The following is a 72089-nucleotide window of genomic DNA, read 5'->3' as shown; positions in this document are numbered from 1 at the left end:
AGGAGGTGCTCCATCTCCACAGCCAGTGTTACATGGTGCAGCCCATGGTACAGCAGGGGTGTGAAGAGTTCAGCCCGAGCACCTCGGCTGTGAAGAAACGTAGGCTTACAGAGTGTGCACCATTAGAAAAAAATGCTTTGAATGGAGGTTTAATGGCTGAAAGGCCTTTTCTCATGGCAGCTCTGCACTGGGACTTGGGTTCGGATATCTGTTCTGCATGTAACCAAGGAGCTTAGGGCCCCATACTGAAAATGAGGCTAATATCCTTCTTTTTCCTTCAGGTTAGATGAAGCTCTTTCCATGAATAAGCTCAGGCTCCATATCCCACACTAACTCAAAAAACCCTTCTCAGGACCACTAATATAGATCTAAAGGGGCCCAAAACAGCATCATTATTTCACATGCTTGTGTCTAGTTACATATTTCTGCTTATGAGTTAGACACCAAAATGTTTTGAGGATGTGGTTCTACTTGTCAGTTTGTTGCCCTATAAAAAACCTTAGTGACACTGTTGTGGAGAGCCCATCTTTGCACCTAATGCCACGGATTTCTTAAATGGGATTTTTTCTAATTGTCAGCCCTTTTAAGAGCACATCCAGGAATGAGGACCTTCAGAACCTATCACAGGAAATGTCGGAGAAACTGAATTTCCTAAAGCACGGCAATCCCACTCCTACTAAGGGAGAGGGAAGCTAGGTTCTATGGACAGTCAAGCTGCTTCAACAGGGACTGAATTATCCACCTGGCCATGCCCTTTTTGCAGGTTTTAACACTGTGTCTCTTGATGCCTTGAGCTCCTCTTTGGGGTAGGTTAATTGTCTGTCAAAATGAATCCTGAATTTGTTATCTTTAATCTGGAACATAACTTAAATTAAAACAAAAGAAAACTTTCTATTCTCTCCACAAAGATGAAGTCAAGAAAGGCTAGTTGGCATTATTTTTTTTCTGTATTCACTTTGTCAGAAACAACACTCAATGAGGCTTTTACACAAAATTATAAGGCAGGGAAATAAAGGATTTTGGAGTCTACCAGATTCCTGCATCATCAATGGGAACATGGAGAAACTCCATTTATGCATGCACCTTTCTGACTCCCCTGCTGGCATTTGCAAATCACCGCACTAAACTGTTATCCAGGAAGGAACATGAACAGCAACATACAAAGTATGTTAAAACACTAAATGGATTATCAAAGAGATCTAATTTGTAAGAGAAATCTTTAGTGCTCAGCAAGTGAATTATGAGATTAGTGTCGTGGAAGGGATAAACTTGGTATTCCATCAGGAAATCTCAGGTTACCCTTTGCATCCCAAAGTCTTTATCTCCAGTTAGTGCTCTGCACATTGTTACCAGAAACAATGATTGCACAATAAACAGCACTAATACTCAGCCAGCAGGACCCTGCCAAAATGCAGTGCCCTCTTCAGTACTGTGAAGTGAGCTTCACTGACAAGGGTAAGATTTCACCTTCCTCCTTCCGTAAAGGCCACATCCCTGAGGGAGTCATTTCAACCCTTGCTGTCTTTCCTTGTTTACATTGATCAGCTTTAAACTGAAACTTCCTAGGTTGTCTTTCTTTTTTTTTTTTTTTTTTTTTTTTTTTTTTTTTTTTTTTATCCTAGAAAGTGCATGTGGAAGTGCTTTAAAAGTGTTAATATGGGCATGATCCTAAAACAGCTCCATTCCACTCAAACTTTCCACAGCCCAGTTGCAACTCGTAATTTTGAAACTTTTTGACTGTTCCTTCATATGACACCTGTGAAGAAGAACCAGAAATTTAGCTAGAGACATGCAAGATGGGCTTTAATTTTAGGAAACTGCAGCTGCACTGCAGGCCCTTGGGACAAAGCAAAGTAGGTGCCACTTGAAGACTTGTCAAGGACAAAGCTGTCCCTCATGGGCTCCATGCCCATACATCATAGAGCTGAAAGAAAACGGCATAAACCTCTTCTTTTCCCTTTTTTCCCCTTCAGTTTGCTGTAAGTAGCCAGGACATAGGAACATCCCATGTGCACTGCCAAGAGGGTACAAGCTGAGAAGTGAGACTGACGAGCTTCTGCTGGGGGAAAAAAAATGTTTTCTTTCTGCAAGTCACACGACTGTCAGTGGCTTTGAAAGACTGGTATTCACCCCAGCATCCAGGGGCACTGGGATGGCTTGGAGAGCTCTGTCTGCTGAGGAGTTTGGTCAGCTTTCACATTTAACTTCAAGAAAAGTCTTCTACCGTCGACCAGGTTTGCTTTAATCAGACCAGACTACTGCTGTACTTCCTAGATTAGTCTCCTTGCGGGGTGATGTCCTCCTCCCCAGCAATGTTGCTGTTGATCAGGGGTGTACGAGCTGTCTCTGCAGGATACTTAGTGCCTAGGTTATTCTGAGTCAGGATCATACTTATTCCAGCTCAGCTGCAGTGCACGACCTACCCCAAAAACTCATGAACAATTTCTCAAAATCAGTATAAATTCCAAAGGCTTTCTCATATTTCAGAGGCTATGAACTTTGAATCCCTATGTATTAATTTCCAGTGGAAATTTGCTGCTGAGCTGTGCTCATCTGACTTCTTTCTTTTATTTTGTATATCCAGGTGAGACACAACCACTGTGAAATGAAACCATGTCACCGTTTGCCAGTGTTTAATGTAAAGCACAGAGGAAAAGAACAGCAGGTTGAGGAAATATCAGTAGATTCCCACTGAGATTTTCTTAGTACCTTGGATAAACAGAGTTGAGGAAGAGGGGGAAAAATCTAGTCATTAAAATGGAGCATATCTGAGAGTGCAAACCTTTTGGATCATCCTGGGGCCTCAATCACAGGGAAGGTCCTATGTACCAGAAACCATGGCAAAAGACGGAGAAAACTCCACAGAGATGAAGTTAAAATAGCGGCATGGCACTCACTGGTAATGCTCAGAGAAGAAAAAGAAAAAAAATACAAAACCAACAAACAACATTCTGTTTTCCTGATTTGATGTCTCACTCTTTATGAAGTGTGAGAAGTGAAGAAAGGATGGGGCACAATCAGACTTTGAAGTTCTGAAGGTTTTTTTGTGGTCCACTGATCACTACAGCCCAGACAGCCTCTTCATTTGCTGGTGACAGAGTTGCCCAGTTTGTGTTCGCTGGCCCCTGTGCCCCCCCACCAAAAGCTCCTTCACAAACACACGGACTTGAAAGGAGAAGCAGTAATTCAGGAAGTCTCCTAACACAGCAGGGTTACATTCGTAATATGGAAGGGTTAAGACTGAAAACCAAGGTAGTTTAATTCTATTTTCAGAAATCAGTACCTAACGCAGGATTATCTTTAATGACAGACACTGAGGTGTCAAAGGACTGCGTCAGGTTTCAGACCTTTCCATAGTTTAAATTCCTGTGTTTAATCAAAGGTTAACTGAATCATTGCTGGTGGTGAAGAGTTACTTCAATGCAGCATTGTTGTGGGTGGCCTACAATAAGTAATACCATATTCCGGCAGCGATCTCCTACACACAAACTTATTTCCCATGCATGTCTCTGTGTACAGAAAATATATGTGGCAGTATATACAAGCTATCTCTCGGGAGATGGTGCAAAATAATTCTCACTTCTGTTATTTCTTAACTGCTTTATCCCTTAGATGAATAACCTTATTTTTTGTCATGACTCTTCAAAAATTATTTCCTTTCAAACAGGATAAAATGAAACAATAGCAATTAGCTTTCTTTTATTCCTAAGTGTTAGAATTCATATCAGAAGAATCCTCTTTCATTGCCAGGCTGCACTTTCTTACTCCCTTATCTTTTTCTGGGCAGCTTATTACTTAGAGAAAAAGGGGAATCAAACTTTTGTGAACTGATTGTTTTTTGGTTTGGCAATACTCAGCATATATACATAAATTAGGACATCATATAGAAACAGTCTCATACCCTGCATTTGAAACATATATGTTATTTTTTCCATCTCTAGGAATTTGTCTGGATTGAAAATAATTTCTGTGAAAAGAACAGTATGGCTGCAGAATCCACAGGTATTTTTTATGTTCAAATGGGTCTTTGTAAAAAGTTTTGAAGAATGTTCCTTGCTATCCTTTACTCCTTGCTATGGTAGCTTTCTCCAAAGTATTTTTTTGAGGCAATTCATATTTGCATACTTCACAGGCCTGGGCCAACAATGTATAAAATTCCTATGATATCATGAAGTATATTACTATGTAGAGGACTGATGACGCTTATTCTAGATTTGGTTTCTAAAGTTTCCAAGTCTAAAAAAAGGTGAATCATTTGATTGATCAAGATGCTTTAAAAAATTGAAATTGAAAATTCTTGCCATTGCAACCAAACATCAGAAACATGTTGGTCTACTTCTACAAAACAGAAATATTCACACTAGATTTACTATTAAACAGAAATATGCAGGGAAGGGAATTTTTTTTAGAAATATTTGTGGTTTCACTGAAAACCTCAAAATGAAGTGTTTGGGTTTCCAATGAAAGGTCCACATTCTTCGGTATTATGGTGAAAGAATTGTGCTTTTTAATTGATTCCTCCCTTTCCACCCCCAAATTTCACTAAGGACATCAACAATTAAATATAAATAAAAAACAATAATTGTTCGGTTTCTGAAAAAAAATTGTGGGAAAATTTGCATTTCCTGCCCCTTCACTCTGTATTTTAGGTAACATTAGGGTATGATTAAGTGTCTGAAAGTGTATTCCTGTTTTAGTGCCTCTGTGGTACACACATAACAACTGATCCAACTCTACTAGAATCATGATTGCATAAAGGTAGAAGTGTTAAGGTGAGCAGCGGAAATATTCCTTACTGTGATCAAGTGTCTTGAACAGAATTTCATGTTAAAATGGAGGAGGTTTTGTTTTGTATCTTTTTCAGTAACATCCTGTCATGGTTTAGGCCAGACTGGTCACTGAAACAAATGACAGATACTCTCACCACCTCTCCCTCCAAGGAGAGAAGAGAGAGAGAAAGAGACTTGTGAGTTTAGAGAAAGAGACTTGTGAGTTTAGAAGGAACTAAACTACTTTAATGTATTAAGTATTAATAATAAAATAATAAAAAAAAAATAAAAAAATATATATACAGTATATACAAAACCATATGAAGCTCCCAGGATGATGATCACGTCACCAGCAGGTACTGGAAAAGCCACAGACTGGAGTCAGTGGTGGATGTGAATTGGATTCCAGATGGATTTAGGAATACATGGATTGGGATCAAAGGCAGGCAGACAGACAGACAGGGTTCTCCTCAAACATCAGCCATTGAAGAAAGAGGGCTGACCCTTTGATGCCTCAGCTTTTATACTAAGCATGATGCAGATGGGATGGAATGTGCTGTTGGCCAGTTTGGGATCACCTGTCCTCTCCGCTCCTCCCCTTGGGCACTACCTCTCTACAGCTTTCCACTTCTGACCCTCCAATGGGGCATAAAACAAAGTTAGCCAACCTTCACTGCTATAGCAATAAGTATTAACAAGAGCTCTCTGCATACCACTCCTTGGCCTAATTATAAATAATCAGGTCTCACCTCTCTGAGAGTGAACAGCCTCTCCACAGTATGCTGTCAATTTCAGAGAGTCTAGTTAGTTAGTAAGCTAAGAGGCTTAGCTAAAAAGTAAAATTACTGAACAGAAAATTGTTTCTGTTTTACCTCAAACAAGGACATACCCAAAAGAAAAACAGTTTTCCTCAAGCCCCTCCAAAAATAATGCCTGACTTCAAAGCTATCAAAATTGATTCAATCCATAAAGGTGCAGTCAACTTCTTACTCTGCTTCTGAAGTTCTCCAGATGACAAGAAAAACTACGAAAATTAGCCAGAATGGTGTGAGGTCTTTCTTGCTGTATACCCCTTTCTACTTTTGCCTCTGACCTGATTCCGAACACACCTTCAATCAAGTAGCCCACATGGAAATTAAATTTGTCATAATTAGGGAAATTACAAGTCTCACCATAGCGTCCTGAAGGTCTGCCCCTTCATTCAATGTCTCCCAATGAAAAAAGAGATCCATTCCACAAAGTTCTGGTGTTCTATATTGTCTAGACAATGCACTGAATTTCTCACCACTTTTGGTCAAACATAAGGCCAACTCTTGAATGGGTTACTAAAGCAGTATGAAATCTGCTGGACACAGAAGGTTATGTAAAGGGACTGCACCAGCCTCTCTTGATGCTGGGTATATAAGGGTATTAACAGAAGGTGGAACCTGCATCTGCTCTGTGTTTATAGACAGATATAAAATCATTATTGCAAGAATTGTAGATAATATGATCCAATGTGGATACAAATCTCTAGAGTATCCATGGAATTCATTTTAGTTTTGAGAAGACTTTGATCTGTCGACATTCCCACTTTCTGTTCTAAATAACAATTAGGCCATCAGAGCAATATGACTGAAGCCAAGTATTCTGTAGATTTCCACACCACAGCAATAGATGTAAGACTGTAACACAGGATAATTCATATAACAAAACAAAGCATCCAAATTTTGCTCATCAAAAAAACCCTAATACAAAATCTAATCCAAAAATCACATCTGCAGTTTTAAGCAAAGCAGTATTACTTGAGTGATTAGATATCATGTTTGACCATAAAGAATTCATGGCCTTCCTTTGTTCCAAAAGCTATCTAAGCTGTGAATTTATATTACTCATTTGTGCAATACTTTAGACTGTAGTGGAAGTAGTGAAATGTGTCAATAATTTGTTACTTTAAACTCCTTGCCTCAAAAATCTGGTTTCAATTCCATCTGGACTTGCATCTACTTCTAACAAGCTTAACCGTTTCAATATATCCAGGCCAAAAAAACAAGTCTAGTGCTAAATTGAAAATCTGGGGAACATTTCAGTGACTCAATTGAAAATAAGAATCATGAGCAGTCACAATTTCAACTCTAGAAACTTAGCAAAACAACTATTGAACATAGGAGTGTATCCTTAGATGTGAGGCTTCTGCAGAGACAGTGAGACTCAGTGAGGTTTCACAATGACTAAGATTAAGCCTGATGCTGAGTAGGAAAATTTCCACAGCAGCTGCAGCATTCATCTGAAAACTTCACCAGAGCCCTAGGGACAGCGCTGCTCTTATTTGCCACTGCTGGCGTTGTGTGGGAGACACTTTATTCAAAGAAACCTAAAAAATCTGGGAGACAGAGATAGGATTAATTTGTGCTGAAGATCTCTTGATAGCAACCAGAGAAGACAAAAATATTCCTCTTCTTAAATCTTCACTTTGTTTGCATGTTATAACACAATTGTTCTTAAAATATATATAAAGGCAAGGGAGATTTCATGGTCTCTTGTCCCATTTTCTTTATGTGAGAACAGCAGCCTGAATTTGCAGAGGGGTTCAACTAAATAATCTTTATAATGGTCCCTTCCAACCCAACACATTCTAGGATTCTATTCTATTCTGTGATTTTCAGCCACGAGTAAGGGCTCCATTGTGAGAGTTTAAAATAAATATTGAAGAGACAATCACTACAAATAGATTGCCTTTTTGTATTTTTTTTCATTTTAAAACCAAAATTATTTAGGATGTACATGTTAAAATCTTCCCATTACGTGTATTTGTCCCTCCTAGAGTAACAGTATCTAGTATTTTCCCTAGATAAACATTCTTGAATTTTATAGAATAACTTGGGATATATTCATTTTGAGAATCCAACTATTACTTTGACTTATTGTAATCCCATGTCACTCATAAAATAATTTACTCTTAATCTGATTTGATGGTTAAAGCTCTTTCCTTAATGTCACTTGGAAAGCTTTCATTTGACAGTTGTTCATTTTGCTAACTCTTCTATCTAATCCATACGATCTGGGAATTTTGCAGTGATAATGAAATCTCAACCATCATCGAAGTTGCAAAGTTTATTATTCCTGAATAAGTTCTTCATGGAGCTGTAACTTCAGTGTTCTCTGAAGTTGGTTCTTCTCTGTGTGTTCATTTAATATCCCATTTTTCCAAGAAAAGTTACCTGAATATTTCCCCACCGGCAGCCAACAAGAAATCATCTGATCCCAGCAGGTTGGTTGTTGTTTGGTGCACTCAGAGGAAAACAAAACCATTAATCTTGAAGTGATTTTAGCCTTAAACATACTTACAAGTAAGCATTGCTAAGCTTGTACTAAACATTGCTTGTCTTCACAAACTAAGCAAACCAAACTAAAGCTTCATTTACTGCAGTGAACTACACTATCCCTCTGCTGCTCTGCTGGCTCTTCCAGGTAGCAGAATACAGTTTAGAAAAAGCCTAAAATGTTTTAAATGTTGCAAAGTACTTTTTTTCCTCTAATTTCTTTTACACTTCTCTTGGTCACAAATGTTTTGTTGGTTGGTTCGTTGGTTGTTGCATTGTGTCCAATCCTACAACATCTCAGGATTCCTAAATACAAAGTTTAAAAATCTTAAGGCAAAAGAATTTAAGAAACACCTTTAATTTCATTAACATTTTTTCCTTGTGCTTTAGTAAAGAACATTCACTCACATCAGTTTAACGTTCTAAGATGTTTGTATGCTCAAAATATCTGAATAACCACAGTGCAAATTCTGTATGTTTTGTTTGCTACTCTAGCAAATCACCCCGCACCTCTGCAGTAATAATATCCACCAGGAATTCCAACCAGCTCAAGCATGATCTCCACTTCCTGAGAACATGAAGCTGTTCTCAGTCTGTCGACTTTTCCAAGGATATCTTTATTTGATCTCATGAAACACTTTTGTCCCATATGAGGCTAAATACATTGATATGTAATTTCTAAGTAAATCCCTAAACCACTTTTTTAATAATGGGGTTATGCTAACCATGGCCCAGTCCTTGGAGATCTGCTTGCACTAAACAAAATCATAAAAATATCTGCTTAAGCTTCTCCAATTTCTAGCCCCTCTTTCCTTATCAGCTTTGGACAAATATTGTTTGGCTTGATGCCTTGTCAACAATATCATCCCCTGAGTCCTTAATAATCTTTCCTAGGGTGGTTATTGCATTCTTTAATTTTTTGTTTGATTTCCATAAAAGCTGTATTACTATTTTGGCTTTCTTAGCCTTTGCAGTTGGAGCAGCATTTACAGCACAATCCTTCTACACCTTTGCTATTCCCTCAGGTTTGCTTTTAAACTTCAGACTGTCCACAGCACCAAAGCCAGCCACGTAACTGTAGTTTGTAAAAAAAATTTGATAAATGGAGAATTCTCAAAGAAAATTGATTCCAGCAGTGGGTTCACATAAACTACAGCAGTTAAAAGTGACATATATTACATCGAAACAAATTTTGGTTTGATGAAAAAGATACTTTTTTTTTTGGCTTCATGGTTATTCCTATAGGGATTGAGTTTGTGATTAGAACTATCTGTACAACCTTAACAATTTATTTTCCCACTAAATCACTTACTGAGGACGCCCCTGTCAGTAAATGCATTTCAGGACCAATAGGGTTTTGTACTTTCCCTCACTTTTACAACTCGCTGGTTTTGGAACCTGCCAGTTTTCAGAGAGTCTGATACTTTATGTCTGACATCGCTCCAGTCTGCAGAAATGCTTGTTTCTTTTTACTATAACTCTCCACTGATGAGGGGACCCTCAGTGAGGACAGAAACAAACATTTTTAGAGAAGATCAGAAAACTGTCCATGGATTATTATTGCATAGTTTTCACACAATGGAGGAACCTAAACACCAATTAGAGCAGGAAACCGTTCCCACCCCGTATAGACGAGGCAGTATGTGTCCTAATAATTTACAACCTGCCAACACAGAACAGATGGATGAGACAAACATATTGAGTTATAAATATGTCATCTGTTCCCAAGAAATCTCAAACCTCTAATTGGAGTCAAAAGGCTGAATTTATACTGAGTTTATAACCAGTAAGGAGATGAGAGAGAAGTTCCCCAACCACTGTTTTTTAATCAAAATTGAGAGAACAATTTTATCTAATTGGTTATCATGTTGACACTAGTGCTCTTATGCTGGAATCTGAAAGGACCGATTGAAACACACTTGGAAAACTTAGGGAATAATATATATAAATAATGTGTCTCAAAATAATACTGTATTCTCCTGTGTGGTACTTTGAATCACTATAGCTGGAAAAACTGCGTAACTGTCATTTTTGCAAATGTAGCTCAACTAATGCTTCTCAAAGGTATTTGTTGAGGTGTGTAGGTAACCAGATATTAAAAAGGGTCAAACCTGATGTGTTGGTAGCTGTTCTGTTTTGAGCCAATGCATTGCTCACACACATTGCCTCAGATGATGCCCAGAACCATTTCAAGCAGTCCTGCTGAAGCTGAAACAGATTCCAGGCCTCTGAAGATCATGTCAGCAAGGGACAGAGACCTAAAACCTCTGCTGGAAAGAAGAAACTAAGAGCTGGAAGTCCACAACAATTTAAATCCCACATGAATTTCCACTCAAGTGATGGCAGCTGTCCTGCTCTGCGCACTGAGAGCAGAATCAAAGACCTCCAGTTCACAAGGTTTATTAAAAGGCATTTATAAGCAGCTGTGGGTGGTGCTTTGCTCATGGTTTGTGTGCTCTCAGCACAGAAGGAGGTATTAAGCCACATTGACCAAAACATTGCACAGACGGTCCTTACAAGAAGTAATCTTTCCTGAGATCAGCAAGCATTGCAAATTTGGAACGTAACATTATTGCTTGGTGAATTATGATTAAAATCAACCTGTAACGATCCCACGTGTACTGTTTAATCCCGTTGCAGAGACTGAAAAACATGGAGTAACATAATAAAGTTTTGCCCTTTTAAAATACTATCTTTTAAGTAAAGATTTCTAACTCTGTATTATCAGCCCGTCAGTGCTATTTTATTCTTGTCCTTTTGCTCTTTTAACTTTTCATTTTAAATCAAACTGGCACTGCAATGGTGGTCTAGCAGTTTGTGTGACTTCCTATGAAGACTACAGCCCTTCTCCATCCTCTGGGCAGTTGATATTTACAGGCCACAACTTCAGTTGGCTGGAAGTCTCCAAATGAGAATAGAGGAAAGCTTGCATTAGATCAAACCAAACTACCCCCTATATTCTCTTTTCCTACAGAAGAACCCCTAAATAGCACTTGAAGTCTAGTAAAAGCAGGCCCAGAATGTAGGGATGATTTCCATTCATATTGCTCAGGAACTTCTTCATTCAGAGGCAACGTCTTATATTTAGTGACTATAGATTTTCTCCCAATATTTTGTCCAATGTATTTTAAAGCATTTGAACTCTTAATATTTCCAGAATCCCAGGTTAAATATATTCTAATTTTAACATCATCTTGTGCAGGGAAGTGAAAGACAGGGAACAATCATTCCCTGCTCTACACTACTGATTATTTTAATGGACTATATGTTCCTTCCTTTGTCTCATACTTTGTAGTAGAAGCTCCTTCTTCATTCATGGTATAGAAACTGTTCCAACCCTTTAATTGTTCCTCTTGCCTCATCTTCTTGACCTCCTCCTCTTTCCTCTGCTGTTCTATTCTCTTGGCTATGGAAGCAATGTCAATGCAGTCAGAATTCAAGATGTAAGCATCCCATAGCATCGTACAGTGGCAGAAAGTTTTCAATTTCTGTTTTCTTTTCTGTTCCTTTCCAACATTTGGTTTGATTTTCTGACTGCTGTTAAATGATGAGCTGATAAAATGACTTAAAGATAAGTTCAAACTTTCTCTAATATGAGCTCTCTCCCACACATGTATATGCACCAAAAAATTTGCAAATCCGGTTATAGATCAGATTTTTTTAAAATTCTGTTTAAATACAAATTTTCAAAACCAGGGAAAAAAATTAATAAAAATTCTAAGTTTATCAGAAATAAAATTTATATTTAATTATTGTAAATTACTTCAGACGGATTCTGAAGTACTTTTAAAGACATTTGCTAGAATACTTTTGCAGAAAATTACTTGTTTTTTAAAAGCAAATTTTCAATTTCATTTCTAAAGAGAAAAATCCTGTTCTTTTTGCACATGTGAATAGTCTTTTAAGGTATAATCTGTACTCACCAGCACTGATAGCATCGGGGTAACAGCAGTGGCTTAACTGGAGCGGATATAGCTTTGGAGCTATGTAGCACTTTGTAGTTCTTTCAGCAAAACCTTTTACGTGACAAAAGCAAAAAATTGTTAACTACTTTGGAAAAAGCTTGTTAGAACAGCAGATGTATTTTCCCTTATGCAGCTGTTGCTAAGTATATGTCATTTGACCCTGAAATTACTTTATGGTATGAAACAAAGCCCAGAAAAATCAGTGGGAAATCTTCAATTTGGCCCTGCATTTGCAAATTTATTCCTCTTTTCATATATATGCACAAATCTATTTGACATCTATTTGAAAGCCTACTGTCATTTCAAACAATTAGTTTTGACTAATTCAGTTGATGTACTATGAGTTTTTCCACACATATCTAAGATCAGAATTTAACAGAGCATTAACAATGTATCTTAAGATATAAGATATTGCATAACTTTCCTCATATGGTGTACTGCTGAATAAATACTTTCTCTGAAACTAACATCAAGTTGCTTCAGCATCACTTCCAAATAGGAACAGAAGAACATTTGAATGCAGTACTCAGCTTTTGCTTAGCGCGCTCTGTGCACAGGTCATGTGTTTGTGGTAAGAACAGAGCATGGCAGAGCAGCCACCTTAACCAACTACCATGTAAAGTTAATCTTAAGTTTCCACAGTTGGCACTTCCATTTTGGTAGAGAAGTTGTACTTAACTGGCACTGGCCTTGGTGGCTACCGTGCAGCCAGCACCCTTGAATCAATTCTTCATTCTTGAGAATGAATCATTTGGAAACTGCATGGTAAATAGCTTTCATTTCTACCCAACAGGAAAAATGTCATTTGAAACATCAACAACATTAGCGTCTCTCCAAGGAAAAGTCATCAGAACCGGACCATTACATGAAAAATGAGTAACATAATTCACTCACAAAATGTAAAATATCAGCACAGGAGACTTGGGGCAAATTTGCTCTTGCTTAGAATGGTCTCATTCAGGCTATCTGCCACACTAATGAAACTTTAATTCTTTTGCAAACATGCAACAACAGGAGTTGTTCCAAGGCCTGGAGAAGGCTGGAAGAAGAGGCAAGGGTTGGGAAGATTATCTCACTGCAGCAGTACTTCGCAAAATGTGAAACATGAAAGTAAATCCCCTTATGGCTGTTTAAAGAATAGATAACAATAACAAATTCACGTATGACCCCCTGTTTGCATATTTTAAATTGATAAGTTCACAGTTCCATGAAATACCAATGCAAACAGCTGGTTGTTTTTTATTTTTAAGACTTGAAAGCACTCATCTGTGCATATCTTGAACCCGGGCACAAGCTGCAGCATCTGCAGTGCAGTGTGTACTCTCATGCACACACATGCTGTCCCCTCAAATAACTCACCAATCTGCAGCAAATTATAATATTCAACCCTCCAGCATAAGGCAGTAGGCTGACAAATCAGACATCTGGGTTTTATATTAACATTGACAGATAACTTTGCAAATGTTCTGCTTTATTTATGTGAAATAGAAAAGCAAATACATGGTAAATCATTAGAATATATTTATACTACACTGAAGCCACAGAGGTATGGTCTAATTCAGGGTTTACGTTGCTGTCTATGTGAACAAGGCGTTGGTTTTAGCTCTTCTGGGAGTCCCACCTAAGAGGCCCACAGGAAAATGAGCTTAAGATGGCGCAAGTTGCTTTTTTTGTGCCAGTGAGGCAAGAGGAACTGCTGGTGCTGAAAGGAGGTGGGGCCCATGAAGTAAGAAAACCGGGAATGATTACATTGGCAGAGGATTGTGTTTATTCAGCGTTTGCCATCAACAGGACTACTGTGTTCTTGTTAAAGTTTCTGCATGTAGGCTGCACTAGATAGGTAGTAATGGTGAGGACACGGGGGTTCAGGGACTGCTTTTGAGGGCGGATTTCAAGTTGCAGTTGCCGTACCAGGCTTCTCAGTGATTCAGGCTTGGGCACAGAAAGGGGCTGGTGGTCAAACTAGATCAAACATAGATCAAACTAAAGATTCCTTTCCACCTTTCATACCCTCTGTCGTCCCCAAAGGGGCCACAAGATTCAAGGATAAAAAGAAAGGAAGAAATAAGAGAATACCTCAGTCTGCAACTACTCCATCTTCCTTTTCCTCTCACAAGTTGTAATTTCACCAGCTTCACATTTCTTTGCTTCCCAAAGCAGATCTGTTGGGCTTTCAGCTGCAGTGTCCTTGGGCATTCGGGTTCCTCGTTCCTCCACACTGCTTGGTTTCCCAGCTCCCGCCAGATCCAGTCCCCATTACCCTGACACCAGATAGGAGATTTTATAGCTGTGTAAGTAAATAAAATGGACTAGGACCCACCCCGTGGGTCTTTCCCTGAACAGTAAGGGCAAGAAGTCAATACTCTACCCAAATGACATAAGTACCCTCAAAAATGAAAGACTCTCAGCTGGTGAGAAATTGAGGGAAAGTGTTCATATTCCTTTGATCCAGCATCACTCCATCTGTTGCATGGCCTCTGAAGACATTTATGTCTATTTTCCCAGTGTTTTCAGTATATTTCCATGATAGTTGTTCACAAATAGACCGAGCAACAGAGGAATATTTTGAGCAATATGAACAAATAAGACCTCAGAATACTTAAATCATGTTTGTTTTGTTATTCCAAAATGCCTTTACTGACATTTATGGGGAAATAAGTTTTCTTTTTTCAGAGTGTTCTGTGGTGTCCTGGTAGCTTTTGCTGAACATTTTCCAGGACTCAGGACAAATTCAGGCTGGGTCAAAATAATGAAGTTAATATATTATGAATGAAGCAATATATTTCAGAAAATGCAATAGAATGGATCAGCAAGAAATGCAGAATTTTAAAGCCTCTTAGTATAATTTTTAAGCATTATAAATGAAACTGAGACTCAAATACCCTCAAGAAATCCTGTCAGACACTGGAGTATGTCTTGGAATTATATTCACAAGAGAAGGCCATGACCAAAGTGTATTTTGGAGATATTTGACAATGATCACATAAGTGTTTGTGAATGAAAATAAGAAGTGAAAATCCAACTTAATTTAACCATACTTAGAGGACTTACTTTTGAAATTGTGAAATGTGATTGTTTATACTTACTTGCTAGAACATTATTCAATTAAATATCAATGCACCACAGAATCACTGAATATATGTTTTTAAACTCCAATAAAAGAACTTAATATTGATTTTTACTTGTATTTCATCTCTGCTAAAATTACCAAAAAATACAAAATTAAATTTAATTAATACTGTATTTCCTAATCTGTGATTTCAGACAAAGCTGATCTACTGAAGTCTGTTTTCATTCACAGTTTTAAAGTAATTTTAAAATTTTGATTGTTACCAGTACTTCAGCTAAGTCCTGTTTTATTACATGTGTATCCCGCTATCTTCATAGAGAAAAAGATCAAGTACACAAAAACTTTCCTTCATCCAATGGTCAACTCTCATCATTTTAGTCATGGGGGTAGCCTTGGTCTCATTGTGGCAACTTAGCATAACTTTATGACAACTTATCATGACAACTTAAAGAGATCATCCATCCACAAAGGGAAAGGCTCAGGACTGCATTGTTTGACTAAGGCATTCTGCTGGCATCTTCACATTGAAAAACAATTAACCAGGGTTTTGAAAATCTCTCTTTAGGACACTAGAGTATGTCTATATTCACAAAGCAGTACCACAGGCACTCGGAGGTGAGAATAGCTGAGTAATTAATTCAGCTGTGCTAGTTTTGATACTCCAGCTAATTTGCTCAGAGCCAGCTCTGCAGCTATGTCCTGCTCTAGATATGGAGGTATGGCTCTTTCTCTAGCTATCAGTTTGCTGAAGTGCCAAGCATTAGTAAGAATTTAATAATGAAACTATTGATATAAATATTAACATAATATTACATGACATTTATTCTTTGAAACCAAGATAGAAAACCAAAAAAGCCTGCTATTGATTTAATGGACACACACATTACTAATGGTGGCATTTATTTTTTCTTCAGTGTGAAGTTACTTGCCATAAAGATGTAATTGGAAAGATGCAAATGATTCCTTAATTTGGGGATGATTGTGGGAGAATAAATTCAGCCAAAAAAGGTGGAAATTCAGAAAGCTTCACATTGGTATTCGGGGAAATATTTCAGGTTTTTATATGCATTTTGAAAATGACAGTTATTTTAAAATTACATTCGAAAGATAAATCACCAAATAAATTTATTTTAAGCTCAAACAAATTATTTTTTATTCTATACAATATGCTTCAGGGTTTGGGGTTTTTTTCACTGAAGAAACAACCAGAAAGATTTTTGTGTCTGTTTTTTTAAATGATTTACTTTAAATTTTTATCTTACTTAGACAAAAAGGAAAAATTTCTAATGCATGACTCCCATACAAATATATATTAATTGTAATCACGTATGTTTATCTGTATGTTAATGCAGTGTTTCAAGCATAAATTCTTGTTAAGTTGTCAGTGCTACTATTTTTGACACAGAAATTTGCTCCCTATCATTGGCCTATTTCTGCAAGACAGCGAGTAACCTTTGCATTGTGATGACAGCATCGATTCACTTGAGAAGTCTTTGCATAGACACCAGACAATGTCCCTGAGCATGGTAAATTGCTGAATGACAGACAAAAATCTGGGGGTGTAGATCTCAAATTTGGTTTGCTGTTTCCCAGTGAATATTTAGTAGGGGAAGAGTGCATCCAATTGCTCCCATTTCAAGGCTTTGTAAAAGAATTTTCAGTCAATGTATTCTGGTTTACAGAAATAGTTCTCTCCAAGAATAATCTCTGAGGGCTCTATTAAACAACAAACAGTTCCTAAGCTCTCTGAGCAGAAGCCAAAGAAAGGCCACAAGTGATACAGAGACTGGCTCTGTACACAGACGGCTGATTTGGCAAGACAATAACCAACATACTGAAGAAGGACTCTTTTGGTTTTCATTTTCTTTAAATCTCTCTCAGCCTGAACCGCGAGAGTTGTAGGCAGGCTGGTATAAGAAGAAGTACTTGAAATTATCTCTTTCTTGCCATCGAGCCACTGGATAAACTGGGACAATAGCTTGAACTGGTTGAGATAATGACTACTTTGGTGACAAAAGCTTTTTAATCCAATGGCACAATATATCTTTGTTACATTTGTTGGTATGAAAGTGGTTTCAAAAGGGACAGTATAATTATTTTTATACTTAAAACCTCTTATTTCCCATAGGGGAATCTTCCTTTAACTGGAAGGCATATGGCCCATGATGTTCTTTGTGTTTATTTTTGCCCCGTTGTTTCTTTTTCTGTGTACATCCTTAAAGAGCTTTCTGGCTGACCTATGTGCCTGTTGGCTGACACAGCTGGGAGAATTGCAGTATCTTGAGAATACCCTCATCATTAGGACCAAGATGTTCAACTGACACAACAGCCAAATAATTTTTGGACACTCAAATACAAATTGACTGTATTATATGAATAAATTTAGGGAACCAATTTGTACCTTTACCAAAAATGCTGAGTGAATATAACACAAATAACTTAAAGTGTCACTAGAAAAGTTCACATGTATTCTTAATTACATTATAAAATCATCATGATTATTATGTTATACTAAAGTATCATCTCCAAATTTTTCATGTACTGACTTCATTCCAAAATAAAGCTGTAATCGAGTAAATAGTGAACCAGCGTGTCACTTGCCATGTTAAATTCAACACAAGCAAAGGACTGACACTGACTAAGCAGCAAGTCCAAGCATTCTGGAAATCTTTCCAGTTTTGAAGGGCTTTTTAATATTTATAAAAATCCATTAATTTTAAAAGCTCTAAAATAAAACCAAATTATTTACAAACAATGCAAAGCAGTAGCTGGAAAGAACCTGGAATGTAGAGACAATCACCAACAACCTCATCTGGGGGAGCTGGGTCAGCATGATGCAGACATTGGGGAAGCTCCACTGACATCACTGGAGTTACACTAATGTAAAAGGACAGCTTACATCTGGGATCTGGCCTAACATGAAAAATAGATTTGCTTAAAGTCTTTACATTATTCCCAAGGATGTGAAAACAACTGGAGTCAGTCCTGATACCGATATGCTTCAATAGCTGTGGTATGTAAAACTGCATGCAAATCACCTGGGGCAACGTGCGTCTCATGGTTTGCCATTTCTAAAGAAGTCATACATTGGTAAGTTTAAGACAATTCTTTAAAAATGTCACACAAAGACTGTCCTAGTTCTCAGTGCCTTGCAAATCAGGTCATTATTACTCCCTTGATAAAAATGAAGCAATTTCCCTCCTGCTGGTACGTAGTGTAGAAAATGGCCCCTTGCCCAGGCTGCAATTCTCAAAGGCTGCCTGGTCTTACAAGACACGTCACCATAGAAAAACTAACCTTCAGTAAAAAAGACTAATTCTCAGGAGGTATTTTAAGATCAATCAAAAAAGATTATTAGAATGGTAGACATTTCTTATTTTCTCTCACTGATACAGTATGACGGTATCAGAAAAGACTCAATTCTGATGCCTAAACAAAGGCTCCCGGTGCCATTTGAGACATACTAAGGTAGCTTAATGAGGTGCCACTAGTGAAACAGGAGACAGGCCCTACAGGAGACCTGTACTGTTCTGGAGCAGCAGTCGGAGGCCAGGTGGTCTGTGTGACTTACTGTCTCCATTTAGGCAGCTGAAAGAAGGCCGAATACTGACATTTCTATTAATAGTAGGGCATCAGAGAATAGAAAAGCCGAGCAAAATGAACATATTCTGTGGATATATCTAGCTCTGAAATGAAGGCCGTAATTCAACTACTAGCATTAGTACTAGCATTAGTACTTTACAATCAGTTGAAGCTGAAAATAACTTTGCAGAAATAGAGCAATTTTAACATGAGAAACATGGAAGTCGAAAGTTCTGGGAAATTCTGGATATAAACATCTCAAATTCAGTAAACTCTTGGGAACAAGTTTTAGAAGCAAATCAATAGGATACAAGCTAGATAGTTGATGATTCTAAGTTTTCTTTGGTTTTGTGTGACCTACTTTGTAGATACTTAGCTGACAAATTGCTGAGAAATATTGTAGATGATTTATGACAGTAATAATGTTCTTATATTTCAGGGTTTGCAAGAAATGCTTGCTACTATCTCCCACTGGCTTCAGGATTGCATCCTGTCTTCTCTGATTCAACGCCAGCAATGATAACTCATTCCTTCAGTGTGTCCCGTTTTGGTTACAGCGATGCAATTTACTTAAGCTGGAAAGCATCAGCCCTGGGAAAGTTGCAGCTGGTGCAGATGCAGGAGCAGTTCACTTCCTCAGGCCCATCAGTCACAAAACCCTTTGCTTCGCACTTGCAGCCCACACACCATCTAAATTGGTGTCTAGAGGTGAACTCTGTCTTCCCACCAATTAAATAAAATTCTGTGGGTCTGTGTGATGCCTGCTTGGGACACTCAGTTTAGTCCATGCAGTTGGTGGTTTGAACTCCGGCCTAAGTGAGACTGTGGTTTTTATGCCATTTTGCTTCATGGGAGGCATGCTTGAGTCCCTTCCTGTTCTTTCTTCCTTGGACAGGAAATTACTGTATTAAAATTAATTTTACTCTTTGGGAAGCCAAAATAAAAGACGTGGGTTTTGTATCAAAGCGAAATACAGTAAGATTTGCTTCACTTCTTGTGGGATGGAAGAAGTTCCTGGGTATGGAGGCAAGTACAGATATCAAATTAGTTGGTTTATCTAAATAATCAAATGTCCATCTTTATCGTATCAAATTATTGTAATAAATCTTATTGCTAATTCTCATGATTCTTTTAAATACTGCTAAGCCTTTGAGTTACACTGTAAATGAAAATTGCATCTAAAGGTAAATTTTGATAGGAGTTTAATTGAAACCCCTTAGTAATATATAAATGGAGTTTTACATGTATTTATAATACAGAGGCCAGAGGCTAGACGTAGACTGTTTCTTTTCCTAAAAAACCCCAGGGTTTATATGCACACTTACATACATTTATATCTCAATATGATGAATGTGTATTAGGGAACAGTTGTTATTTTAAGATTTGTGTGCAAAAAGCAAAATTTGTGAAACATACGGAATTGCAAATAGTATTAATGAATTTGGGACTGATCAGCAGTGCTGAAAAATTGGACTTTTTAAACACATCCAAGTTTGACTATTTTGGTACACTATATTAATATTTTCTTTCCAGTGTTTTTACATCAACTACATTTTGTTGAAGAATAAAAATAAAAAATAAAAATACAATTTCTAGGATAGCTCTGCTATGTTAACTATTTGTGTCTACTTGCTCCCCTACCCACATGGATGCTTCCATACAGCTTGTAAATTCTCTATTTTAAAAGCACATCCTCTTGCTTTTCAGTGCCATGCTGTGTTACACACTATAGGACATGGATTGTGACACCGTGAACCACAGGAAAAAAAAGTATTAACTACAGGTTCATGGATACCCCAAGTGCATCTGCCTTATGATTGTACTCTTAAAGGTAATCTCCTGATGGTACCCACTTAGAATTATATAATAATAGAATCATCTATGTTGGAAGGGACCTATAAGATCATCAAGCCCAACCACTAACTTAACACTGCCAAAACCACCACTAAACCAGCTCCTGACGCAACTCACCTACCTGTCTTTTAAATACCTCCAGGGATGGTGACTCAACCACTGCCCTGAGCAGCCTGTTCCAAGGTTTGATAACCCTTAATATTATTTTCTGATTCATATCACAGAGTGATCTTGGAGCACCTGAACTGGACTCCTTTCAGACAAAACAGAGCCAGGACTGCTGGCTGTTTTAGGGAATATTTTCTATATATTTTGCCATAGACAGAAGGGTATTATACGTGCAAACCTTTTATTTTCTTATTCCTTCAGTCTATCATCTAGTTTCTGCTTTGAAAATGCCTTAATCCAAAGAGAACCTGAAAAAGAACTTTTTTTCCAGGGGAAGTGGACTGTAATTTGTAAAGTCACTGATAGCAAATAACATCCAATTAACATCAGAATATATGAATTCATAAAAAAAAAAAAAAAAACCAAAAAAAAACCAAAACAAAACCACGAAGATTTAAACAAGCATGAAAGAACCATGCACATTTAAAGGTATGTGCATAAAGAAGTCATATGGAAAAACAAGGAGAAAAATAAGAGAGTGGGTAGAAAGAATTAATGTCACCACAATAGCCATACCAGCTAAAATCTCGATAACAAAATAATTTAAATATTTCTAAATCATACTGCAGCCTACACACTAGCCACAGGGTAATAAAGAACTAACATAAGCAAAGACATTACTGAACATCTAATCTTCATAGACAAGATCAGTTCCATATAGTCCCAAAGTTCAGAGAGGAACAGTCAATTACATTTATTGTTAATATATTGCCAAGGATAGACAAGGTTCAATTGTACTGAATTGTTCCTGAGGTCATGGAATATCATTTTGCTAAGGCTTCCAGCTGGCAAATTCGTTCTCTCACTCTCTCATTTAGTCCCTTGTGTTTATTTTGTAATTGTACTCATGACAGCAGAATTACTGAACCTGCCTGTGCAACCACAAGATGGTTGTTTTCAATGAAAAGTGTATGAAAATTATTAACTGGTCTCTAAGCAAGTGATTCAAATTACCCAGTTCAGTCCTGATCTTATGTTTATAATTAATGTCCAACCTCTAATTTGAATTTTTCAGGGCAGTTGCAGCTTCTGAAATTCATTATCCAGGAAGAGGAGGTGAACTGTTTCACCAGATTTTATTAGTAAATAATAAAATTCAAGACCACATTTGTAAATTGTGCCTGGCTGTGTTCTGGGAAAGCACGGTGGAATTAGTGTGAGCGTTCATTGCATTTAGGCCATAAAATTAGCCAGGTGTTGACAGCCAGCTCTTTGCTGTCACGGTCTCATCAGCTAATTTACTGTCTAAAACAACAGCAGTAACAGCCTTTAACTATGTGTATGATAGAAGAGTTATTCTAATGCACAGTCAAATCCTTTTGCCCTGAGGAGTGGCACCACTGTCCTCATTCTCTCTTGGTAAGCACAGAGCTGAACTGCAGCCCATTGCCAAGGATCTCACTAGCTAGAGGGCTACAAAAAAGTCTTCGGAGTATGCATGAAAGACAAGGATAAAGGAATCCAGTAGGGTCTGAAAAGAAGGGTAGAATCTGTACGGGATTGAAGGATCTTCAGGTGTTTACATGTAAGCACTTCCACAAAAGACAGATCAATGCTGGGAGTAAGCAGAGCCCTTAGATTGAGGGGAAGTTAAGGCATTTGAAAGCAGAAAGCCACTGGTTGATCAGCCAAGTATGTCTCTAGGCAGTGCCAGAGCTACCTACGTATAGAAACCCAGGTTAAATCATCTGGATTTGCTTTTCTATGTGAAGACACAGTTTAGTTACCTCAGCAGGTGTACAGAATGCCATCTGAGATGTCTTCAGTGTACGAGGTAGCCTCTATGCTCTCCTTCAAGAAGATGAGAGTTTTTCTTAGCTCCTGTGTCTTATGTGTCAGTTTCATATGGATAACAACCTGAGTAACTGAATCAAGGCCTAAGAGGTGGGTGGCACTTCGGAGGTGGGGAGAGAGGATTTATTTTAGGAATTTATTTCTATGAGGACTTCTACTTTGCTCTGGCAGAGGATTTCTGCAGCTGCAGGTGGACCTGTGTTTTGCATGATAATGGAGAAATTTACACTTTTACATTCTTCATCACATTATTGTTTTTTAAATCCTATGCTTCAAAAGCAACTTCAGCATTTGTTTCTACTGTTTTGTTTGTTTTGTTCTCATATTCCTAAATAGCTACTGTAAGTTTTTATTCAACAACAATGAAATTGCCTTTTGCATTATCCCATGTTGTGGCAGCACAGAGCAGCAGTTTACATTCAGACATGTATCCTCCCATTTGCCTAGGGCTTGCCACTTTACGTTTTAATGAAAAAATATAGTGTTCATAAGTGGCTGGCTTAAGATTTCCTGGATTTTTTACAAGTTTGGTATTAAAAAATTGTTGGATAAAACATTCCAGAGAGCAGATAAGGACCTTACTGCTGAGTTCCCCAGCCTGCAGAGGGCCTGCCCGAGCAGGCCTGGGTCCAGGGTCAGACACTAAACATTTGACAGATAGATTTTTTATTGCATTTTCCTTTTAATTATTTCTTCTTTCCCTTAGCATTTGTTAAATACAGATATAGTTAGACAGCTGAATTCTTGTTTTTCTGTTGAATTTAAAGCCACCTGTTCCTATGCTGGCAAGTCCTGCTTATGCTCTGTGACACCTTTATATTGTCAGATTGGTAGAAATATATAACATTACAGAGGAAGACAAGGGTTCCAAACTTACATTTAATGATATTTTCTCATTTGTTTGGATGTGGTGTGTAAGCCAACATTTCTTTGTCTGGCAATTAGGACTCTCAGACAGAGATGTCATGCTCATAATACTGTAATTCTTAGGGGTTTTTTTCCCTAATTGTAAATCCTTTACCTCACTGAAAGTAACATTTTCCAGAAGTGGAAAACTAGTTATCCTAGCTACGTAACAAACAGAAGAACTATCCAGATGCTACCAACATGCAAACGTTTAACTGAATTTAGCATTGAGTATTAAAAAGAAAGTGTCTAGATTGTGCCAGTACTTCACAATAAACTTCTGCTGCTTAAGACTATGAATTCTAACATAAAAATGCAGGTATTGTAGCTGCTAGAGGATGATAGGTCATAAAAGATAATTTTTTTCTTATACTAAATTGATAATGGATAATTTTAATTTAAAATAAACAGTTAATTGATTTATGTTGTGCACTTTTTTGCTATATAGAAAACAAGAGAGGAAGACAAAGATGTGGAGAACTTATTTGTAAAATTGTATCTGTTTTAAGAATATTAAAATCTGGGATGGTGTCTTTCTGAATGAGAAGGAGATGGCTGAAGTGTACTTGACTTCCTCTAAATTCTACTTCCATTTCCAGTTGAAGATATTCCTGTCATATAATGTGTATTGGAATAGAGATATATTAGTTCCTCTAGACTATGAAGGAAGATTTGAAATTCTTATGAAGGATTATAGATGGTCTCCCAAATTTTCCAAGGTCACATCTTTGCAGGCTGAAGTTGTGAAGATTCCCAAGATAACTGTGTTGGAGCCCTGCATCTGGAGAGTTTATGTAGCTCCAGTGAGATATTTTTGAAAAATTCAGTTCCAGTATTTCTGGAATGAAATGTTTTAATACATTCTAAAGGAAATGTTACGTATCTATACATATTGTGTATGGATGGATAGATAAATCTCTTCCATGCTGAAGCACTTGGTTTTGATACTAAAAACACACTACATGTGCAAAATTTAAGTTCTTAAACAGGTCTTTCAAATGTCCTAACACATCTTTTGATGATGGGGAAAGGGAAGCTTTGCTGCTAAATGGAAGTTTTGGTAAAGTGTCATGTGTTTGCCAGAAGGCTACCTCTTCTTCCACCTAGTTATAATGACAGAAGGTCTTGGGAAAAAAAAGGTGATTTTTACATTTTGCTGAAAAAAGGTGTTCTCATGTCATTCATACTTTTTTCTTCTCCAGTTTTACATCATTTTAAATGAAACAGGAATTTGGTTTATAAGGGGTAAGAAATCGAGTTTAATGTTATATGTTTAAATACTTCAATCTAAACTAAGAGAAAAATATTATTGCAAGTGATTTCATTTTTTTTAAATTCAGAAGTGGAATGTTAGTCACTCTCACCTTGTATTAACTCCATTTAACTTTAGGTATGGGAGGCATAAAAGTTAGAAGCAAGAACCTCTTGTGTTTAGACAACAGAAAGAGGAAAGGGAACTAGAGGAACACCTCCGGAGAGTGACGGAGGCACTGAGAAGGAAATTGCTCTCCAGTATCACTTAGCTACATCCATTCACTAAGTGTAACATGGAACTAAGGGGCAATGGTCTGACCCCACATCTATCTGATAAGCACGCACCCAGGTGCGGGTAGCCAATGCAAAGCCAATGCACCACTTTCAGTCTCAATTTATAACCTCACTCATATAATACCTTTAAACATCCCTTTGCAGAGGGGCACATTGCCAAGATATGAGTAGCTATTATGCTGCATGAGCTCATGTCAACTACTTTCATCAATCAGTCCTTTAATACTCTGCTCTACTTTTCTTGCTATTGAGTAAACCCAACGGTGTAGTATTGTTGCTTTAACAAGATTGGACCCCACCTGCCCACCCAAGCTAAACACATGTTAAATAAAAAAATACTTTTTGGTCAAATTTTTTAATTTAAGATGTAAATTATAACATTATGTCATTGTTTTATTTTATGGGTGATTAAGTGATGTTTATAAAGATTTTATTACTCAGTAATGTCTTTATTCAAAGCATGAACAATTACTAGATCCCTATTTCCAAATTTAAGCACACCTGGGGAATTATAGGCATTGGCAGACAGAAAATTCTGTATGAAAATCATTGATCCTCTGGGCTGACTTGTCTACATCTGAAGACAGTCATTAGGAGAGACTTTGTTAAGTTTCCAAATTTTCTGTCATAAAGCTGTTCATTTCTTTCTCTCTCATATTCTATTCCTTACTGCTTATCTTCTTTGAATTATGTCTGAAGTTTTCAAAGATGTTCAGTGTTTAGATCAACAGGACTTGCAGACTTCCTGAATGCTTGTATGGAAGTCAGTTCAGCTATACAAGATGGAAAACTTCAAGCAGTATGCTTTACTATATGCTTCATTCCAGAAATTTTATGTACAGAGAACCTGGGAGACTAGTGTAGAGACCATTGGGCAGAATTCCTTTGCTCTTATGTGAAAATGACTGTTTGTGGGGTTTTTGTGAAATGGGAATGCGTATTTTTACATGTCTATTTTTTTTAACTGAAGAATAAAAATGAATTGTGATCCTTTTTGGGAAATGAATAACAAACAGTACCCTGGGTTGTTGTTTTTTTTTTAAAGATACAGGCTAAGAGTTTCCTATTTCTTTTTTTTTTCATGTTGGCCACAGTTATTTTCCAGCTAGCCAGTGGGACTATAGGGTGAGGATCTTTGAACAACAGTTGGTCTGACTGATAAACTGACTTTTAACCCTTAGCAAGAATAATGTGCCAAAAGAAACCTACAAAATATTCACATTATTGCTAGTGTTATGGAGTGCAACAGTGTATAGAGGCCTCAGTGCACAAACATGCTCGTTATTCTTGAAAATGTACCTAAGTCAAATAAGGGATAGATTTTTCCCAAAAAACCTTCCAGAGTTAACAGGCAGAACAAAAAAATAGATTAAAATATCTTTAGTAATGACATTTATAGGTGAAGAAAGCCACAGAAAGATTGAACCACTTAATATTATCAGCATAGTTTGTGATAGATCCTGAAGCTGAGCCCTGATCACTTGGATCCCAGCTGGAAATGAACCAGTCTGGCTTCCAGAAGCTACTGTAGATTAGAATACAATATCATCACATCTTGTCTTGATCTGTGCTATATAAAATTAAGTTACCATTACAAGGGTTCTGTTATCAAGGAACTGCTTGATTTAAATAGGAGCAAACCAGGTCCCTGACCACCAAATTGCTTTCTTCTTGAGCAACTTCAGCTTATACAGATAAGTATCCATGAAACAGATTCTCAACTTACTGAATACAGTTTCATGTAGAAATGCTACATATTGCCTAATGTTTAGTACTTCTGAAGTCAATAGGAGTTTTATCACTGTTTTATGGAACATCAGAAGTCCATCATATTGTGGTTATCTGAAACGCTTACTAACCAGAATAGATACTTATTACTGTGCATAACTATTTTCAGGTGTGAACTCCAAGGGAGGACAGAGCACTGGGATTTGGATAAAATACTAAAAACAAATAGATGGGGACTGTCTTACACTAGAAGCAAATATTAAGTATAGTCCATGTATGATTTTTAAAAAACAAAAGAGTTTTTAGTTTGTTCCAGACTCATCTCAAGAGATACATACAAATTCCTTTCAAAATAGCAATCATTAGCTAAATCACGTATCATTAGAGTAGGAAAAAATACATAAAATGTCTGTTATTGTCACTTAAAGATGACATTTTACAGTTATTATATATCTAATAAAAATGTAGCCAGACACTTTTTTTGTATATTTATAATTTTAAAGTTTTGTTCTTCTGTCCGTAATAAGCAGCTCTGGCAATTGAAGTTATTCATTTCCTCTTAAGAGTATTATGATATTAAATGAATAACAAAATACTAAATTATTTGTAAATAGTAAAAACAGATCAACACAGTCTTTCTTGCGCGTTTCAACAGAACATTGGATTTACCTTTGGAAAAAAAATGCAGCTGCTATTTCAATATTTTTTATCCAAACAATTGAAAGTTTACATGCCTTAAAAATTCACTTTCTCTTCAACAGCATCTTTTTCAGTAATCTCTATTATTAAGGAGAAAAGGGTTATGCAGAAAGGGATAGCTGTTGTAGGAGCTATTAAATGATTGTGTGTTTGAGACACTTGAAAGGTCAAACAGCTTGGAGTTACTTCAGCAATTGATAAGATGAGATATGAGCTCGGTTCGCACACTGAATCAATTACACTAAGATGATAACTGGCAACAGTTGAATAGGTCTTAATTTTTGCCTAACCTAGTAAGGTTTATATAAGACTTTGGGGAATAGCTGCAGACTATCTTAAAACTTTCATCTGAAATATTTGTCAGGATTTCCTCTGAGAAGTTTGGAGGACAAAACTATCTAAGTATGTCTTTCCCACAAGGGCTTCAACCATAATATCTTCTAAATACCTTTTTCCATTACATAAATTTTGTACCTTGACATTTGTACCTCAACATTTATTGTATTTGGCTCCTTCACAAACCACCTCTTTCCTATTTAAAAATTCTCACAGTTATCACTTGCACCTACATCCCTTCTACAGTATGTAAGAGATCAACTCCTACTCTCCAGTGCATATATTTATGCACTAAGGTTTTTTTAAGTAGCAGAATAGAATTTCTGGGGTCCTAGATGTTTTGGTTGGTCCAGAGTGGAAGTAGCAAAGTATATATACTTGAATACAAGTTACTGTTTATCAGGATATAAAAGAATCTCTGGTCAACCAGAATTAGAAAAGAGCATTTCTGGCATGGGAAAGATTCAGACCACTGGACAACTTGGGAACAACCTTGGATCCATGATGGACCATTATTGCACCAAGAGTAGGGAATCTTGAAGCTAAGTACAAAAAGAACTAGGACATCTCAATGCTTTTTGAAATAGGTTATGTATTGCTTGATTATGAAGGGCAAAAGGACAAAGTTAATCTGGCATAAGAGAAAGAACATAAGTGCAGACTAGTATATATTGAGAAAAATTACTAGAGAAAGAATCAAAAGAGACAGGGCTGTACGATACATTAGCAAACACCTTATGATTCCCACTGAGGATGAAATAAGAAGGCACAATAGGAAATCTGACATCTAGGAGAAGACTACTCATTTTTATCATGTTTATGTTTGTATGGTAATAAGATTACTGATACATATTTTGTTGCCTTCATTTGAATTATTATTTTTTATATTACATTCAGACAAGTGTCAAATGATTTAATTAAAAGAAATTAAAATGTGGAGATTAAATAGTACACAGCCACTGCTGAAAACTGCTTGTGTCTAGTTGTTGAAGTTAGATAATTACTTCAGAATTTTGTGCTATCACAGGGTGAAATTACCTCCAACCTGCAACTTTTTATTAGGTGCTTAGCTCCTTTCAAACCCTGAGAGAGCGAAATTAACTCTGGAATCTGAATACAATCTAGTGTTAAAGTAAAATTACCGAATCATTTAGCTTTCAACAGTCAAAACCCAATGGATTTATCTTTCTAAGGGTGTTTTCAATAATATTACCATTTAAAACTTTCCAATTATTTTGCAATATAGCTGGACACACACACACAAAAAAAGTCCGTTGTTTCATTCCATTAAAATTATTTAAGGAGGTAGTTAGGTCATTTGCCTAAAAATCTCTGGTCTCTTGTTATTGAAATATGAGTGTTAGAAGTAATGAAATATAGAAACTGAATAGAAATAACTTGTATGTAAAACTAATTTTACTTCCAGGTGAACATATGGGAGCTTATTATAATGTTATACCTAGAGAAAGCTCTGAAAGAACAATACAATAATGATCTTTCATTGACTTTGAGTTAGTGTATGTGTTGCACAGCCAGAAAACACTACAGACTACTTCCCTTCATGAACTGCCTGCAGCAATAGGAACAAAGACAAATATTTGTGGGGCAATAGGAGAATAAAATATGCCCTTTTCTTCCTTCACATCTAGTAGAAATACAAAGCCAGAACAGCTGAGAGAGTATGGTGCTGTGCAGTTAAGGACGCAAGACTAACTTAAGATCAAGCCCATCTTGCAAGAAGAAATGGCAGGGAAGCAAAAGGTAGTAACAATGGTAGGCAAGAATACTCATTAGGATGCCTCATACATCCCGAAGCAGGATTCCTTTGGTTTAGGCATGGTGAAATATCAGCAATATCCTCTACTGTTGAGCAGATGCTCTTACACATTGCCGTTGTTTGCTAACCTCTTGTGTTCTGAAATCAGGAAGCATCTATCCTGTAATGAGGGAAAAGGCAACTATGGTTAGGGTTTAAAAGTTTTGTGTAAATATCCGGTATTATATATAACAATTCCTAATCCATTCAGATGGTACTTTGTCAGATCTGTTAAACCCAAACTGCTGTTGGATAGCTTGTAGTCAAGATGTTGAGGTGAATGTTTTCATTGCTGTGAGTGTCCCAAAACTATTCCATTCCATTTTTGGTGAATGTAAGACCAGACCACTATTTAACCAGTCTGTACAGCAGCTTTTCACCAGCTATCTTGAAGCTTAACTCCAATATTTGTTCCCCATTCTACAGAATTCCTGGTTTTCAGAATCTCCTAATGAGGCACACATAACATTTCAGAATATCAGGGAGGGCTGTTTATTATTTTCTGCTTAGTCTTTTTTTCCCTTCTCCTGTTTGGCTGTTGGGTTTCCATTCATTTGTGTTGGCACTTGTCATCCTGGCAGTGTAGGTAGGCAGCAGCATCATTTAATTACTTATTTCTCTCTTTCTTTTTTCAGTCATTCAACAACCAGCCGTGGAACTGGTCTATGGTACTTAGCTCTGCAGGCTTAGAGGAAGTGTGCTGTAAAGAGTTATGACCATTCATCTCCCAACTCATAGCTAATTTTCTAAAAGTCTGCTGCAGAATTCAATTTCTCTGTCACCTTAAGGATAACTCCCTGGCAATCTGATACATCAGTTGTTTCTCTATCAGGAAGATTTCCCTTTCTAACAAGGTGAAATGTGACCTGTTATCAATTAATATTTCTTTTTTGTTTCTTTCTCAGATGACAGCAGTTGTCAGGAACGTGATTACTGCGGCAGAGATGGCCTAAGGTATAAATATTGTTTCTGATTACTCACCCCAGTGGTCTCTCAGAGGTGACCCTGGTGCTTGATCTGATGTCACCAACAGTGTCAGCTGCAGCTGAAACTGATGAGAAGAAGAGAAAAGAAAGGGTTGGCAAAGGCAGTGCATAAACCACAGCTATGAAATGATGAGTAGAAAACAACATTTAGAAGAGTTTCAATTTTGGTATGAATCCTAGCCAGTACTGTAACCTTTATGCCTTGTTCTGGCAATGCCTTGATGCAATATCATGGGGAATATCTCAATTTTGCCTTTACTGAAAAAATAAGTTGTTAACTTATTATTCATCCCCTATTTGGTTATCAGATTAAGATAAAATATCAAGACAAGTATCAAAGACATCACATTCTTAGTGCTTGTGTAACATAAATAGCATGAAGGACTACATAGAACAGAAGCATGAAGAGCATGCTTCTCACAGTCACAGAGCATGAAGGACTTACCTGCTTACTCTGGCTTAGGTTTTCTGCTCTGCAGAAAGAACTATGTCTGGACTTCAACGTCATTGAAAACGCCTTCAAAACTAGAGAGAGAGATAACCTTTCATGATTTGTATAACAGTCACATAGTTCTGTGAAAATTATTTACAGAGAAGGTTAAAAAGATAACTACTTTAATTTCAGTTAATGGGAAAGATCAGGAAGAAATAGATGAGAGAACACACAAATCATCTCTCTTATTTTAACAAAGGCTAAACTAGAAATGCATTTGCTAATCTGAGCTAATCTGATAGATCAGATTATTTATGGAGCTTTTTGTGGTCTCAACAATTTTAGTTCTATTGTTCTGAAAGAAACCTAAAAAAATACCGCCTAGCAGAGTGAACAGCAAAACCATGAATAAAGAAATGTAAAAAATAAGACTGAGCTATTCGACTTTGCATTTGTATGATTTTCTTCTACCAAAATTAAGGATTTAATGTCTGTTAAATGTGAATTATTTAAATATGAAGTTAAATGGCTGGTTTTCAGAGGTAGTGATCATCTGCTTTTTCTTATAGACTTCAGAAGATTAAATACCAAAAATATCTTAAAATCAAAAGATTGGAATTAACATGTTTTCATGTACTTGCAGAGGCACTGCAGTGTACTGGATGCAACTCTGAACCTAAAAGAAACACACATTTTCAAGTATTCAATAAAAGAGATTGTGCTTGTATATCAGGCCACTCAATGGAAAGTGGCTCAAGGCAGGCCAGGAGCATAACAGTGATGAACAACTCCCTTTTTGTCTTTTAACTATAATGCATCAAGCAAAAAAAGAAACAGCTAGAGAATCCTAGACCTTACAAGGCTTCTGGATTCTGGGAAAATAAAAGATTCACGGCTTCAGACAGTTTCTCTAAACTTTGCTCACTTGCACTTTTGGAAAACCCCGGCAGAGTCTGGGCCAACATTCAAGTGACCCCGAGTTTATTTATGGACTGATTCCAAATTAAGTAATGGGAGATGACTTCAGGTAAAACGTCTTAGCTACTGGAGGTAAAATGCAAAAAGAGATGTTAAAAAAAATGTGAAAAAAAATCTAGAATTACATCATGTATCCAAATACAAGTAATTTCTCAAAGACTCTTCAAAAAAGTTCTGTCAAATGCCATATATCATTGACATAGTAAACCTGCAGAAAGGCAGTATGGATTACATTTCTTGGACATGAAAGCCCAAGTCAGTCTTCTCCCAGAGATCTACCAGTGGGATTTTAAATTACAAGGATCTTCTAAGCCAACACAAATACAGTATCAGCATTGGTGTAGTGCCTATAAAACATTTGAGAAGCAAAAAAAATAAATTAAACAGATAACAAATGTGAAAAATCAAACACAGTAAGAGCCATATGACAACAAAGACACTGAAATTCACTATGAAACTATGTTGATTAAGAAGGATGAAAAAGATCAAGAAGAATAAACTAAAAGCTATAAAATATATCCTACTAAAAATAAAATTAAAATGTCAAGAACACATTTATATTTTATTGATAAATGGACACTTAAATGTCATCAAGGAAATACTTCTTTATTTTTAAGAGGAATGGCAATAAATCAAAAATATATATGTAGGACAAAGAAAGGAAAAAAATAATTAAGTGAAATTATATAGAAATAAATAAAGCAGATTTGTTTTGGAAAAAATGCAAGTAAATGAACTTAGCAATTTAACTTGCCATTCCACCAACATGGTGGAATGATAGCAATAGGAGTTCTTGAGGACTCAAAATTTTAATCCAAGTGAACGTAATTAATATATTAATATGTAGTACTGCTGTTCCACCTGAGTCACTCTTGAGAGTCTCACTGAAAGGAACGATGCTGCTTAAATAACATTTTGAACCTCAGTAGATCTGTATAAAGAGCTATCTCCACTCTGGAATTCTAGTAACAACCACCTGTGCCTCCACATGCATGGAGATCTGCTCTGAAAGTTACAAAATCAAGGCCTGTAGCATTATTTCACATAAAGACAGGTGACAGAAGAGAATTTCAAATTGAAGTTTGCATTTGTAGAAAAAGTTCTTCTACTTTTTCAGGTCACGACACCAAAATGTTAGATCACAGTGTTCCCTATTGTCTCCTGTTGTACACTACAACACTTCATTGGCACCATGGCGTTTTCTAAAACTTTACAGTTTCAAGACACCACCTCTCCATTTTAACTTGAGGTGACAGCCACTGCAAAGCCCACTTTAAGATGTTTTTATCCTTTGCTTTGCTCAAACATGTAAGAGGATTTGAGACCTATAGATCACTCTGCAGCAAACATGCCACCATCACAGCCCCATCCTCAGTACAGATATTTCTTTTAATACCTCTCCTTGGCCTAGTTGAAAAGGAGGACGTGCCATACATCCTACAAGTAGACCTTTAATCTTTGTTCAACAGTTTCTGTCTTGAGAACATAAAAATAAAACCTTACATAATCTGAAATGTTTAAGAAACAAAAGAAAAAATGAAAAATCTTTGCTCTGGAAGCAAAGTAGACAAGGGAAAACGTACAAATGCCTTGTCTATGTAAAATGGACTCCTGTTTTTTTTGAAGAAGACATACAATACAATTTTAAAGTTTCAAGATCTTGAAATTTAAATGTTTGACAATATAAAACCTATGGTTTTATATTTACTTAGGATTTTATATTTACTTTTAGAGAGGAAATGCTCCAAGTCAGGAATTCAGACTTCAGGAAGAGGCATTAAGATCATATAAATAGTCAGATACACAGATTATTCTGTGGCTGTACAGTGCTCATCACATTACAGTCTTAATCCTGATCGAGCCTTTGGACATTAGTATGATTCCAGATAGGTCGAAAAATAAGAAGAGCAATGACAAAAAAAGTCCTGATAAAAAACTATACATAGTAAAGATGTGCAAGTTATGTTAGTTACAGTGTGAACAATCACAAGAACCATTGATTCACTTTGTTGTATTTCAGATTACACAGACTCTTACTTCTTAGCATCTATGCACAGCTAAGGCATGACAAAGAGAAATGCAACATGCTTTGATGAGAAGGAAGAAGAGCTGAATTCATTGCAGGAATATTTCTGAAATTGACAGTCATGATCCTTTCCCTTTTGGGATCTGACTTCTCTTCATGTCTTGCTGAGCATGTAGATACAAGGGAAAATCAGTACTTGAAGGAGTGAAGAAATAGCCAGCACAACTCCATGTGGTATCTAGGACCAAACACGAGAAGCTGTTGACACTTTTACCTCTCATAATGTATTTTCAGGATCAACACTTGTATAACCCTGAAAATAACTGTACTGACAGAGAATGACAGTTCCTATGACAGATGCATGCACAGCTTTTTTCATATACTGTGCTGCAGCCCTCTCCTTTAAAATATGTTGACTAACCCATTAGCTAGAGGCAATTTATATCCCTCCCTTCCTTTCAGCTGTGAAAACCGCAATTCAGAGTTGCTGTAGTGTAAGACATTGGGTGAGGAGAAATTTGTCTTGTGGTAGTGGCTGGTTTCATAATCACAAATACCACCGTAGATTTGAACATGTTATCCTGTGACTTGCAGTGCTAGAAACAGGGACACAATATCATGTGACGGAAGTTTTGCCATGAAATGCTATCTCAAAATGTGAGTCTGGAATATATCATCATGTTTCAATGTACAGGAATGGTATCTTCTGCCATTTTTAGTGGTTTGAAACCACCCATAAAATCTGGTTCCATCCTGAAACTGGACTGAAGAGGAGTATGAAAAGACCCAGTAACTACAGGAGCGGAAGGGAGGTGGAGAGGAAGGGCTTTGAAGTCATATGACCAACATAAATGTCCCCCATCATATGGCCTGGTACCTCCTTGTCATGTACAGTTGAACTCTCAACCCCTGCTCACAGAGTGGTTGGAGTAATGGCAGAGGGGCTGCAGGAGAGAGGAGGGCAAGACACAAGGAGCAAGGCATGCCGCCGGCTGGGTGAGCTCCCCCAGAGGCATGGAGATTCACGCTCAAATGCATGAATGATAATCACAGAGAAAGTTCAGATGCCAAAAATCATGTTACTTCATCAATAAAAGTGGTAACTAACAGTGCTGTTGACCTCATCATCCTCACCAGCATCTGAACGCTGAGGTCAGTTCTCTTTCCTCAGCTGTCTAATTTGTGTCTAGTCTATTGTGCAGATGGCAACTAGAACAGTCAGTAATAGATACTGGCAGCATAACCGTGTTTCTTGGCAAACAGGAATGTGGGTGTGGAAAAGCATTTCTTCCACTTCCCTGTTTTTTTACGTTGATATAGCAATACTTAAATTAACGTTCTCACACTTGTTGAGAGTACTTGATTTTCTTTTTAAGAAAATCTTTTGTTGAGTGGTTATGCATGGAAAATATCAAACAGTAACAATAAAGAGCCAGATGAAGTGAGGATTAGGAGGCAGGATTAAAACTGAATAGATACAAAAGCACTAATGGCAACCTATAAATATTGTACATTAAATCGCATGATCAGCTATATTCATCTGTGTTTTATCTGTACAAAATCATCCTAACAGATGATGATAACCTGAACTGGAGATGTTCAAAAGACTTTCTTGTTGAAAATTGCAATCACATGTTTTGAAGCTTTAGAATAAAAAACCCAAGGCAGATAATGTTGCATTTAACGATGGAAGCAATAATGTAATTGTCAGCTACATCTACACCAATATATTACACAATTGTAGAACACATGTCCTAAGAACAGGCCAGATTGACAGTCATGAGTATGCAGGCGCCAAAAAAATAAAAGTCATTGCAGAAACTAGCCAGCACAGCACATCTGCAGGAAAAAGAAAAGAAAAAAAACTTGTGAATCTGGCAGTAGCCACCACAAAAAGAGAAGTAATATGTTATCTGATGGTAGGAATTTAGCAAATCTGAAGGCAGTTTTGTACTGAAGATTTATATACTGGAAAGAAGCATCTTTATCTGGGGAAAAGGACTATGGATGCCAGGAACAGTGTTTGCTTTTCAGGTGTCATGGAGGTCTCCTTTTTGAGATAAGCAAAGTGTCCAATTTTGCAGTCTTGAACATTTTTTATATCTGTTTTTTCAACAATGCCACATACTTTTGTCTGCACATAATGTGCTAGGTGCCCTGAAGGCAATAATCAGATAGTAAATAAATACTACAGCAAGGAAAGAATATAATAAAATTCTACATACAATAAAATATTCAGAGCCTTTTATATAGCTCAAAATCTCTCTCTTGCCCACTGTGCTCTATGAGATGACAATTCTCTGTAGTTCATCACTGCCCTGTTTGAACACCATCTTAAGTCACGCTTTGCCCACCATCACAAAAAACAAGAAATCCTTGTTTGGTCTGTTTTATGGAAGGAAAGTAAGGTGCTTTTACACAAATACAGAATCTCTCACAATGAGGTGACAGATGATTTTTTCATTTCTTAAGCACTGACATTTATACGTAAATATTTTTTAAATGGTTATGTTAAATGTTGACGCTAGTTCTAGACTCTTAAAAGGAACTCTTCACTTTTCAAGCTGCCAGTCTGAGAAACATTCAAGACTTCGAGCATGCAAATAATCATAACCTCTAACACAACAAGCAGTGTCAGGTTATAGAACATCCCTTTGCTTTTATATCAGCTCCTCATAGCCGTTATAAGACATTTCTATATTTATAGATTCTTCTCAACCTCTAATTCAGTAAGGACAGAAAATACACTCAGAGTTTGTCTATATGTCTGTATATTTTTTATATTCTTAGCTACAGAAATAAAACACAAAGCACCTAGCAACTGCTATGCAAGAGATTTCCCCAGTATCAGATCCATCATAAATTTGGGTACAGAGAAGGGGTGATGGATCTATCTGAGTGTTTTGGGCTTAATCCTGTATAAACATTTCAGAAGTAGGTCTATTTATTTTTTTTTCTCGCTTTCATTTCAAAAACAAGCAACAGTATTTTTAACCTAAAAACACACTTCTTAAGATGACTTTGTTCTTCTAGAAATGGAATAGCTTTATGTGACTTTGTATTTAATGGGCTAAGCAAGGCATATATCTGCAAGTTGCAGTAAAATTGCTGTGCAAAGCATCTCTTTACCTTTTACTTAATTTTAGAATTAAGAAAACAGAAATTCACATGTTGAGTCCTAAGGCTGCTAAAAGACATTACCTTAAAAAAATTTATTACCTTTTGAAGAAACTTCTTCTAAGTCACATGATGTATTATGACTATCTTCATCATGCTTTGTTGCTGTCCAAGAAAACATGAATGAAACTTTGATGAATATTTTACTATTTTGAGCACCACATGTATCTTTTCATTATAATTTCCATTTTAAGATCAATATTACACAGAAATTTTGCTCCTGAGTCAATGTATCTATTATAGCCTGTAAAATGCTTAACTTTATATTATGTGTAAAGGTTTGTAAAACATTTCAATGGAAGTACATTTTCTATCACTGAAATCTTTCCAAATCGAAATGTCTGTATGTGTGTGCATTAAGCTGTGTGGATAAGAGTACAACTATGTAACTAAAAGCAGGCAATATCTATTTTCTTGAAACTTCCTCTAAAGACATGACAAGATTTCTGGCAGTTATGGAGGTTAGCCAAATTTCTGGGCAATGTCCTGTCCTGGTATATGCTACTCCATGAGATAAGCTGACTTCTTGCAACTAGACTCCAAAATCCAGTATTTATGGCACAAATTAAGTCATTCTTTAAAACTTCTTTTTTCCAAATATTTTTTCAGACATATTTTATGCTTCTGAGCAATTAATGTTATTTTTTACAGCTATTTTCTAAAATACCTGAGAGCAGATTTTCTGCTGCTAGTGCTCCATTGGCTGCAATTTACACTGAAGCAACTAGCCCCAATTAAGCTGGAATATTAACATGCCTGAAAGCTACAGTCTGGAGTAAGGAGAAAGCAGAACTGAACTGCCAGAGGATCTAAGGAACTAAAGCTGTCAATTTATTCAGTGCTAGACAAGAAATAGGTGCATATCTTGTAACATCTTCACCAAAAAAAAAACCTTCAGAAAGCAATACAATCTGTCTATTTGCTGCATGCATCCCTAGAAAATTTTATTGAATCAGTATATTAAAAATGAAGCGTTTCCCTATTTAGAACGATAACAACATTGCAGGTGAGATCTGGCCAAACACATACCATAGTTAAAGACAGGCTTTCTGCTGATTTCGAAGGACTGAGAAACTGCTCATAAGCAGAGACATGGAAATAGCCCTTATACATGCATACAAATCTATATACATACCTATATGGCAGTTACCCATATATGAAAAGAGAGTACATTGTAGGGAGAAAAAGAGGGAGAGGGAGACAGAGAGCCCCAGGGTAACCTAAATGAACATTTAGGTTATCACTGATTGTTTTTTGTCTGACCTTATTAACATTCAGCTAAGCAGAAGATTGGGCTGGATTTTAACCACAGTAGCTTCTACACATCGCCAGTGTAAGACGAGAGGTCCAGAACAACTCGTAGTAGGAGCAGTGACTTGGGCTCCAAGCTAGGGTGCCCTGTATCGCGGGACTTATTGCCCTCTACTGACAATATAAGGAGCTCTAGCAACTGGCAAAGGATCCTGGGTTGGCTTTCTGTGCAAAAACATGAGCCCTTCCTACAGAGTCTGAGCTGGAGCAAAATTTAGACTTACCCATACACAGTTTTGGGAAATGCTAAAGACATACCCAACAACTCCAGGACAGGCTGCAATTTTCAAATGAAAGTGGTAGCCATAAATTGACAGTCTTCATCTGTTCTGACCCATAAACCACTCATCACTCTCTCTCATTTCTACTGTACAGGAAAATGAAGAAATCACAAGAGAGAGCTTTCGGTTTAATTTTTTTTTTTTTTTTTTTTGCAGGGTCAGGCTGATGACAGGAACATCTGGCAATTGCAAGTGGCATACTTCTAATAGCTACCTAGGAGATGAGGTGTGAGAAGCACTATTACTCAGCTGAGACCTAAAAAATTGACTAGACATGTTCAGGAAAAAGAAAAAATCACAAGAGAGAGCTTTCGGTTTATTTTTTTTTTTTTTTTTTGCAGGGTCAGGCTGATGACAGGAACATCTGGCAATTGCAAGTGGCATACTTCTAATAGCTACCTAGGAGATGAGGTGTGAGAAGCACTATTACTCAGCTGAGACCTAAAAAATTGACTAGACATGACAGAAGAGAGAATCATAGCTTTTAATTACATCCAGTTGTTACTTTGGAAATAAAATAACAAGCCTTAGTGATGGCTTGATTATCATATTGGCATCCTGTCATCTCATAATCCATTTAAGAGTAAAATTGTTGATAGCCTGGTATTTAGTGTTTATCTACTGTGTATTTTAAGGTTATTGAATTACACTCATCTGTAGTGTAAGTGACAAAGCGCAAACTACATTCTACTTAATCTCTGGACAGGTGTTGGAAAGAAGGCCAAATAGTGACATATTTATCAACACCTCTGCTTAGAATTCTTTGCAAGTGATGTATTTTCCACATCAGCCAAAGCCATTTACTCCTAACACTCTGCCTGTTAGAATAGAATCATCTTCAGTACTACTAAAATAGAAAGTTACATTTTTTTTAATCATCAAGGAAGATAAATCACTCCAATGAAGGAGCAGGAAAAAATGTATGCCATTTCAAATTAATGCATTATCAGCCAAAATAAGTGCTTTTCTTATCATGCTTGTTTTCTGACCTCTTGGTGCCCTATAATTACATTGTAAATGAAAGAAAAATGCTGATATATGAAAAAGAATATTATCCTTTTCTCAACCACTAATGGAACTTCTGTCACCCTCTGACCAACAAACTTAATCTTAAATTGGTGGAAAGCAATCTTTTAAGTACCATTCACATCTGCAAAGCGTCTTATCTATTTTTCACTTTGTAAACTTTATATAATGTGGTTCATTTGCAGGCATCTGAAAACAACACAAATTGAAACAAAACTAGGTAAGAATTCTGCCCAACAAAACCCTCAGTGTGCCTCAAAACCATACATTGCCTCAGTCTGTCTCTAGTACTTCCAGTCCAAGCATTCAAATATAATGAAACATCCTCAAACTCCAGTAGACAAAAAAAAAAAAAAAAAAAAAACACCCAAAACAAAGAAACAAAAAAACCCTGAGATGTTTTAAATATTATTTTAATTTTTTGAAGGTCTGGATAGTACTTGGGTCATGCTGTCACAGTTTTTGAGAAAACCATGGAACTGCACTTTTTGCAAATTAAAACTGAGGTCCTCATATTTACAAAACAGTTTAGGTAATATGGCTTTCTGAAAAAGTGTCAAATATAGAATACAAAAGCAAAGAATTTCAAAATCAAGGGCATATCTTCATATCACCACCACATTTCATAACATATCTCCTTGGTATATCTACACCTTCCAAGAGTTGGAATTATAGCCATAGTATACAGTGTCATTATTTATGCAATTAATTTTGAGGTTGTGAATCCTGAACTCAGCTTCTAAAATTCTGACATCTTTAAAATATTTGCATCTTTAAATGCATAAGAAGCTTCTTATGCACTAAAGCATAAGAAAAAAATATTTATTGTTGCAACCTTAGGTCTTCCCAAGATTTTGCATTTCCATGTACAATTTTCCTAAAATGATTACTTTCTTTGAATTAAAGAAATAAAGATAAGACCTCTTAGAAGGAGGTGTGACTTGAAGTGACATTCTTTTGTGAAAAAATGGCTCTAAAAAGTTTTGTGAAGCTCAGTGCTAATGGTGTGTTAATTATATCTAGTTGACTACTAACTGGCTATTAAATTTTCCTTAGGTTATTAATGACCCACCTCAGACCTTCAAAGGCAATTTTATAGCCTGTTTACATAGTCTGAAGATGGTGGCATTTGGAGACTTCCATCACATTCTGGTGAGTAGCAGGCAGGTAATCAGTTATGCTGTTAATGGAAGAATAAGGTCCATGCCAAATTAAAAAAAAAAAGGAGAGCATGAATCCTCCACCTGTATGAAATGTAGTACCAACTGCTGCCAAGGTTGCTCTGGCAACCTTGATATATGGACCTCTGGTTCATTGATATATATGGAGCTGTGGAAGGCCAGGCTCTTAAATACCTATATTGAACTACCAAGGAAGGGGAAGAATCATCCAAAAAGGCAGGATAAATATATTGACTTTATAGAAAGGCAAATAAATATCAGAAGACATGTTCAGCCATGGAACTTCTCATTCTTATTTGCCATTGAGAACACAAATGACATCCAAAGAGAATGATCATCTGGGGAAAAACTTGTAACCAAACGGAATGTTTTCTGGGAAAACATCAAACAGGGAAAAACAAAACAAAACAAAACAAAAAACAAAACACCAAACTCAGAACAAAACAAAGAAAGAGACAGAAGGTCTCAGTTAAAAGCCAAATTGTTAACCCTTGCAAAAACCTCCTTTTTGTTCATATTGGGAGATAAAACCATCACAGATAAAATCATCACAGTTAAATGTGCAGCTTTCATTCTGCTGTCTATTTACAGCCAGAAGTTTCTCCCTCACTAAAGCTTCTGCATTTTAAAGGCCTGATCAATAGCATAATGCAAAACTTTACTCTAAATTTAATTCAAAGCTTCTGAAGCATATTTTACCATTTTCATAAACTAATGTCCTAATTTTTTCTCTTCTCAGAATTATTTAATAAAGCAATGAATATAATTCAATTTTGTCATGCTTCTTTATCAATACTTTGTAATCTTCACCCAGACAGACAAGCTCTGAATTTAAAGAGAGTATTTTAATTCAGAGGATTTTTCTCTGAAAGTAGTGGTTGATCTTAATATATTACTGTCTCATATGCCTATACCATGGTCAGATAGGAGAAAATAAATCCACTTTCAATCCAGCCCCAAAATACATTATTGCAATTGCCTATATCTTTATGCAATGTTGTTTATGGCAAGTGCCTGTCTCTTAATTCCATAACCTGTTCCCAGGATATCCCTCAGGAAATTCAAGATGAAATATATAACTATATTCTTTTGGTTTTTGTTGGTTTTGTGAAAGTAAAGAAATGTTGCCCAGAAATTGGAGCAGGCACAAGGAAAAAGCTGGAGAAACCTGACAATTATTTTACGTTTTTTATATTATTACCTCATCTTCCATCTTCAAGGACAATTCTCTAGTTCGTATAGTGCAGAAGAAAATAAAACCTTTGATAACCCAAAGCAAGCATTTCTAGCACATTTCCCTGTGCTGATAGAGACTCAGAAACTCTAGGGCTAAGAAGTGAACTCACGTATTTGGATCTGCTATAATTTGGATTCTATTCATGCATTATATATTACTAAAGTTAAATAGACTATTGGTTAACATGGTCTATCTAGAGAACAAGAAATTAAGAGAGGTATCAAAATCACATGGTAAATTTGCAGGCAGTGAGAGATTGTTGTCATTTTCTTCAAAAAGCTGCATAGAAAATGGAACAAAAGGGAGGAATCATTTTCATGTGACTGCCAAGTACAGATTATCAATAATGATACACAAATACATATGGATAAATATTATATAGGCATATATAAAATGTACAACATATTTATGTATAATGCAGAAATACTGAAAAGCACAAGAAAAGTTGTATCTGGACAAAAATATTTCACAGAAACAATGACATGGACAGAATAAGTCAAATTAGCCAAAATACATATATTTAAGTTTTTATTTTCCCTTCTGGAGTGCTTGATGCAAAACCCACCAAGAGAGTTCTATTGAGTCAGAGCTCAGTTATCATCTCAGTGGAAAAAGGGTATCAGAGACATAGAAATGTCATTCAGAATTAATGTCTTAACAAACACACAGGCCTCTATGTCTGAATATTAAGATGGAATATTCAAGTCAAGGTTTCTTAAGACTCTGGTTAAACACACAAACCCCAGATGATTACTGGCCACTATGAAACCCAAGGCCTCTATAAGTTAATTAAGACCAACTGTTTTGAGATGGATGGCTGAAAGTGTTCAAGATTAACTCAAGATTTTCTGGGAGACTTCTTATGTTAATTACAAGAATGTTCTGCATGAATAGGAAGTCATGACTTCTTTGGCTTTTTCCTACAGAAGTCACTGTTTCCGTCATTAGGACTGCTAATATACTAAGAATCCATGTTGATGGCAGTCATCCACATTCTTTCTTTGCATGGTCAATGCACCTGCATTTAATTATTAAATTTAAAATCCTTCTATTTTTTTAAGATATTAGGTTTGCAAGGCAAGGTTTTGGTAGTGGCAGGGCTTCAGAGGTGGCTTCTGTAAGAAGCTGCTAGAAGCTTCCCCAATGTTGGAGAGAGTCAATGCAAGCCAGCTCCAAGGCCAAGTCCATCAGTGATGATGGTAATGTCTCTGTGATGATGTATTTAAGAAGGGGGGGGGGGGAACTGTGACACAGCGGCAGTGGAGAGAGAAGTAAGAGTATGTGAGAGAAACAACTCTGCAGACACCAAGGACAGTGAAGAAGGAGAAGGTGTTCCAGATGCCATAGAAGAGATTTCCCTGTGGACCATGGTGAACACCACAGTGAGGCAGACTGTCCCCCTGCAGCTCATCGAGGTTAATGGTGGAGCAGACATCCACCTGCAGCCTGTGGAGGACCACACGTCAGAGCATGAGGATGCTGAGACCCATGGAGATCCTGTGAAGGAGCATAAAAAAGACATTGAGGTGCTGGAGCGGGTCCAGAGAAGGGCGACAAAGATGGTGAGGGGTCTGGAGAATAAGTCTTATGAGGAGAGGCTGAGGGAACTGGGGTTATTCAGCCTGGAGAAGAGGAGGCTGAGGGAAGACCTTATTGCTCTCTACAACTACCTGAAAGGAGGGTGTAGAGAGATGGGGGTCGGTCTCTTTTCTCAAGTCACAGGCGACAGGACAAGAGGAAATGGCCTCAAGTTGCGCCATGGGAGGTTCAGGCTGGATATTAGGAAAAATTTTTTCACTGAAGGGGTTATCAGCCATTGGAATGGGCTCCCCAGGGAGGTGGTTGAGGCACCATCCCTGGAGGTGTTCAAAAGACGGGTTCATGTAGTGCTGGGAGGTATGGTTTAGTGATGATGCTCCTTGTTTGTTGTGTGGGTGTCTATTTTTGTCAGTTAGGTTGACGGTTGGACAAGATGATCTTTAAGGTCCCTTCCAACCTAGAAGATTCTGTGATTCTGTGATTCTGTGATCATCTGGACATCAGCAGCAATAAGAAAATGTAAGACAGTTCTAGATATCAGCATTTTTGGTACCCCTTTCTTTTGCCTACATAGACACAAAATTTCTGTCATAAGACCAAGAAATTTTAGACAGCTTAAGACAAAAAGAGCTGACATGAAAGAGCTCATGATAACTATATACTTTTGCTCATATCTTAGGACAAAGAAGGCAAAGTTTTTCTTTGTTAATCTTTATTCCTGCAGTAGAACTCTGAGCAAACTTTATATGCTCATTACAGGAGAACCAAAGATAATTTGTCCTGACCCTTTGTTCTAATTTAAAAGATGACTTCCACTTATTTATTTTGAAGTACTGTTATTTTACCCTTGGGATAAGAGATGAACGAAATCCAAAGGTCCTAATTCAGGGCTTATTGACTTCAGTGGCCTCTTTTCCTCAGACTTTACTGGAAGTCTTTGGCACACTGAAATCATTACCCTGAAACATTTACTGTGCAGAAATAATTCTGTCAGAGACACCAAGTAATTTCCATAGGATGATTAAAACCTGCTTAATTTCATCATATGAGCAAGTTTGAGTTTGATATAATTGTAGTAACTGGAACAGCAGTGGTTATCAAAGTGGATTAATGGGCTTCGGGGAGTCACTGTCAACTTTGAAATGGGTGGCTCATCTTAACAACTTCCTATGTGTAAAGGCATATCCCATATTTGTGAATATAAACCAGAAAGTATCCAGATAACAGAAAAAAAATATATTACAATGTTGACTAACACTGAAAAATCAAGGTAAAAAAGGAAAATGTATAGTTAAAAGAAAACTGTTTTCATTTCAAATCAAACATCAGTTTAAATTTTTTAAAGCTTTGTTAGTCACAGCTTCATAAAAGCTGTACTTTTTAAGTTGACTATGTCACCTCATTCAGCACTGGCAAACAGCTCATTTGGCTTTTAGAATTACATTTATGTCACCTAAAGAAATAAAATAAAACCTTTACATGTGATTATACAGCTTCTTTGTAAAGGTCACTCCCATTTATTTTTCTATTTGTTCCATTAGGTTGCCTATCCACAATAAAAATAAAATTGCTTCTTTTAAATGATCACAAGTACAAGAGCTTTTAAGCCTGTTCTAGGCATGTAGAACTTCTGAATTAAACATAACTAGAATTAAGTGTGGTAGTAAAAAACTCATGGTACATACTTCCCAACCAATTTCAGGGTATTTGATTTATAAAGATTCTGAGAAGTTCTTGTGCATAACCTCATATCTGTGTACTTTACCACAAGGACTTGATCAGTCAAGAAGGATATTAGGCAACTTTTTTATTACCAGCTAAGACTAATGCTATAAACTCTGGGATTAAACAACATGTACAGACTCATGTCTGGACATTTCAGTTTTCAAGTCACATTGTCAGAGCTCATTTATAACATTCTCCCCCTTGAATACAGTGTAGATTTACACACTGTCATTTTCAAGAAGAAGTGGTCAAGCTGAAATATTTTCACAAGATTTGCTGTATAATAGAGACAGATTTCAAGAGTATCCCCAACTTACTCCAAAACTGTAAGGGATTTTCTCTCATCTGTGTCAAAGCAATAACTCATTAACACTTTAAAAAAGAGTGGGGAATATGTTTCCTTTTCCTAAAGGCATAGTTTGAATGTAAACTTGTCTTAAAATTGGTATTAATATACTTGCTCACTCTTCACAAGAAACAATTTCAAAAACATGCCTTTATATTACATTTTACTTACATGAGTCAATGTGGTTTTTACTAAGATCAATCATGGTCCAAGGGAAAACCAAAAGCCACTTGTCTGTTGCCTTTCTTCCTCCTTGCATTCATTTGTTTAATTTATAAAGTTAAAGCTTATTCAATTTGTTTCTGCTACCATTGGGAGTCATGGGAGGCAAAGGGCATGCCCTGTGCAGGTGGGTGCCACTCAGTTTGTCCATGGTCAGCATGAGCCAGATGTGACCCAGCTCTTCTCTGCAAACACAGAGGTGGCATTAATGGGTTGTTAAATGCAACCCAAATTGTCTAGCTGAGAAACTGGAAATAGAGCAGGCGACACTGCTGGATGGCTTCCTGGCCAGGGCTGGCCAGTGTCAGGTTAGCAGAGAGCAGGGAGAGTGTGATCTCAGTCATGCTTACATCCCCCCAAGTGCTCCTCCAAAGCCCAACCCAAAGTGGCTTCCTCCACTGGGAACTTGCTTCAGTCTCTATTCAGCGGGCCATAAGGAGAGTAGCCTGTCAGCCCCTTTGGCCTCCATCCTTCTGGCTTTAAATTTCCTTGGTTTTTAGCCCTTTTGTTACATTTTAATATATTTTGGAAGAACAGTTAAAAATCAGGAAATTTTCTACTATTGCAAATCATGGACACCACCTTTGTCACCCAGTATTTGATTATGGAGCCTGTAATTTTTACTGTACGGTTAGTTTGAGCTTACAGGGATAAAAAGATCCCCAATATGTCTCACCTTCTCTGGGTCCTGGTTTCACTGCAAGAGAAACACTGGGGGCTTGGCCCATGCCAGGCATGTTGAATTATTATTTTTTTGTCTGAGAACCGGGAATGTTTTTGAGCATCTTAAGACAAGTTCAGTGCATGTGTTTTCCTTTTTATCAGTCAGAGAGATTCTAGAGAGATTACTTTCTTTTTCAGTATTACCAGAATGTTGTACAGATGTTGGTGTTTTTTATACTAATGGGGTATTTGCCACTGATTTTAATGAGGACAAGATAAGGGCCAAAATCCTAACTGAAAGGATGTTTTTTAAAAAAGAAGAATTATTTCATATGAATTGGTTGTGCTTTATCGGGCTAAACTGTATGCTCTGTGTTAAGTATTTGTTTTTAACTGGATAAGGCCAAAATCAGTTTAGTTGGCAATTATTCTTAAAAGAAGATACCCTTAGAAAGTCTTCATAAAAGAATTGTGCTAAAACCTTGGTTTTAAGCACAGTTTAATTTCTTTTTAATTAATCCTGCATATTTTTAAAATCTATTTGATTGTAACATTGGACAGAAATTTCATCCTCAAATAAAATACCTTGGACTAAGAGACTATATTCTCTGTCCACATTAAACTAGCTTTTAGATGATGTGACATATACTTTTGTTTGTATAAAATAGATTGTGTGTACTATGCTACCCTATACACCTGTTCTTCATGATCCCAACCACAAGCCTCTTTCACTCAGACTCTGGGAGTTATCTTATTGCTATTTTTGTCTTTGATTCCAACCATGCATATTGATCAATCTTAAAATTTATAAGGACTTCAACTGTAAAAATGTCAAAATATGCTTGGGAAACTGACTGTAGAAAACAGGATCCAAATAATTTTTTCCTTACCATTTTATCAGTTAAAACAGAAAGGTAAAAACATTAAATAAGAAATAGAAATGTATTTAACTATTTATTCACTTGAACACTGTCCAATGGCCTATGAAACATCTAAGGTTAGCATAATGAAGGTAAGAAAGAACAGGTTATCTTCCTATACAACTTCAGATTTACTTTGAAGTTTAACACCTTAATATGTGTTATTTTTACTAGTGGTAAATCAGTTTTTCCTTTTGATTTTACTGATGTTTCATAAGGTGATCAGTGGGAAACAGTACTGAAACCATATAAAAAAATTGTAATCCCCCAAACTGGTATTTTTTTGTGACACATTTTTAATTAAACTACTTATCTGCAGTTTTATGTTACAATGTGTACCCTTTTTTATTTGTAGTGGCCCTTGATTATATTTTGTAAATGACTGTGAAATGTTGCTAGTACAGCTGCAGCAAAACTTACATTTTTCTTATGGAGCTTGAGAGCCTCGTCCCCACCTGCACGCCACTGTCATTGCCAAGCCATGGAGCCATACATTTCTGTTAAGACACAAATAAAGTTTGAATTTAAGATCTTAAGTTATTTTCTCTAAGTTATCTCCACTGTGTATTCTCTTTTACCTTAAAATATTTTAGAATATTTTATATAAAATGTCCATAAAACTTACAATATCTTGTAGTCCAGAATGATAGGGCAGCCAAGCCATTTTCTTAATAAAATCATCAGACACTGCTTTCATTGTTCCTCATAACACACACAATTACAAACACTTAAGAACCCATGCCATTCAACTATTATATAGTCTTCAGTGCCTTCAGACCTAATCCAAAGTCACAGAAAACAACACAATATTTTGTTGTTTGTATGGAATTGTTCCGTGCACTTCAAAAAGGGGTATCTCTGTCTTTTTTTTTTTTTTAACTTCAGGAGATTGGCTGGCTCTGAGAGCTTTGAGATTTCCTGTGGAAATTATGAGGGCATTAAATATTTTCATCTTTTAGGTATTCTTAAAAATCTATGTTTCTGTAAGTGTTTTTGCACCCCTATCTGATTGAGAAAATGAAATTCTCCCAGCAAAAAACAATCTACATGCGCAGACTTAAAATTCACTCAACATTATTCTAGTTATGAAGTTCAAAAAGGCTTAGTTGTCAAGGAAAAAAGCTGATTTTGCAGTTATCACAGAGGTAAAAATAGCCAGATGGAGCTGCTCCTAATGGAATTAGGTGTTACTGTCAAAAAACGAGGGGAAAAGATATTGCTTTTAATCTTTCAACCATAAACCATTATATTGTACTATTATAACAATACTATTCAATTTTATAAACTGTCATTTGTAATAAAACAGTAAAGTTCTCTACATTTGCTGTAGATTTACAGCATATCTCCCCAGTTTAGTTCTGGAAAGCATTTGAGGTGACCTATTGCTGGATTTTGCTCATTACTTGAGACAGGGTTGAAAGCCAGACTTGGATTTATTACTGTCACCTCATCTGAGGGAATGGCCCCTGGCTTTCAGAGGTTCGAGGTATTTTTGCTTCTGCTACACTGAAGTGTTTCACTATCGCACTGAAAATACTGCAGTGATTCACTATTTAGTTTTGTTCTGGTGTATGAAAGGCCTGTGACACGTATGGACAAAATTACCTTATTGGCTTGATTTTCAGGAGGTAGCAAATGCTCAAAATTCTAACAGCACACTCTCTTTTTCTTAGATTCAATTTTCCCTCTCCAGGCTTCTGGTACTCTGTCAGGAAGTTTCAGATCTAACTGGGTCTTCCAAAGGTCTCCTACTATTCTTAGTGATTTGTACTTGAGGTAAAACCCTGGTCCTACTGAAAATAAAAGCAGCCTTTGATTTTGTATTACTAGTAAAATGTAGCCAGGAAGCCAAAGGAAAAGAAGCACCCAATAAAAATGAGAATCTCATTTTGGAATCAAGCCAATACACATTCCTTGCAGAAGTACCAACAAAATAGCTCATGCATTTTCCCTGGCTTAAGCTTTACTATCAGATACATAGCTAAAGCCTGCTTTTCCCCAATTTGAAACAAAACCAGGAGGCTACACCCAGTTGATTTCCGTGATCACAACACAGACTTAGACAACTGTATCATCACACCTGAATGGAAGCTGTGACATGGGGCAGATACAAGTGGTCAAAGAGTTCAGCTGAGTGGTCAAGTTGTTGCTGCTGAAGTATTTGATCCATCAAACAACAGCTTCAGGGAAGAGCTGAGAGAAGAAAAGAAAGCCAAAAAAGAAAGGGCACCTTCTTCTGCTGTTATATGACTTCAAAAATCTGGATGAGCCTTGCTTTCTTAAGCTTTTTGTTACCTTTGTGTAGTGTTACCAGAAATCTGGTTTGTTTTAAGAGAAAGAGGTTGTTGTTCCTTGCTATAAAGTTAGCTGCTTGACTAAGTTTCCATTGTGGGATTCTGATTTAACTTTGGAACAAATCTAAATCACTCTTTGGGACCATAGAATTAAGCAGGGCTGCTGGGGCCTTAAGGCTTAGTACTGAGGTAGAAATGTCCTGGGTCTCAACCAACATAAGGGCTGAGTGAGTGACAATACCCACAGACACTAGGATCTAAAGAAAATCCCCTTGGTACAACCTATGACAACAGGAAGCGTGCCTGCCTGTCCTACAGAGTCAGATCTGGTAAGATGGGAAATAACTAATGGGCTTTTGGGGTGGTGAGGATGAGACCACCCTCCCTGGACTCTCCATGAAGGTTGGCAGAAGAAAAGGATGGCACTAATTTTAAGGGTAACCAATTCTTTAATTTTCATTAGGAAGCAGGGCAGTGGACTCGACAGCAAGGGAATGGGAAATCTCATTCCCAAGACCACTAAAACAGCATTAGTTCTGATTGGTTGGCACAGGGAAGTTTGTTTTCCTTTCCCCTTTAGTACATCTCTTTTTAGAGAGTTATTTGTATTTTTGATGTTTCCTGATACACCTAGATCTAGTAACAACTTTTTTTTTTTTTTTTTTTTAAAGGGATGCTTATGTTGGAAGGACTGGTTTGAAGTAGTAAGAAAAATTCTCAGAGGATTAAAATTCACTGGAAGGCCAAACTAATTTTTTTCCTAATTCACAATTGAGAAAACCTATGATTTGCTTAGAAGGTACCCAGAATTTCTGAGGTGCAACCACAAAGAACTAAAATTAGATTTACACTTCAAACCATTATCCTCATTTCCAGACAGGTCACTCACATTTTTTGGAATTAACTTTCACCTGTATGAGACCTCTCCCCTTCTGTCTAGTCTTTACTTCTGGCTACAAGGAGCTTCTCTTGCAGCCGTTTCTCTATTCAGCTTCTTGATAATGTCATGGGATGGAGATTTTCAAAATCCCTATAGACGTATGTAATCAGAAAAGATATTAAATTTGCATTAGTAGCAGTCAAAAAGGCACATTAACTGTCTTGCCTTTCCTGAGCAGCTAGGAGTGATGTCCAAATATTTTCTTTTGCAAAAGGCTCATGTCTACAACATCTGAAACCCTCACCCCAGTACTTTTGACTAACTCGTTGACACGGAAAGTAAATCTCCTGTATTCTCATTATGGTCATCAGTAGGGCTACCTATCCAGATTTCAGATGATGTTAACAAATTATGTTACGTAACTTAAAGCTACTGCATTATTTTCACTCTGAATTCACAGCTACAGCTAACTATACAAATCCAGCTATTTTGGATTTTGAGTCATGTTTTTAATGGTTCATGATCTCATGCTGTCACTGTTGATTGTAATATGATAAAACATTGAAGTTCAAAAGATACATTTACTTTAACTGATTTAATCCGTTACTTACAGTATAAGGTTTTTCCTGAATTAATATATTAGTCTGACTACTATAAATAGTACCTGCTTTTTTACTGATTAATGTTTTGGTGTGCTCTTTCTGGAAATAGGTATTTATTTTGTAAGACCTTATTTAGAATTCAGAAAAACAGGTCTTTACTAAGGAACCTTGCATACCCCAGGAGCCCCTCAGGAGCATGTGCGTTGACCTACTCAGGTGGAGGGATATAATAGTCAGCAATGGCTAAGAGTTTATGAACTGCTTTGGACAACGAGCTTTTTTTATGTAGCTGGAAATGAAGAGACCATTTAGCTTATCTTTTCACCAAAGACATCCAAAGAAGCGTTAAGTAATGTGTCACAATATGCAATGTATTGTCTTCATCTTTAGCTATTGTTAACATTTCCGACTCACCTTTTAATTTGCTAGCATTTATTTTTAACTAGTAGGTCAATACAAGTCAGAGTTGGGGAGACACATAGATAAAGCCTGCATGATAACTGCACCAGCCCTAAATATCAGCCAGAGCTATTTTTCATTCTGCTTTCCTGAGCACCAAATTCATGCAAGTTCAGAAGTGCAAGAGGTAATGATTATCACAGACATTTAATTTCTGAGAATGTGAAGAGAACAGAGTATGCGATTAAATCCTCATCTGGTTTTAATAATTGGACTTACCAGCAGATTTACAGCAGCTGAAGATGTGTTGTTATCTCTAAAATTAGATGCTGACCTGATTTTTCAATGGAGAAATAACTAACAGACAGCGAGACTATATTTGTATTACTAATGAAAATGTTTTCTCACCCAGGCTTTCAGTCCTGGACTTGGCCTATGTTTTCTTCATATGCTCAGACTTTTCTCACATTATACCAGGTCTACCAGCAACATACATTATCATAATGACCTCATTCTCATGTAGTTCTTTACATTTCTCAGAATCTGGAGAATGAAGGACCAATTCATTTGGCTAGGATAAAATTAAATAGGCACTGGGTCCAGAAAAATTGGAAACTTATTTGTTGATGCTGGCTACAATAACTATCTATTTATATTGTATTGTTTTTCTTTGCAATACACCATTACAAGTTGGAAAACACCCTAAAACTTAAAAACGAGCTCAGAGTACTACAGTCCAGAGCACTAGCATTACTTTTGACTAGAGCTATTGACAGCATCAATTAACTGTATTAAATAGTGCAGAAAATGTAAAAATTAGACACATCTTCGTTTTGAATCAAGCCCTACCTTGTGTTGTAAGTATACTTTTAAAAGTATAGTAAAATACTTTTGTATACATACAGTGTGGCAACTACAACTGCAGGCTGCAAGAGAAATGTCCTGAGAAAATGTTCTAGCTTCTGCATGGCAGGCAACAAGGAAATCAAACTTTGAATGGGAAGAAACAGATCCTGAAGTAGGAGGAAAGTAAAATTCACAGCTTGTTCACCACATGCCTAAGTAACCTAAATTATGCCAGTGACAAGAATTAAAATGAGATGCGTAGCATTGCATTAATACTTTGCATGCTAATAACAGTATTTGACCTCTATGTAGATGTTAGACACAAATTTTTCATAGTTTCCATAGATTTATAAATCCCAGCACATAATTTTTCATCCATTGTTCTAAAAAAAAGCTTATTCGAAAGCATCATTTAGGAAGGATTTTTAAATTATTTTTGGTTTGATAGAGATTTGATTTGAACAGAGAATTTCTGCATCTTCTCTCATTTTCATAAGAAATAATAGCTGCTCATGAAAGCCAAGTCAGTTCCTCAAACAACTTGAAACATTTTGAAAGAACTTGTACTGAAGAGAATCAGATAATTGTTTTGTCACTGCAAGGGTTAGAAAAGCCTTTAACTGACAAAAAATCATTTACAATTTTACCCACAATTTCAAAATATGGTTTCAGTATAAAAATGAAGCTACTTAGTGATGTGGAAAGGCTAACAGTATGTCTTGTTTACTATAATTAGACAATAGTTTGTTGCAACATTTAAAATTTAGACCCAGAGGCAAAAGGTGTTCTTGTCTTATTGGTACATTTTTCACATAGTTAGGACTGTTTTATTTAGTAAAGTTAGTATTGCCAATTTACATCAATGTAAGGAAACATAAAATCTGTTCCAGTGGTTTTCATTTACCACTGCATATGCAAATCCTCATCTTTAATTTAACTGGAAGATCTTGAGGGAAATATCTCATTTGTAAATGACAGAGAATTCCAGTGGGGAAAAAAAAACCAAGAAAAATGTGAGTTTCACCTTCATCCATACTGCTTTCCAGGGAGGTTGTTAACTCACCAGCAAGGAATGAAGATCTCATGTCAGTCAGTGAGAGAGATTCTCTTACATCCATACAGAAGGAGTGACTCATGGACATGTGTTGGATAAAGCAGTGCCAGAAGATTAATGAAAGAATTAAAAGAAACTCCATGATTAAAAATTGGACATAGGTCCTGTAACTTTAGTATTTACATTCTGATACACAAGATTAAACAATCATTTTATGACAAGATTTCATTTTATGCAATATTTTCATCATAATTGGTAGAGGCAGAATGAAAAAAAAAATCTATTTTAAGTTTTTTAATGAGCTGATTTTATTTTTTAGCATGCAGAGCTCTGAGAAACTGAATAGCATTACCAAAGCCAGATTAGCATATGGGCAGAAACTAGGTAAATCAAGTTCCCCATGTCAGCCAATTATGTTAAATATGTGCTGATTTGCTGGTGCAGGCAGATATCCCCACAGCAAGTGTCACTCCACCTAAAATTTCACAAGTTGGAATTAACATCCATACCACTCAGCACATGTCTCACCTGCTGTGTGTGACTCTCAGTCACTAGTGGACTCTCTGTGACGTCTTTTGGTGAGCAGTTCTGTAGCTTGAGTACTTGATAAGCTAAGTTTTGGCCTATTAACTGCTAGTTTCATTTGACCCTGTACAAGAAAAGACAGAATGATCACTTCCACTTTCTTCTGACAGTTTCACAGGCTTCAGCTAGACCCTCTCAGAAATCTCTTTTATAGCTTGACAAGTCCAAGTCTACAAAAGCTGTTCTTTGTATGCAAGCTCTTCCACACTTTCAGACATCCTTCTCTGACCCTACTCCAGACCCTATACCATTTCCGAGATGGGAGGACAAGGTCTGCGCAGGGCAGGCAGGACATATGCACCTCCCAGAATATACAGTGGTATACTGATGCTCTGCTTATTGTCTGTTAAGCACATACCAGACTTACCAAATGCAGATAGTTCTCACTGTCTCATTTTATACTTTTGTAACTTGAAAACAGACCATTTCACAGGTAAGGGATTTCTTCTGCAAACTATATTTCCAAATAATTTGTTCTGCTTGGTGGTCTGTATAAGATAGTAGGCCTCCACATACAGGCAGGAAAGAGACAAATGTTTCAATTGCGTGTGAAATTAAGGCTCTTATTGCTTGCTAGTAGCGAATCAGGAAAAAACCACACTTAACTCAAAGTGGAATGGGACTATGAAGTGAAAACAAAATGAAATTCACCCTAGTAGGACAAACACATTTTGATTATGGAAGAAAACATTCTTGGCTATGTCTTTTGAAGTGAGTGAGATCTGGGAAAGAAGGGAAGCTTGGTCTGGTTTTGATAGAGATTTCAATACCATCTAGAGACAGAGGAGAACTCATTTAGAAATACAATAAAATTTGGAGCAGTCTTCATCATGAATAGGATTTGAATAGTACCATATGTATGAATCTCTAGATATGAGCAATACTTACTACATGCTGCACAACTTGTGCTTCCATCCAGCCCCTAATATATATAAAATGAGAAACATAACCCTTTCTTCATTCTCTTTTACCCATTATGGATGAAATTACAAGCCCCTCATGGACAGTATAAGCTCCAAAGCAAGGATCGATAGTTGATTCAGTTGAAGAGAGTAAACGGTCCACAGATATTTACAAATTCAAAAATCTAGACTCAAAAGAAGGTAACACAATAGTAAGGTGTGTTTTTTAAGAAGCTGTATCTCAGCAATATGCCAACAGTATATATTAAAATCAGAGACAAGAGTTAAGAACGCTCTGAAGGTAAGTGTGGGAAATGAACTTAGTCACCAGCTATTCACAGGACAGACCAAACTACTTATAAGTGGTGAATTCACCAAGAATTTACACTGGCTAGGAAATGGATGGCAACTGCTAACATGAAAACTCATCTTAAAGAACCTATGCAGGCTTGAACAACCTTATCCTGGTTTGAGGTAGAACAGAACCAACTTTCTGCTCAGTAGTTTTACTCCTTAGCTAGGCCCCTTCTAACTCTCTGAAATTAACAGCATATCGTGCAAAAAACTGTTCATTCTCATGTGCTTATGGTAAATGCCAAGGAATGGTATGCAGAGAGACTCTTGGCCAAGAAGGCCAGTGGCATCCTGGGGTGGATCAAGAAGAGTGTGGCAAGCAGGTCGAGGGAGATTATCCTGGTGATGCCCCATCTGGGGTATTGTGTCCAGTTCTGGGCTCCCCAGTTCAAGAAGGACACAGGACTGCTGGAGAGAGTACAGCAAAGAGCTACAAAGATGATTAGGGGATTAGGACATCTGTCTTATGAAGAACGGCTGAGGGACTTGGGTCTTTTTAGTCTGGAGAAGGGAAGAATGAGGGGGGATCTGATCAATGCCTATAAATACTTAAAAGGTGAGTGTCGAGAGGATGGGGCCAGTCTTTTTTCACTGGTGCCCCGTGACAGGACAAGAGGTAAGAGGCACAAACTTGTACATAAGAAGTTCCATCTAAACATGAGGAGGAACTTCTTTACTTTAAAGTTTGGCAGAGCAATGGAACAGGCTGCCCTGAGAGGTGGTGGAGTCTCTGTCTCTGGAGACATTTAAAACCCACCTGGACACTATTCTATGCAACCTGCTCTAGGTGGGCCTGCTCTAGCAGAGGGGTTGGACTAGATGATCTCCAGAGGTCCCTTCCAACCCCATATCATTCTGTGACTCTTGCTTAAAGTTATTGCTATAACAACAAAGGCCAGCTAACTTCATTATTTGCCCTGCTGGATGGTTGGAAATGGAAAAGCATAGAGGAGCCACACCTGTGGGGAGGAGTGAACAAAACAGGTGATCAAAAATTGACCAACAGGGTATTCCACCCCATCTGCTTCATACTCAGTATAAAAGCTGAGGGATGAAAGGGTCAGCCCTCTTTCTTCAATGGCTGATGTCCGAGGAGAACCCCATCTCTTCATCTCCCTTTGATTCCGATCTGAGCATTCCTGACTCCAGGGCTGGAATACAGTTCTGATTCATCACTGAGTCTAGTCTGGGACTTCCCCCATACCTGCTGGTGACGTCATCCTGGAGCTTGACCCTCTTTCTTCAATGGCTGATGTCCGAGGAGAACCCCATCTCTTCATCTCCCTTTGATTCCGATCTGAGCATTCCTGACTCCAGGGCTGGAATACAGTTCTGATTCATCACTGAGTCTAGTCTGGGACTTCCCCCATACCTGCTGGTGACGTCATCCTGGAGCTTGACACAGTTTTGTATATATTGTATCTATTTAATTATTTCATTTTCACTATTAATATTTCATTAAAGTAGTTCAGTTCCTTCTAAAGTCGTAAATCTTTTTATCTCTCTCCTTCCCCTCCTCCAAGCAAGAAGTGAGGGAGAGCATCTGTCATCCATCGTTGACCAGTCCAGCCCAAACCACAACTAACCTCAATTTAGATTGAAAACTAACTTGCACATAGTGAACAGCCACCTAAAGAGATCAAGAAGAGATAGGAACTAATATGGTTGAGGTTAACTTATTCTGAGTCCTAATTATTTACTTGCTATGACCTGTAGAAGCAGACAGAAAGGGATTCAGTGCAGAAAAGTAAATAAACATTCCTCCTGATGCCTGCAGATTCCTCTTTGCAAAAGTGGGCAGAGAAGAAGACAGAAGTGGATCAGGATAGTGTTCTGTTTCTTTAAAGGCATGAATCTCCTTTCTGAAGAAGGAAACTCTTCTTAATCAGACTTCGAATACAATGCTGAAACACACACAAAAAAAATTTAATGGTCTGTGTTAACAACTAAAATAGTGGATAAATATGATCTTTAGTGAGACACTAAACAGATTTAAGTATGACACAGACTAAGGCATAGGAGCAAGAAAAGTAAAATGGTGTCATTCTGCAGTGATAAAAATGTACAAATGAATGACACTTTCTTGTAATTCACTAATTTAGCCAAGGAATAGGAAGGCATTAAAAAGATAACAAGTGGGGAGTGGGGAGAGAACTGTCACACTTAAACATTTTAATGGTATCTTAAGGTTCATTACTTAGTTTTAGATATTAGCCAGAATACTTTATAAATCACTCCTGCTATCCAGAACTGACTCATCAATCCATAGTCTAGATAAGTTTCTCTAACCTCTAATTGCACAACCTTACTTCAGATGAGCTCTGTGGCTACAGAAATTCTTTGAGCTGGAACTAAATTTGATTTAGATCATTGCATTAGAGAGATTTGGAAAGTGTTTCTACAAGTGGAGCAGAATGAGAATTTACATTCTTCTCTCTATGAAACATCCACTAACACCTTTTTTATCACATTAGTTATAATAGAATGACACCTACAGAAAATTCATCTTCTCATTCCCTCTCCTCCACCTTTCACCATTTCTTTGTCCCTTGAGACAGAGCCCATGTGGCACTTCAGCACCCAGGGAGAGATACGGCTTGTAACTACTACCACAACAAAATAACAATAGGCAGCAGTGTTAGAGATTGAGGAGGTACGGAAAAAATTCAACACTGTATATACACCAAGGAATTTCAAAAGGGTTTTTCACAGGTCAAATCCTACCACAGTGTTTCTCTCTTCAATACTCCTATATTCATTTAGGCAGATTAAATAAAAGTGAAAATAAATTTTACAAAGTAAGGTAGAATATAAGTGCTCTGTCTTGGCCACATTAGATTTGTCGGTCATAAATAGCTGTAAGTATTTTCTACTGTTAGCAAACATTTTGCTTTTGATCTTTACATAGACAAAAGACACAAAATCCTTCAAGACCTATTCAGCTACTTTATAAATCTAAGCTAAAATATCCACAGACAAAATATTAAGAAGAAAAATACACTAATGTTACAATTTCACAAGCTGTTACTTGGAAAATCAGTTCATACCTACAGACCTTTGCTGTGCCTTTGAACAGTGAAACGGTTTCTGTTTTAATACTTGTTTTGTTAGTCTGGTCTATTTGATTCTACTCCCCGATACATACTGGTGTATCCTCATGTACCTCCTAACACTTCCTGTCCATTTGAAAGAGATGCATCAGGTACTGGCTTTGTTGTGGTTTAGCTTGTCTCACAACTCTTCTTTTAAGAAATGTCAGCCCTCCACTGACAGGCAGGAGTCCAGTTTCCATGGCCCCACTATGGGGCAGGAAGGAGCCTGGCCGGAGTTCTCCTCCTCCTACCCTACCATACCGGGTGCTCCTTCCTAATCTGGCCCTAAAGGACCCATAGAGTGAGACATCAGTGAATTTGGCATTAAGGTTGCTTGTAAAATGCCTTTGTCTCCTTTGACAGCCTAAGAATAATGAACTTTTCCTGGCTGGGTCCTCTCAGGAGCTGTGGTAAGGATTGCCTATCTGACCTGAGTTCAGATCCCAAGTGAAAGCAGCAGTGCAGAGACACCACATTTATTTTTTTAATCTTAGTTCTAAACAATTTTCACATCTCCTCCCAGTCTTCCTGGAAAAGGGTCAGATTCAATTTGGTTTAAGTACTGGGCAGAGGTTCAGTAAGACTGCATCCGAAACAGCAGTTTTCCTGAGAAGAGAGAATCATGTTCAGAAGAAAAATAAAGTAGAATAAACAGTTGAAGAAACCTAAAGCCTCTTCCTACTCCCACCTCAATGAAATATCAGCAAGTGATTAGATTATATTTCTCCTATTCATTTTCTTTAATATAAGAAAGGGACACACATAGTTTAACTCCCAGCAGTAATTCAGATTAGTCTGGAAAATACAGTTCTCTACTGGACTGTATTTACATTCAACCTATTAGATAAATGTTCAGCCAAAGGCTTCTCTCACTTACACAAAGAAACCTACCAGATATAGCACAGTTTGGTTGGGGTATGAGGGCAGAATTTGTTCCAGTCTCCTCTATATGACCAGTATTTTTGGTATGCTCCTCACAAAGATCTATTTTACCACCTTTGTGCCAAAATATTCTCAGGATTAAGCAATTTTCACCCCTTCCCTCTCCAAATTTGGGACTCTCATCATGGCATTTTGGCTTTGGTACAGGTGTTGAAAACTAGATTAGATGAAGGGGGGAAAAATAACTTGATAGCATGATGCAGATTGGCATGAAGACTGCATTGGCACTAGCGTGAGATAGTCAGGTTACTCAAGAGTAGTAAAGCTTCAAGAAATTATTCAGGTCATCCCAATACCTCCTCACTGTAGCAATTCTTGTAACAGGTCCAAAATATACTGTAATGCTCATTTACAATGATGAAAGTAATTTTTCTCAGTATGGATAAATCAATACCAAATGCATAGTAACATTATTTAAGGAGATAGCACTGCTTTAAATAAAATCTTTGTTTCTTGAATGTTTTTGTTTTAAATCTATAGCGTGGAACAATATTTCACTAAACTTATTTTGCTGAAGTATCTTTAAAAGTACTTTAGGACAAAAAAAATTAGTTTAGATACCTGTATAGGGTCTCTGCCTCTCTTGCTCTTCCATTATATATGTTTACTAAAAATATATCTTTTCAAATGGCCTCCCAAAGCAATCTCTAAAGAAAGCAGTAATTTAGTAAGTGGAAGGCATTATGAAAATAACTAAAATCGAAGTCTTGTTTTAAACACAGACATTGGACCAGCAAGACAACCCTCTGAAGGGATGAACTGCAAATTTGAGGGGCACAGCACTGGAGGCAGACCCACCAAAGGAATTCCTTCTTAAACCTGGTGTTGACAGGATAACAGCAGTGCTGGCTCTTACAAGAGCGAGCCAGCATATAACTCAATACGCAAGCTGTGACATACATTAGCTAAAATTAAAGAAAATATTAGTTGAAGCAAGGTGATGGATTCCCAGTTGACAACAGGATTAGAAGTAAGAATGTAAATTCAAATGTGGGATGACACCTCCCATCACTAAGATCAGTCACAGTGTTTGTGGCTTCTGCCATTTAGTGACCAACATCAAACAACAAATAACAAATTGCTATTTGTACCAAAGAAAATGGAAAAACAACAAAAACTTTATGTGATTGCATATACACGTAGGGGGATTTCTCCCTTACTAACATTTCATTATAGATGATCACCAGAATTGAGGAGTTCAGTGCAATTTTATATTTCCTGCACATTTTTACATGACCTAAAAAAGGGAAAGAAGGGAATGCTCCAGAGTCATGCATAGCTCTAACAGCGGCTTCTCCACAACTCAAAATAATTCGTAGTTCAAAATAATTTATGGTATTCAAATCTCACCTTCTCTTATGGAAAGCTCTGCCTATTGAAGTTATAACATAGGGAAAGAAAAAAATTGCATATGGCATATGCTTTGCAACTGTCAGAAGTCAGTTACCAGAGATAATAAGAAGGTCAGGCACTTCTCTGGGTCTGAAAGCACGATGTGAGAAGGACCTGCATTGTTCATTTGAGTGTTATAAGAATAATAGTTGCAATGAGGTGTACCTCAAGCTGATGCAGAAACCTCCTCTGAACTAGAAGAAGTTGCAAAATTGGCACTTCAAACAGCAGTTCTGGCTTCCAATGAGCTTTAGCTCCTTTGAAATGGGGCTGTGGGCCCATCACATTTCCCAGACAGCCTGCATGCAGATGCTTCTTTGTACTTGCAACTTCTTCTGATACTGCTTTCATAAAAAATCCACTTTATGCAAAAATCAGTGTAGAATTTAAGACTGGCAAAGATCGGCTTATTAAAACTTCTCACAATTTTTACTAAAGGAGTTAAAAATATAGTGATGGAGTGATGGATTTTTACAGAGGAGAGGAGAGGAGAGGAGAGGAGAGGAGAGGAGAGGAGAAGCTCATTCTTGAAAGTTAAAGAAGGTTCAGCAAATTTTCAGTCTGAACTGAAAATTCTCTACTTTCATCAAAAGACAAACATAACAACAATTTTTTTTTTGTATTCTAAGTATAAAACTGTCATCTCCTTTTAGAATGTATTTGGCTTGCTCTGAACTTTCTTTATGGTCATATGAAATAGCAGCAGTTTTATTTTTGTTATCTGCTAAATCTATTAACTTAAAATATCCTTCTGTAACACTCTTCTAATGCATCTAAAATGAATATATTGTAAAGGAACTGTAGCCAAAAACCATATAACCTCTCTTGTACATTAAATTTTAATCTGGCTCTGGAATCAAGTCCTCAGAATATGAAAATGCATTCTGACCTTTTGTATATAAGATATGCATATGATTCACACTTGATAAATGAGTTTTTAAACTGGATGGCTTTTTAGGAGGAAACTATTAATTATACTACAAGCCCAATTGTTTTCATCTTCTTATCTTGCACATTTTATTTTTAAAAACTACACTTTTTTCATTAAATAACAGTTTGTAACAGTTTTATAAACTTTAAGGAAATCTTTCCCAATAGTTCCTATAGGTATTGATTTCTTAGTCTAATCTTGTATTCTCAAACTGTTCTTAGGAAAGGAAGCACGCTACGGTTAATCCTTCATTCACATCAACAAAAATCATTTTAAATTTATACCAAACAAGATTGTGACTTTAAAAGATTTTAAGCATGGGTAATAACCACTTTTCCTGTTGCTACTAATTTAAATATAAACCAGGAACTGTGAGATATATGTCACGCACTGATCAGGTATATAATGAACAGGGGCACCATGCAATATTTATAGGTATTCTTCATGCAAAATTTAATGGGATTTTTCTTGTGTAACTCTAACAACAGATAATTTTAGCTGAATTTTAACAAGTTGTTATGGTGAGACTTCTCCTGCTCAGTACCACCAAAGGGACTAGATAAATAATAGATACTAAAGATATTAATTATAAAAATAGATATTTTATATCTATTCTTCAAGATTTGCCCTGAAAAGAGAGCTTTCTTTGGCTCTTTCATCATTGAAGGTCTATTTTGTTCCAAAATCTTTATAAATTCTTAATTTCTGTTTGATATTTTAAATACGCCTCCATATTAGAGATATGACCAAAATACAATGAAATATCTTATTATGCACCATAAACCTATCTCTAATACCAGCTATAGTTTGAAAATTTGGTAGCGAAAAGGAAATTATTTTTGCTTCTATTTTTCATCAACATATATAACTATGCCTCTACTGCCTCCATAATTAAACATACAATATTACTCATTCTAAAAGCAAAAAATGCTCATATTTCAATAGATAGGTTACTGTTAAAAATATTTCTTTTATTTCAATTTTGGTTTGTTTTTTTTTTTTTCCAAAAAGACTAAATAAAAAACAAGTAAAATAACTTTTGTGCTTTCAAAATGTCTGGATTGTTTTTCTCAGACATCAACAGATCTGGCTGAAGACTAGAATACTAAATCAACTCATTTTCTCTGTAGTTATTTACACATTCATCTGCACATGTATGCAGTCATATGCCATAAATACATCAGTCAATCCTAAAGAAATCTAAGAACAAGAAGAAAATATGGTACATGATTTTTTGTTTTGTTCTTTTGCCATAAACAAGATTTCAGAGAGACAACAGTTGTGCCAAATGCTAAAGCTGTTCACTGTCAATGGTTTATGGAAGTTTGTAATATAAAACACATTCTTCAGGATTTCAGCTCAATTTTTTTTCCCTGATTTAATATTAATATTTCATAAATATGGCTGATAAGATGCTGAACAACATTATTTCCATCTTAAACCTACTTCTTTCTCCCACAGTATAATAATGATGTCATTTAACCCACTTGAGTCAAAAATAAATCATGCTATAAATATAGCAGACTGTTAAATGTAAATCTAAAGAATCCTTTGAACTATTTCTTTAAAGATTTTCCACCTTGTAGTGGTTCCATGACAGTCCATTTGACGGGCAATACAGAGGAAGATCATCAGTCTGAAAAAAAATGAAAATTTACAATTAGATCCCAAATATGCCTTCCTCTCTAGATCCCAGGTATATCCTCCTCTCTGTTCCTCTCAGTTATTAAGAATACCAAGTCAAGAGAGGTGATGACACTGATGAAATTGTGCCTTTATATTTATTTATATTTATTCTTATTTTCATATTTATTTTTATGTGTATGTGCATTTGTATGTGTATACTATATACACATATATAAACACATTATATATATAAAGACATATATATATGGAATATAGGTGTCAGAGCATTTACATGAGAAGCAGGACACTTGGATTCACTCAGACTGGTTGGTTGAAGATACGGTAGTCTTTGAATCCCACCTCACTTCTGAGTCCTCCATTTCAGTTCCTGGTCAAAGGATTATTTTACGTTTGACAACAAATGGTGAATGCAGAAAACATAGAGATAAGCCCTGTAACCCGGTTATTAGGGTACTTTGCTGCTGCTTGAAGCCAAATTCCTCAGGCTAAGGAAAACTATAACTTCTTTGTCCCATTTCATAGAATCATAGAATCATAGAATCGTCTAGGTTGGAAGAGACCCTTGGGATCATCGAGTCCAACCATCTACCCTACTCTACAAAGTCATCCCCTACACCATGTCCCTTAGCACTGCATCTAAACGGCCCTTAAACACAGCCAGGGATGGTGACTCCACCCCCTCCCTGGGCAGCCTGTTCCAATGCCCTATCACTCTTTCGGTGAAAAATTCTTTCCTAATGTTCAGTCTAAACCTACCCTGTTGGAGCTTGAAGCCATTCCCTCTTGATCTGTCACTAATTACCTGTGAGAAGAGACTAGCCCCAACCTCTCTACAGTGTCCTTTCACGTAGTTGTAGAGAGTGATAAGGTCTCCCCTCAGCCTCCTCTTCCTCATACTAAACAGTCCTAGCTCCCTCAGCCGCTCCTCATACGATTTGTTTTCCAGGCCCTTCACCAGCTTCGTTGCCCTCCTCTGCACTCGCTCCAGCACCTCGATATCTCTCTTGTATTGAGGTGCCCAAAACTGGACACAATACTCAAGGTGTGGCCTCACCAGTGCTGAGTACAGGGGCACAATCACCTCCCTAATCACTTCCTAGGGAAGTATTCAAACAACAGGTAAGAAGGAAGCCGTCCTGACTCCCCTCTGGGTGCAAAAATATCTTCATCAGCACAGCCTTCTTACTGCCATACAGGCTGGAGCTTGCTGCTTACATGCAGGAGCTTGTTGCTCAGGGGCTGTGCAAAATGCTCCACAAGGTGAGCACAGACCCCATGGAGAGGGGTGAGCTCCCATCTTAGGCATCTTTGGAGACCTTCAGACATAGTCACTTATCCCAGTGGGACTATCTAAACAGCATTTGTGGGAACAGATATTTAGTTTTAAAACTGGACCAAAGGCAGTTTGAGTGTCTGATGAAAATACCTTATGGGACCTCACGGAACCACAAGATCTGTTTCTGACATCTTTTTCCTGCTCCTGTTTATCCCTAGTTATTATATGGCAAGATTTTATACATAAATGTAAGATTGCAATTTTCACTCTGGAGAACAGGGCTCTAGAAAGTAAATGCTCTAGATTAGCATTTATATCTCTATCAGATTTAACCCAATGCCTGTAAGGGCCCGTGCACTGTGGAGCACAGCCCTGCAGCTGTGCTCTCCTGGCAAAAGCCTCTGATTCATGCTCCATATCTTCATGTTAGGGTCCAGATTAGCCCATGACACTTGAATATTTGTTTCTGCACAAATCTACTCTAATACACTCCTGCTTCTGATTTTTTCATTCTAAAGACAAAAAATAACAACTTTTTAAAAAGAATTGTTATATATTATCCCTGTTACTTTAACTCCTCACTCCCAAATATTGCACTTGCTTTTGCATTTTTGTTACTTTTTTATAAATGATGACAGATCTCAGGACTTCCTCATCGTAATTATTTGAATATATTCCATCCATATGGCTGCCGTTCAATTGTGACATTCATTTTGCAAATGAATAGTGCATATGGTGCCATTTTTCTGTATCTAAACAGACATTCTGTTCAGTATGCAACTGAATACTGCATACAAAGTTATTTTCACTTAGATCAATTACTCTAGAATTACCTACTTTTCCAGGTATTACAACAGACTATCTTTACTAGCCAATGACAAACTCTTGGGATTTTTGCAACAACAAGTTTTCATCAGCACTACTGATTTTTGCACTGTGCTTCAGATTTTGTTTCCCCGTGTCACGAAAACCAAGTGGTTAATTGCCTTTCTCTTCTGGAGATAACATATGCTGCTAGTACTGCTAGCAGAAGATAATTTTTTATTCATACCAATAATTCTAACCCTTCAGATTCAAACTGATTAAAAGATTTGGCATAAATATTTAAATCTACTGGGGAAATATTTATATCTTCTAACTCTAGTTACTCATCTGAGTATCTAAGCTACCTTGACAATAATGTAACTCCTCGTTTCTGTGCTCTAACTCGCCTGCCCAGGAAGCCTATCATTTTCTGTTGACCATATAGGAAGCCTGGAGTTTTTTCTGAGGTGGCTCAAAGAACACTTGAAATAGCCCATGTATTTGCTGCTGACTTAGTACACTTGTGTTTGTACCTCAGTCTCTTAGCACTTCTTAAATGTGCTAGATCTGCAACAGTCTGGTAAAACAGACATCTTTTCCAATATCTGAACTAGCAGAGAATATTGGAATGCTAAAAGTTCATGACCAGCTGGACACTTCACTATCACATTGTAATAGCTACATAAACAGAAAAAGTAAAAGCCAGCTAGATTTGTTGCTGCTGTAAATCAGAATTGCTCCACTGATTTCAATAAAGTGTCACCCAGTTATCTGAGTCAACAAAATTAAAAACATTCATAAAGAATATCTACATCTAGAGTGCACTTTCTTTGGGGACTGATCTCACGTAGTCAGAACAAACTCATTAGTCAAAATAAATTGGAAGTCCTTTTTTCCATGAATAAAGTACAACAGGATAAAGGGTCACATGCCCAAAATGCCCAATTTTATTTACCTCAAAATAACAAATTATACAGCATTTTTATTCCTGAATATCAAAGAAAAGACAATGTTTGTGTCCTGTACACTATACTACAACTTTTTCAGTAGCTGTGGAAGTACAATAGTTGATCTTTCTGTACAGTTTAAAATGAATCTTGAGACCTGGTTCAATCTCATCTAACTTTAATCATTGTATGGAGGTTTTCTTCAGGAATGGTAAGTGATCAAGATCCTAACTTAGACAATTCAGGTCAGTTCTGAAAGCCAAGCGAGATTAGCCCATTTTTAAGAGACAGAGATCTAGAATAGCCTTTTTGGAAGCAGAGTTTAGTCAAAACCTCCAAAACTCAGCAAAAAAGACAACTGAGAAGATCTATGACTAGACATAACATAAAATCACAAATAACAAGGAGGTCACGAATACTTACTAGGCCTCATATTAGGAGAATAAAGAAGAAGTGTAACCAGGAGTCAAGTTTAAGAACAAACAGCAGACACAGTTGTTCACATCTATCTACTTCATCTATGGAGCTCCTTGCCATGAGGTGTACAGGACGCCAAAAGCAGAAATGGTTCAAAAAGCTATTAGATAAAATCATGAGGAAGTTCATGGGATGTTGTTAAATGTGGATGAAAGGTTGCAACCTCTGGCTCAGAATTTCCCTAAATCACAGATTGCCAGCAGCTGGGAGATATGCCATTGGGACTATCACTTTATTCTCACTCAATTTTTATTCCTTTTCCTGAAACATCTGCTACTGGCAGTGTCAGAGACAGAATCTTGGGCTAGAGGAAGCTTTTGTCTGATACACTAAGGCCATGTTCATAAAAGTCCAAATGACCTTTTCTAAGAAACATGGCTTTTTCTAAGAAAGAACTTCCTAGACTGTACTTTATTGCACCTGGGACATCCCATGCTAAAAGGTAAAATAACATTCACTATTGCAGGACACCTAAAAATAAAAGGGTAAGAGTAGCTCAAAGTAAGAGCTTTATCTATGACTTATTTCTTTTTTATCAACTCCGGTTAAAACATTAATGTTTCTTCTAAAGTAGAAGTATTTGTAATATTATATTACAAGAAGTCTGTCTTCATGTTGTATTTGTGTTGTCACTATTGATTTATGTGCTTTTAACTTATTAGTTTTAAATTTCTTGGAATGTTTATCAAGTCTTTAATGTAGTTTTAAATTTTTCCTTTTAGTGATTTTTAATCCAATTTAAATCATTTAATGATTTAATCATTTTATCTATCATTAAATAACATTTACCTCAATAGTTGTCTTGACTACATATACTTCTGTATTTTGGGTGGAAAAAATACAACTGAATACTTTAGATATCTTAAACGTAATTAATATTTTTTAAATCATAAATTCCAAAATTAATCACTTTGTCTCAGAATAAAATACTGTGTTCTGAAAAGGCACTTGCTTTTATTTGCGTAGGTACAGGCTTTCAGTATATTCCCAACCAAGAAAATGAAACACTTTATTTCTCCATAATGCAGCACGTACTTTTCCAGTGAAACTGACTCGTGATGTTAAAAATTTCTCTTCAGTGTGGCTCTGTGGGGTAGCAAATGTGTGCACACATGCACACGTTTAGAGAACAGTATACGCATTATTTCTGGCTATAAATAAAACTAAGAGAAATGGTTCAAACAAGTGCAAAAGAAAATAAAGAAACTAAAAGTGATATGGACAACTAAGATGATAATGCCCAGGATGCTCTGGAACAATAGATGGTGATTTGCACATAAGACTGGAGCAAACAAAATTAGGTTACTTTGAGGAAAGATACATTGCTTAATTTGACAGAGAGCTTTCCACACTGCATCTTAAGCCACACTACCCCTAGTGAAAAGGAACAGAAAAAACTGATTTACCTCTACTTATCAGACCACACTGGAGGATAAATACTACTTCACATTCCAACTAAAACTGTTACCTTTTTAAGCATAAGCAATGGGAAATTCTCTTTTATTTCAATCAACCTCAGCCTCCTTTCCCATTTGGCCTAAATTGCAACACTTGGTCTATACCACCACTTTTTTTTTCCTCTTTTTTTTTTTTTTTTTTAAAATTCTGCTTGGCCTCATCATGGGCCTCAAAGCATGAGTACTGGTTATTTATGCTTATAAAACAATTTGGGTAAGGTAACAATTATATTTTTGCTGACCTGCCACTGCAGTGAAACAAAAGCCACTTCTCCTCACCATGTCTGCTATACTAGCAAAAATCATGGACAACTCTCCAAGCTGCAGTAACACCAAACTTATTGTATAAACATTTCTCTCACACTTTAAGTGGGTTGGAAGTAGGAGCACAGGGAAGATTAAATGCCAGATTATTTTATGAAGCACTGAAATGCCTGGGTTAGCCAAAACCAGGGATGAGAAAATAGTCCAAAAGAGAAAAGTGATACAGTCGAAGATATTACTATGATTGCGTGTGTCAGCTGTAGGAAAAAGTTAACAAATTTACTGTGTGCCTTTATATTAGCTGCTCTATCTCTTATCATGCTACGTAGAAACTGGTAAAAAATTACCAGCCAAGTGTGAGTACCACTTCTGCTTTGCTGTTTTTATCCTGGGAGTTACCATGTGTATTAGTTTTCCATTAAAGATTGCTAGAAAACCATTAACATGTACACCTGTAGAATGAAATAGGGCTGAAGTACAGGTACCAGTAAGAGAGGCTGGATCTAAACACCACCTTCACTCACAAGGTTAAGCATCTTTCTCTAGTTCAATGTGTGTGTGAGATTTCAGCCCTCAAAAGCAACAAATGGAGAAAATTTAAAGATCCCACACCTATTCGGACACAGTGCCACCATTTCCATCACCTTCAAGTTGCCTATATTTAAGCCTACTTAGGTCTTTAATTTTAAAGCATTTACCTTTCGTTTGTTTCCCATCCTGATCCAGTTAGTTTGGGAGGCAGTGCCATATTAAAACAGCTGGGATTTATCGAACATATTCTTTTTAACACAGGTTCAGTGTAATCAATCCCAGATGCTCAACAACTAAAGTTACATATAAAATGTTCATAGGTTTTGGCCAAAATCAGATTCAGCTTCCCATACCTTAAATACGGAAGTTCTTTAAATAGATACGAGTTAGATTTAAGTCATTTATTAAAAATCCAAAACAAAACAAAACCAAAAAGAAAGAAAGAAAGGAAAAGATTGGAAATGAAACCCATCTTATCAAAAGTACAATTGAGTTAGACAAGTTAGATTAGTTTATATGCCATTTTAGGCTGGATTTTCAATCTTATCAGTGATTAAATTTGCCCAAGACTTCTTATCATAAGCTCCTTCTTTCAGTCACTTACATTTTGAGCCACCAGGGTAGCTGACTCAAACTTTTATCTTTCGAGGAGATTTGGGCCAATGCAGTTCAGCTTTTCCTGAGAAAGACTGGAGGGGAGGGAGATACTAGTTTGCCCATGAGAAAAATATTCTTGAGAACACTTACTAGAAAGTCTCTCAAACCAAATGCAGTGAAATAGAACCCTGAGGTTAGGTGAAGGAGAGAGGAAGTACAAGGGACCCCAAGTCAGTTAAGGACCTTCTGCCATTGCTGTGAAGTTTTAGCTCAACTTCAAGATGCTCTATCACTATTGCTTGGGGAGAATTTTTAAACTCCTCCTCATTCAGGGAGGTCACAGTTGAGTGGAGATTAGCAAATGGGACGTTCATCCACAAGAAGGACCAGAAGGAGGATCCAGAGGATCCAGGGAACTACAGAGTTGTCAGTCTGACATTGATGCCTGGAAAGGTCATGAAACAGATTCCCAATGTAGCCAAGAAACCTAAAAACTCTTCTTGTGCAGGAGAGCTATGAAACTTTTTTTTTGCAAGGCTCTCACTCCTAAAACTGAGCACAGAAGCTGTGGGGAAAGAGGTTATTGATCTCAGACAAGGAGGAGTTCCACATAACAATGGGTTTTAATAAAAAGCAAGAGATTTTCCGGTCAACCAGAAATATAAAGTAAAGGCCAATTTGTAATTTATTCATTCCAGAATCAAATTTTTTTAAAGAAAAAAAAGAGATCAAATACATGGATTTAGTTGCTTATTACAACATTGAAAACCAAAGAAAAGTGACCTCAGGTAACAGAGGAGAAAGGAACGTGAAAATGGTGAAAAAGGAGAAATAGTAAAGACTGATAGCAAAGGGGTTGGGTACGGGGAAACACACAAGTAATAAAAAGTATGATAAGGGGAAAAAAATGCCTCAAGTAATGAAAAACTTCCATGACATTAGTTTGACCCCCTGAGCATGTCAATAAGTTTTGAAGATATTTTAGATTATTTTAAGGTTTTGAGAAAATGAATGAGGAAAAGAGAATGAATGAAAATACAGAGCAAATTAACTTTGGATATGGACATCTCTGTAGTGCATTTTTCCACATCAAATCTTACCTTCTGAACCCTGAGGAGTACAGTACAGAATGTATAGAAGAGAAACAGAGGGTGTATAGTGGGAAGAAAGAAGAAATAGAGATTGGTTTGAGAATCCAAGTCCCAACTTCTCTCCTTTTATTCTGATCATATTGACTAACTGGACTTGAATAAGAAAGTAAAGAAGCAACCAAATAAACTGTTTAGTTCATGAAGAGTTCCATCTATGTCACTGAAGTGCTCTATTAGGCTCAGTATCCCCAAGCTGCAGCTGCTCCTCATTAGTTTAAGAAGGCTAAAAATAAAACATATGATAAAATGAATAGGAAAAGTCTTCTACATTGAGAAAATGAAACATTTTTCCCCTGTAATAAGTAATTTAAATATAAAAATCTTTATCATAGGGATTTGTGCAAGTAAAGAACTTAGAAAAATTTAAAAATAACTTTTTATATACAATATAACTCTTCATTGGCTAATTGACTCGGCTACAGAATTATATGTAGCAAAGCTGCAGGATGAGTTACACGCAGAATGCAACTCCTTCCCTACCAATGACCTCTGGAACCTTTCTCTTAAGCAGCTAATGCTTTACTTACTTGGAGAGAGGATAATGGGTAACTGGTCTGCTTAAGTCTGACAGTTCCTAGGTTACCTATATACTCTAATACAAACATATTTTGAACTCTGCATCCTAGAATGTATCAGACCATAAAGATTCAGTAATCAGATAAAGTTGGCAGCCACATTTCTTCAGGCTTCATACATCAAAGACATAGAACAACATTTTGAGTTATTTTGATGTCTGCTGAATAGAACATTTTGAATCTCCAGTTGAAAATAAATGTTTTGTGTCACAAGTCTGGATCTAATCTGTCCTAAGCCTTCTTGGCTGTCACCAAGCCACTTTTTCATAGAAGAGAGGATGGATATAAAATAAATAACACATTCCAGCATGCAGAACTATTACCAAGAGGCTGATTTTGCTTCCATTTGCACTAGTGAGAATTCATGCTTTATCTCAGTGAGCGCTTTTTAATCTAAGCACAGCCATACAAAGGCAGAAGGAACTGTATCTCCTTCCTATTTCAAACCCAGTTCCCAGGGCCCAGTTTGCTCTTCTCATCTACCTGTTAGTCTAAAGCCCAA

General features: G+C 36.8%; 1 protein-coding gene and 1 long non-coding RNA gene across 2 annotated transcripts; both read right to left on the bottom strand.

The window, feature by feature from the left end:
• Window positions 1-42747: 42747 nt before the first annotated feature.
• Window positions 42748-53796, bottom strand: LOC106902112. Its single transcript, XR_001414429.1, has 3 exons — window positions 53673-53796; window positions 48009-48085; window positions 42748-43670 (listed from the first exon to the last, which is right to left on the bottom strand). It is a non-coding gene; the product is annotated as an uncharacterized LOC106902112 (long non-coding RNA).
• A 10322-nt stretch (window positions 53797-64118) lies between these two features.
• LOC106902045 lies at window positions 64119-64834 on the bottom strand. Its single transcript, XM_014965211.1, is given in 3 exon segments — window positions 64119-64521; window positions 64523-64593; window positions 64703-64834. Coding segments are annotated over 3 exon segments (606 nt in total).
• Between the last annotated feature and the right edge of the window lie 7255 nt (window positions 64835-72089).

The sequence above is a fragment of the Calidris pugnax genome, unplaced genomic scaffold (genome assembly GCF_001431845.1).
Source record: "Calidris pugnax isolate Ruff unplaced genomic scaffold, ASM143184v1 scaffold41, whole genome shotgun sequence".
In the NCBI taxonomy this organism is placed as follows: domain Eukaryota; kingdom Metazoa; phylum Chordata; class Aves; order Charadriiformes; family Scolopacidae; genus Calidris; species Calidris pugnax.
This window is presented reverse-complemented; position numbering and strand designations above follow the sequence as displayed.